This window comes from Rhinolophus sinicus, linkage group LG16 (assembly GCF_036562045.2).
Source record: "Rhinolophus sinicus isolate RSC01 linkage group LG16, ASM3656204v1, whole genome shotgun sequence".
NCBI lineage: Eukaryota > Metazoa > Chordata > Mammalia > Chiroptera > Rhinolophidae > Rhinolophus > Rhinolophus sinicus.
The window spans coordinates 15,601,289-15,671,197 of NC_133765.1; the positions used below are offsets into that span (position 1 = coordinate 15,601,289).

Genomic DNA, 69,909 nt, shown 5'->3' on the forward strand with positions numbered 1-69,909 from the left:
GAGCTTATGGATGTCTGAGCTCTGGAGCTCAAAGGTCACTGCCCTGCCCCCAGCCTAGAGCTCCTGCTCCCTACCCCCCACCCCAGGCTGAGATCCTGGGGTTTTCAGCACTGTCAGTCTTATCCTTCCATGGCTAGGAGCTCAGACTCTAGTCCAGTTTCAGTTCCCCAATCGAACCATGGCCAGAGCCCATGCCTCCCAGCCTGCAAGTGGCTATGGACAGAGGGCCAGGACCCTAGAGAGAAGCCCACAAGCAGCAACCTGTGCCTCAGAGCTCAACCCGAGTCATCAGGCCGGGCCTGGGCAGACAGCCCAGCTCCAGCTACCCCTGCTCTGGGCCCCAGGAGGGCATCAGCGGCCCAGCACCACCCCAATGGCCTAAATATAACCCAAGCAGGCGCCCGGCCGGGAATAGAGACCTCTGTCAGCTCCCAGCAGGTGCTGGTGGGAGGAAGGTCAGCATGATTGGCAGTGGTGCTGGCCAGGCAGGCAGCCAGACGTGGGTCATGTGAATGTCGATGGCAAAGCCCAAGGGTGGGGCAGCATGTCCTCACAAGACAGCTGGGTGCCTGGCCCACTCTGCTTGGAGCAGCCCTGGACTCAGCTCTCACCCTCACCTCAAGTCTGTGGCTGCTGCCAGGCCCCCAGGAAGGGTAGGCCTGCCCAGCACCAACTGTGTGGCAGGGCCTTCAGCAAGGTCCCACCCTGCCACCCTGGCCCCTTCACCCTCAGGCCCTTATCCTGCCTTGTGCCACCCCCGACTCCAACCCCTCTTCTTCAAATTGTTCTGAGCTGACAGCTAGTCTGGTCAAGAGAGCTTGACTCCAGTGTTCTCCGGACGCCCCTCTGCACCTCACCTGATGTCCTGGCCTCAAACTGCTCCTGATGGGACAGTTAGGTGAGGTCCCTTGAGTCCCATATCACTGGGGTCTGGGCTCTGAGGATGGCAGGCAGGGCTCAGCTGGGGAGAGTCCCTGCTCCACCCCAACATTTCAGCTGCCTTCCCCAGCCCCCTCAGACAGTCTCCTGGCCCCAGGTCCCATCTTGGCCTATATCCCAAGCCCAGCACTGCATCCCCCCCTGCTGGTTAAGTCCTGGACATCCACAGGCCCGCCCTTGGACATGGCTCTCCCCAGCCAGCCTCTCCGCTGTTCCCCTAAAGCACGAGCCTTCTCTCCCACTTTTGTAGAGAGGAGACTCTCCAGCTAAGAATCTGCAAGTACACTGAAAAATTCCAAGCAGCCTGGGAGGTAAGTATCTTTCCTAGTTTTCCGCTGTGGTCATTTCCAGTTACTTGAATCCAAACCAACGGTTTCTACCCTCACTTGATTAAGTCACGTGCAAGGCCGCTGGGGCAGGAGTGGCAGGCGCTGGAGAGGGGAGGCCTGTCCAAGGTATTACAGGGCCCAGTGGTCTGGCCTGACCTCAGAGAGGGTATGGAGAGGGCAGGAGCAGGTGCTGGGGAGAGTGGAGGCTGAGGAGTCTGAGACACTCACTGCTACTGAACCCCACTGGGTTGTTTATTGATTAAATGAGTGTTTGTCCAGCACCTATGACATGAAGCAATGTGCTCACCACATGACACGTGTCGCCATTCCAGAGGTTAGAATCCCTGAACCTTGGGCTCTAGGAGGGAGTCTTGGATCCAGGGACTCTCCATCTGAAGGGGACCTCAGGGTCACCCGCTGTACCCTCCAGCCTGTGCTTCCCCTCTGCAGCCCCCTGCGGTCTTCTGGCCCTACTCTCATGCTCCCAGTGATGAGAAGCTTTCTTGCCAGAGGCAGCCCATGGTACCCAGGTCAGTGGGATTTGCAGTTCTTGCTTTGCAGATTGGCAGGTCCAAAGCCCATCCCTGGAGAGACAACAGGGCCAGTACAGGGGGCTGTGCCTGGTGTGGCAGAAGCTTGGGCTGGGGAGGCAGGAGGGGCCAGACTAGGGAAGGCTGGGTGCTGGCTGGGAGTGTGGACTCTGCACGCCCCTTTCCCCAGCTATCCCTCCCGCCCTGCCCCTCAGGACCCCAGGAGGGGTGGGACCCAGCTCCATGGCCCTACCTGTGCTGGACGTGGTGGAGGCTGCAGCATAGGCTTGTTTATTCTTCATCTAGTTTTTCTGGTTTGGAGCCTGGGTGCCCAAGCAGGGCTAGGGGCCTGGGAACCAGTGGGGAGGTGGGGGGTTGGCAGGAGGAGGAGGGGCCCCTGACAGGGGTGTGGCTAAGGAAAGGAATTGGGCCTGGGTTCGAGGCCATCCTTGAACCCTGCCTTACTGCTATCTTTCTGTCCATACCTGCCCTCACCTGTGGACAGGTGAGTGAGCTCCAACCTGAGCCACCAGGGTCACATGGGCCTTGAAGAGGAGGCCTGGTCTTTAGCCCATCTGCCTCTACCTTCTGGCCCAGTCACAGGCCTGGGAGGGGACCTGGGGTGCAGCCTCAATGGGGCTTCTGTGGTCAGAGAGTCTGGGGTGGGAGCAGGTTTCCAAAAGCAGGTAGCTTTGGTTCTTGGCCCCCTGGGCCTTCCCGAGCGACACCTGGGTACCGAGCTCTGTGTGAGGGAACAGCGGGGACAATGGCGGTGAACAGTGGTGTGAGGCCCCAGAGTGTGGTGCTCTCAGGGGAGGCAGCTCCTACCTACATGGCCTTGACTGCCCTTGACTTAAATCCGGGTTCCTGTGCTTCCTACATGTGGAGCCCTGGACCTCTGTGTGCCTCTGGAGGGACCGATGGGGGCCTTCCTCCCTCCTCCCACCTCCTGCCCTCCCATCCCGAGTCCCACCGCCTGCTTCTTCTCCCCACTCCAATCCCAGCTGCCCAAAACACCTCGGATGCCCTCTCCTCTCCGCCAATCAAATTCTGTCCGCCTGCCCTTCTCCCAGACGTGGGGAAACCGAGGCCCAAGGAGTGGAAGTGCTGAGATGAAGCAGTAATGGGTGTGAGGTTGGAACTCTCATGGGGGCGATGGTGGCAGTGGTGGGCAGGTACTGGCCATGATCACCTGGGAAGCAGTGACTTCTGGGCAGCCTGGCTTCCTGGAAGGGGCTGCTCTGCAGACTTCAGCCCCTGGTGGTCAGTTCCCTGGCCCCCCAGCCTGTCGGGGCCATTAGTCAGGGGTCTGCCTGCAGAGAGCAGGGTCCTGGTGAGAGGCTGAAGCCCCGAGCACCTGGCTGTACAAGGGGACTATGGACAGCATCTGCACCCCAAAAGTGGTACCCACTGTGGGAGCAGCTCCCAGCAGCTGCCCTTCCTCTGGGCAGCCCACCTTGATCTCCCTCTGAGCATTCGGTCAGGGCACTCAGTGCTCTTCACCCACCTGGCACTCACCATCTCCATTCTAGAGCTGGGGAAAGTGAGGCACAGTGACACAGCATGTCTGTACTCATAGCATGAGTCCAGGCCTAGCCAAGAGTCCCTCCCTGCACTGTGCTGTCCACCAACCCACCCAGCCCCTTCACCCATGGTGTCCAGTGAGGTGAGGAAACAGGGCCAGGCTTGGTACGGTCTGAAGGAGGAGGGCTAGTGGGCTCCCAGGGGGGCACAAGGCATAGAATTCCCTGTCAGGGGAGGGGGATGAACAGCTGGGGATGGAGCCGGGCATGTGTGTGTCATTCTGGGCCTTGCTGTTCAAGCCCCAGTGGGTTTTAAGAGTGCACAGAAGTTCACCAGGGCAGAAGGGCCAGCAACAAGCAGACTACTGTCTGGTGGGCAAGCCGGGGCTCCGGATGCACGGGCAGCACCCAGGCCCTAGAGGCAGGAGACTGGGATTCACACTCAGTTCTTTTTTCTTCCACACCCAGCTGTCCCGAGCTTCATCCCTCCCACAGCCTAGACAGGAGGGTCTCAGAGGCTGGGGTAGAGTCTAGGAAGGAGTCTGCACCATAGGGCTGCCTATAGGCTCTCCATGTGACTCTGAAAGGACTTTCCCCTCTCTGGGCCTTGGTTTCCCATCTGTAAAATGGTCAATGGCCCCTGAGGAAGCTTTTTGCTCTGACAGGCTCTGTGGCTTGGGGTAGGGATGTGGCCCAGCCCTGCCAGCTGAGACCAGACCAGGAACTCAGTGCAGGTGCTTTGAAGGCTGGGGACCCAGCTGACTAGGGTCAGCTGACTGGGGTCCTTAGGACAGCCCACCCTGGAAGAATCCCCACAACATCTGCCTCCTCATCCCCCACATTCCCAGCTGGGCCTGGGCTGGCCCAGCCCCCAAAACATTTCTTAGGGATTAGGTCCTAATCCTGTTAGACCCACTGGGGGCCTCAGCCTCCCTGCCCTGTGCTGTCCACCAACCCACCCAGCCCCTCCACCCATGGTGCTCCAGTTCTCAGGGCCCTGGGAAGCTCCCAGAAGGAAGATGGCCTCGCTGAGTCCCTGGGTGCAACCTGGAGCCTAGGCTTCACCCAGGCCAGCTCTTCTTGGCCTGAGCCAAGCTTCAGGCTCTTCTGTTGTGCAGGCAACTGGGAGTCCCTTCTGATGTTGAGGTGAAGAAACTCTAGCATGTTGGTTTTTCATCAAACCAGTTCTAGTATACAAATCAATGTTCTCACTCCTGTATCCCAGGCAGACATCGCCAATCAATCCTAGATCTCCTGCTCCATGGACCCAGAAGCTTCAGGTTTCTCAACCCTGAGCTCCAGGTGGCTTCTGCCAGTGGGTCAAAAGCAGCACGGTGGCTTACCCACTCTGATGGCAGTGGGGAGGGACAGTCTGGTAGCAACCAGGAAGGGCCAGCCCTAGAGGGGTTCAGGGCTCCTGAAGAGATTCACATTGTGCTGGAGGCCTAAGAGAGAGGGACCAGCAGAGCGGGGAGCCAACACCAACCCCCAACCCTCGATGTTGAAGCTGACCCCGACTCTGACTCCTCAAAGAGGGTCCCGCCTCATTGTCCCTTCTGTCTCACCAGAAACTGCAGCTCAAGGAGGGGCACAGTTGGTTCCTGGAGGGGCGTGTGTGTGTGTTGGGGGGGTTCCTCTCCTCTGTGGCTGGCCCTGCCCCCACGAGGCCTGGGTGGGAGCCTTGACTCAGTTTGGGCTCCAGAAACATTTGCTTTAAGTCTTAAAATATCAGGTTCCTGCATCACAGGGCTTCCCTGGGGGCTGCTGGGCAGGCGGGAGGGATTCCAGGAGTAAGAAGATTCCCCCTCTCGTCCCCACCCCACCAGCAGCTCTGCCTGTCCCTTGGCCTCCACCGAAGCCAGCCAAGTGTTTCTGGGGATGCCAGCTGGGTCCCTATTCTCTTATTCTGGGGGAAACCTCAGTTTGCCCCTATCAAATCCCACTCTTCAGAACGTCTCTACCTCGTCAGAAGCTGGAGGTGGAGGCATAGGTCCTGGTGGCCTCAGTCTCCCTTCAGAGCTCAAATGTGCTCCAACAGGACCTGTGGATGCTTTCAGCCAAGGACAGTTCAGATGGGAAAACCGAGGTCTGGGGAGACAAAGCCTCTCACCTTGGTGTGGAGCTGTGCACCCCAGCCCCCGGCGGACGCAACGCCACTAAGCAGTCTTGAAAAGAGGACGACACCACATTGGTGCTGGGCCCAGCATTGGGGTGGCTTCCCAGAGACAGGGACACTTGCATGGGATCTTGAAGGTTGAGTAGCAGTTTTAGGATGGTCCTGGTCCTGGTCGCGAGGCTCCCTGGACAGAAGGATCAGCCTAGTAGGACCAGACCGGAGGATACAGGCTGGTTCCAGGCTTGCGGTAGGAGGGAAGGCCCTGTGTAGTGTGTGTGTGTGTGGGGGGGGAGGGGCGAGGGGAAGAGGGGCCTGTAACAAGCTCAGGCAGGAGGCTGGCTCAGGTGCCAGATGAGGGTGGGATGGGGGCTCAGAACAGACTTTGGGACCTGCTGCTTGGGAGACCAGACAGACCTTCTGGATGGCAGTTCTGCCATTCAGCATGAAGGTAGCTCCCTCCCACCTCTGCTGCTCCTGGGACCACCGTCCACCCAGAGGAAGGCACAGTCCTCATGGCCCGCCCACGCCCTCCCAGGCAGACCACCAGCCTTGGCCCAGGGGACCATCCTCGGTGCAGAGCGGGAATTGGAGCCAGGCAGCAACAGCTGGCCCCACTCGAGCGTCCCCCAGGGGCCACCGCCTTAGTTCCCAGGCCCCCATTCCAGCCTGTTCCCAGGCTGCACCCCACCCCCCAAAACATGCTGCTAGGGATGTGGTCAAGAGGAGGCTGTAAGGGGACCACCGGCTGGGAAATCTCACCTACCCCTGGCTACCAGACCTCAAGACTGGCCTTCAGGCTGGGGAAGGCCCAGCATGGTCCCTGCCTCGTTCCTCTGCCTAATGGGCTCAATCTCCCTGCAGGAATACACACTCCAGACAATGGAAGACCCCAGGGGGACCCTGCCAGCCAGAGGGGACTGCATGGAGCGAGGCAAGACCTCCAACAACTCTGGGACAGTTGCACACAGATCTGTGTAGGTGCAGAAATAATACCAGTTTGATGGCTGCCATCCTTCTTGGTAGCACCAGAGGGATAATGTCTACTTGCCTTCCTGGGAGCTGGCCTTGGAGAGTTCCCGGCAGTGCCCACAGACCCCATGCTCCTGTCCTCACACCCTCCCCACCCTGTGTACCACCTGGGGTGCCAATTTCTGTCTGTGACTGAGGCAATGAATGCCTGTGCACCTGTCGTGCCCTGCAGAGAGACCCCTTTCTCTCTTACCTCCAGAGGATTTCAGACACAGGTACACACTGGGGTGTTTGCCTCTCAAAAGGGGTATCACTATGCTCTTAGTTGGCTGCCTCTAAGTGTCCGACCATCTGGTTGTCCTACCTGTTCTCAGGGCCTCCCACACTGTGGCTTGGGCAAGTCTCCCATTTTACAGGTGGGGAAACCAAGGCCCAGAGAGGCTGTGAGGCTGAGGCTGATGCCAAGCGCTGAGGGTGGAGGGGGTATCCTGTGGCTCATCAGCAGTGGCTGCCAAGTGACATCCAGCGGTGGGGGAGGGATCAGTGTAGAGAGGGGGTGGGGAGGGATTCTGAGATCCATCCTGTCATAGCCAGGCCCAGAGAAAGCAGGGACCTGAGTTTTCCCCCCTACTCCCAGGAACCAGGTGCCATGTCCCCAAGGGGCTGAGAATTACAGAGGGAGAAGGATTAGTTGGTTGTTGGCGCCCTTGAAAGCCGAGCCTGCGGCCTGCTCTGGGAATGGGTATCTGACCCCTCTGCGGCCTCCACAATCCGGAGAAAATCCTCGAGGCCGAGTTAATACCAAGACCAATTTTTATTTCAACAAAGTTAATTCTCTACAATGTGATACTGAGGGAGAGGGATTTTCCCCGCTGTGGGGGGAGGAAGGCTGGGGTCCTGACATGGCGCCACCCCTCCCCCATTCCCCCAGCTGTCCCCACCGCCAGAACAGGGACAGAGCAATTCAGGCTGCTCCTCTGGAGGTGACCCCCACCCCCTAGCTCTGCTTCCTCAGTTCTGCAGGCCCTGTGGCTGCCCCCTGGGCTTGATGTCCTCCCTTCCAGGCCCTATGATGGGTGACGGCAATGGCGAGGGGAACTCCAAACCCCCACCTCTTTTATCTCCTCACTGAGGGCTGTGTCCAACCCCTGTCTACTCATGAGCCTGTGTCCTTTGAGTCACACAAAGCTTGTGGACCCCCAACCATACCCTGTGGGCCTTACTATGGGTCCTCCCACTTCCAAGGGTGTGGCTGGCCTGGTCTTGGCCCAGGGTGCCTGCTGTGGGGCTGTAGAGGAGCAGCAGGGGCCCAGGTGACAGAGGGCACCCCCCCCCTCTGCCCACGAAGTCCCTAAGGGAGAGGGAGGAAGGGGTTGGGGCTGAGAGGGGCTCAGGTGACCTCACTGCCCCCCAGCTGAGCCTGGGGCCAATCCAGAAGCTGCTCTCTGGCCAGATAATCGATGGTCTGGGGGCCCCAGTGAGTGTGGGAGGTGGGGAGCCCTGTCAGAAATTCCTCCTGACAATGACCACATGCACCCACGGGCTGCCCTGCCTTCCCGGCTCCTGCCACCTTCCAAGTGAGGCGCCCACCACTCCCCGTTCTACAGGGAAGCGGCTGCTCGGGGAATGGCCTCAACACAAACTCCAGACATGCCCAGTGCCTGCCAGCCCCAGTGCCCAGCCGTAGAATTTCCCCAGCGGGCACAGCCAAGGGAAGCCCTTGAAGGTGGTGGGGGAGTGACACTCTGGAGGGCAGGGATGTCCCGGCAGAGGGATCAGTGTGTACAAAGGTTAGAGGTTCATCAGGGCTGCTCAAGGCTGCCCACACTGGCCCCAGGCTTCACTCTGAGGGTACTGCCCGAGGGCAGGGGTGGGGGCCCAAGGGCACCCTATGACAGACCAAAGTCAAACCAGATGGGCTGGGGGCCCCGTGGGGCAGTCGGGCCATTCGTCACCGTTATCTGCCCCGCCGCCGAAATCACAAACACATTTTTAAGTGAAGGACTGGCTGCCACCGGCCTTCGGGCCCTGATGCCGCACAGCTGTGGCCGCACTGGGGTGGGGGTAGGGTTGGGGGAAGGTATGGAGAGGGGGTATGGGGGCCAGCAAGCAGCAGCCCAAGGGAGGAATGCCTGCTGCCCCCCGACATGTCCCCCAAGGCTGCCCTGGAGGCTGAGCAAACGCCAAGCCGCCCACTGATATCTGTGGCCTCCTCTGCTTGGACCACTCTAGACCTAGGGTCAGGGACCAGGGAGTACTCCCCCAGCTCTGCCCTGGGCACCCCTGCCTCCTGCCTTCTTCCCAGAGCCTTGGCATCACAGATTTGCCCTCTGACCCCTACACTGACATCAGGGCTGCATGAGGGGACAGAGGGGCTCCAAGTGGGGGATACGCCTTCTGCAGGGAGCTGGTGGTTCAGTGGTCACTTCATGGGATGGAGCTGGGGGGCAAGACTCAGAAAGAAAAAGACAGAAATAGGGGCAAGTGATAGACAGAGAAAGAGATGGGAGAGACCCTGGTGCCTGTTACCAGAGACCCACCTTCCATGTCACACAAGGCCAGCAGAACCTCAGGGGCATGGCTATCTTACTCTTGCTGTGGTGGGCTATGTGACGACCCATCCTCTAGGGCGTGCAGGTGAGGGTGGGGCCGGGCTCCGTCTGGCCATCACTCTGGGAGCCAAATGCAGGTTCTGCCCAGCACCCTGGACCCCCAGGCAGGCCCATGGGGGTGGGGGGCGCCGGGAGAAATGGCCTGTAACGGGGGTGGGCGTCCCGGGCGGGAAAGCAAACAGTGTCAGCAGCTAATGAGCGGGAACCGGGCCTGGGGCCGGGGGCCTGGGGAGGGGCACAGCCATCGCTCATCCTGACAGGCGGACGGCGAGGGGGGCCGGGGACAAGAGATGGAGGGGAGCATGAGAGCCGACAGAGGGTCCCCTGGAGACCCGACCCTGCACACAGACAGACAGACAGACAGAAGGGAGGCAGCCAGGACACCCCCCACCCCCCTCTGGCTCCCATCCCCAGCTGTGGCCTCAGGAGACCTGACTTCATCATCTCCCCTGTTGGAGCTGGCTGGCTGCCCCCTCCCCCACTGAAGAATTTGCAGGACAGAGGAGAATGTCCAGGAGGGGGGGCTGAATGTGGGACCCCCGATTGCATGCTGGGGAGCAGGAATCTGGGGTCTTGAGGCCCTGCTGCTCTCTGGGCCTCAGTTTCCCATCTTTACAAGGCAGAGGCGTACCCTGAGGTAGCCCTCCCTACCCTGACTTTTCACCATCCCTGTGGTGACTTCCCTCCCTGTGCGTAGCCCCAGCTGTCCTCAAGGTCCCCACCCTTCTAGATAGTCCTCTCCAAAACCTCGGTACCCCCAATAGGCCCAGTAGCAGTGGGTGGGCTGACTGAAATGGGGCAACAACTTTCATGTGCAGGACGGCAGGAACTGCTTCCCGCAGGTATGGAGTCAGCCCGCCATTTCATAGGTGGGAAGACTGAGGGAAGGGAGATGAAGGGGTTGGACATTAGGTCAGGCTCTTGGCCTCTATGCCTCTGGCAGACTGGAAGACCCTGCACCCCAGCTCTGGCCCAGGCAGAGCTGACCCAGGCTTTTAGCCTCCCACCTGCCCTGAGCACCCTGAAATTTCAGTTTCAGAGCAGGGGAGACCTCAGGAGCCCTCCTGAGTCCCTGCTGGCCCAGTCCTGGCTCCAGTGGCCCCGGAACAGCCTGGCTGGCTGGGTGTCCTGTAGGTGTCTGCCTGCGAGGTGTTCAGGCCCCAGTCCTGCCTAGCTGAGAGGGAGGGGCAGTCATAAATTCACACCGCCAGCCGCCCGCGGGATAAATGTGTCATCGACTACACAATTTATGAGTGCACCCCTGGCCTGAAAGGCAGAGAAAACAAGCCTCTGTGTACACATGGCGTGGCGGGCAGGGACGGGCTGCTGCTGGGGGCATGCAGGGCATGGCAGGCCAATAGGACACACGCATGCAGAAGGTGTGAGGACATGGACACGTTCATGGGGCTGTGGGAACACGGACTTGCTCAAACAGGGAGGTGGGGCTGTCCATCTCTGATACACCCCATCCCACACGCAGTGGCGCAATGACACACCCTCACACATCAGAGGTGGCACAGCATGCTAGGGACACTCCATGGGCATGCCACTCAGAAGCATGTCGGGTTCTCCACGTGTTACACCCACACCTTCACAAGAATCTGACTCAGGAAAGGGAAGACAGGAAAGCTCTCTGAATGCGTGTGTGCATGTGCATGTGGGCATGTGTGTACACACGTGCACGTGCAGATGTGCACACATGCATCTATGCATGTGTGTTTGCACATGTGTGTGTTCATGTACATTTGTGCAATGTGCACATGTGGATGTGCATGTGTTTGCACACGTGTGTGTACTCACATGCGCTTGTGCATGTGTACATATGCATGACGAAGGTTGTGGTGGGGGGACCTGGGCCACTGCACAGGGTGACAAAGCAGAGGCAGAGACAAGCTGGCCCAAGGAGGACACAGGCAAGCATGTTGGGAGATAAGGATGTGAGGGAACAGGGCAAGTGGTGGTGCCTCTGTCCTGTTTTGGTCCCACCTGCTTTGAGGCTTGCCTGTCTCAGAGCCCTGCCAGTCCAGCCACTAAATACACCCGACATGGGCGCTGAGGGAGCGAGCATGACTCAGCCTTGTTCTGCTTCCAAGCCTGCAGACTGTCATGCCCATTGTCCACCTTGTCCACCGGGACCCTGTGGGACATTTCCAAGCTCTAAGCTCCACTGGCGCAAACCTCAGTTACCCAACCAAGCACAGTGGCCCAAGTCTGAGAATGCAGGGTGGGGGGTTCCTGGAAGCCTCGGGGAGCACTCAGGGAGGATTGGGAGGACTCTAGGAGAATCTGGGGAGGACTCAGAGGACTTTGGGAGGAGCTGGGAGGATTTGGGAAGGATTCAGGGCGGACTCAGTAGACTCAAAACAGCATCCCTGAAGTCTGGCAAGGACTTGGGAGCTTTGTGGAATAGAGGCTGCGGGTCAGCTTTAGCTGTCAACACCTTCCATGGATGGTCTGGGGACACATTCACGCCGCAGCCACTCCTCCTGCTGGCCTTGCCACAAGAGGCTCAGGAGTGTGGACACCTGGGAGAACTCTTGTGGTGTCAAATGTCCAGTTCAGGGAGAAGGGGCTGACTGATGTCCCAGAGACCACTGTGGCAGAACCATGGCACCCTCAAATAAGGAGAGGCGGCATCATTGATTCCCCCACCAAGGACCCACAGAGCAGACACCTGGAGAGCTGAGCAGAGACCCCCCCACACCAGAGACCCCAACACCAAGGTCTTCTACAGCAGACATTCCCATAGGATGGACCCGCAGAGAGGAGACATGCAGAGCAGGGACCCCAGATGAGGGACCTGCAGCAGAGAGACCCACAACATAGGGACCATCTCCAAGGATCCCCAGAGCAAGGGGGGCCCAGGTGAGGCATTTACTGCCAGGAGAGACCCACGGTTCCCACAGGTCTGACCCCCTTTTCCCATAAAGAAAGCCGATGTTCTCCTGTACCCCCCTCCATTTGGACATCTCAAGATGGCATGTCCATGGGCTTCTGCCTTGCTCTGGGTCTGTGTCACGGGAGCTCTCCTGGGCCTGCCCCCAGGCTGTGCTCCTGCAGGAAGGTGGGGCAGCCCCAGCTCTGCATACACCTTTAGTGGGCACACAGGGGCATGGGCGGGCATGCTGAGACAGGTGACTGTCAAGGGCGCCAGCCCCTCCCCAGCCCTGCCTAGACAGAAGCCCTTTCCTCGGTCTCTGCAAAGACTGGCTGGAATTCTTCAAGAGCATCTTTAAATAAACAAGCAGAGAGAAAAGCAAACTCCTCAATACAAATCACATCAAAATAGATTTCCATGCATACACATGGCAGAGCTTGGCCTTTGGTCCCCACACTTTAAGCCACTTCCTCAAAGCCCCTCTCAAGCTCGTGTGCCCACTCTCCCCCCAAGGGCACTATTGCCCGGGCTACACCCTCACCCCACCTCCCTGGACACCCAGCCCCAGGCTGCAGCCTCACTCTTGGGGGTGGGTATCCAGGCCCATCCACACACCTGGGCAAGAGAACTGGCTGCCATGCGGACCCTCTATTTCTCTTGAGGTCTGTACCCTCACACCCCAGGGATGTTCATTAGGCAAATCTTGAAGGATCCCGCCTCTGAGGGTTCCTTTATCCCACTGGGGGGTACAGTGACTTTGTGGGGATGGCCCCAGGATCCTGTGTGACTGGGACGGAGGCGGAAAGAGCAGCACCTGGGCAGGTGGAGAGAGGCGTGCAGACTGGTGCCTCCCTTACCATATGTGGGTCAGTCTGGCCCAGAGCCCCTCAATTTGTCTGACATGCTTAAACAGGGCAAGATGAGCCTCCAAGAGACACTGATGGTAGGGAGCTGATCAGTTCTCTTGGGATGGTCCTGTCAGGAGGGGTGGAAGGAAGAGTGGGGGATCTCTGCTAGGTAGAGGTCTGGGGACCAAGGGAGCTATACGTCTCCCCCATGTAGCCAGCAGCCTCCAGGCAGGGCTGCACACTGGTGGGAACAACAAAGATAAAAATGAATGAATGATTGAATGACGGCTACCCCTGCACACTTGGGCACTCTTCTGCCATCTCCCTCCTGTAGGTTGAGCCCAGCACACCTCCTGGCCCCTGCACTGTCGGCCTCCTCTCTGGAGAGGTGTCTCCTGACAGCACAGTGCTGCTCGCTCAGTCTGGATGTCCCTAGGAGGCCCTCCTCGTCCCCCCTCTGGACACACCGGGTCAGTGCTTTTGACATCCCAGGGCAAGAGGCAACTCAGGTTTGTTCAGAGGGTTAAGGGGACCATCCACGTGACGAGGCCCAGGCTAGCCCACAGGACACTCAGTGCCTCTTTCAGGCACAGAATTCTGAGCTTCAAAAGTCTTTCATGACAAGGAAGCTCCCATCTTCACCCCCACCACTCTTTGAGACAAGGCATGAAAGATTTCATGGAGGACTTGGGCATTTCCTTGTGTACAGGTGGCCTTATCTCTGCCACATGAGCCCTGAGGGGTTGTCTACAGGACAGACCCCTGGGGCAGGGATCACTGAGGCCGGCCTGGCTCAAATTTGGGTTCTGGGCAATGGGGTGCTGAGCACACGCCACAGGTTCTGGGAGCACTCCCACGGGCTCTCTCAAGCCTCACCCACCAAGTACTGACCCCTCCCCAAGGTGTGCTCACACCTGTGGATGTGGCCCCACCTGGCCCATCTCGGCACCCTTTGTCCAGCTGGCCTCAGCACCCTGGGGTGGGGTAGGTGGTGGTGAAAGGAAGGCAGGTCGGAAGGAGAGAGAGAGATGGCATTTCCCCTGAGATAGAGTGGACCCCAGGGAAGGCTTCACTGGGGAGGACCACTGACCCCCCAGTTCCTGTGGGGCCAGCCATGGATCTCCTAATAGGACTGGATGTCTCCCTGCAGACATTTCCTGTCTGTAGATAGAGAAGATGAGGGTGGTAAAAGTGTGCATCCAGTGTAGACAGCACTGGGTGTAGACAGAACTGGGCATGTGACTGCTGGGGGAAAAGAGAGGTGGGGCCAGGGGATGCCTAAAGGGCTGCTTAAGGAGGGAGGGACACAGCTAAGGCCAGGCCCAGTCAGCAGGACTAGTGACCCCAAAGACCTCCTTATCCTGGGGGGGAGTGGAGGGAGAGCCCCCTGCTGATTTATGGTCCCTCCAGGGTTGAAGGGAGTTAGCCTGCTAAGGCCTTGCTCCCTCCTTCCTTGTTTGGGGTCGGCTGGGGTGGGGTGGCTCTCAGCTGGTTTCCAGATGGGCCTGGTGGAGGGGGCTTTTGGGGTTGGGAGGCCAGACACCCTGAGCAAAGGGACCTGGCCTGTGTTAGCCGGCTAGCCATAGTTGCCTTTGTCTCTCTCTGTGGTTGTCTCTCTGTCTCTAGACCCCTCTCTGTCTCAGGCTCTGTCTCTGTCCTATGTAGCCCCCCTTCCCCATGGTGGCCTGGGTGGGTGGGAGCTGGTGATTTATCACCCGCTGCCTGTCTTCCATCGGAAACGTCAGGGGTGGGCGCAGACTGTGCAGTGAGCTATGGGCCCCCAGGGCTCTGCCACCCACCCTAATGTTGTTGCTCAGTCTGGGCTGCAAGTGTGCCCCCCGCCCCATGACATGGCCAGGGGTTCGGTCCTCCAGACCTTCCCAGGGCCTGGTCCACACGGGACCCACTCAAATTTCCATCCAGTGAGGGGCCTGCTCTAGGCTCCCCCTTGCCTCCCCAGGCTGGAAGGGGCCGACAGAGGACTTCTACATCCCTTCCCCCACCCCCAGATTGGTCGGGTGGTGGCAGAGCCTCTGTTCCACTTTCCGGGGAAGCCAGGCATCCGAAACAGAAGCGGCTCAGGCAACAGAAGCGGCTCAGGCCAGCCAGCCCCTCACTGTCAGCCTCCTTGCCCAGCTGGCAGCAGCTCTGCCCTGCCCCCGCCGCGGTGCACACAGCAGGGGCTCAATAAGTGTTTTCCGAGCAAACAGGCGTAGGGAGGGCGGAGGGCACACCTGGGCTAACCCCCACCCCACACCCCCACCCCCCTGACACCGCCCGACGGAAGAGGTCCCTTATCTTCCTGGTTGACGAGCTGTCAGCAAGCCTGGGGGGAGGGGAGAGAGAGGGGCGGAGGGGCGCGCACACCCCTCCCCGTCTGTCAGCGGCCCTCGAGGCACCCCTCCCCGCCCTCATGGGGGGGTGCCACCTGCCCACCCCTCTCGGCGATCCACCGCCCGCCGGCCTGGGCAAGTCCGCCATCTCCTGGCCTCTGTTTCTCCGCGGACCGGGCTGTCTGTATCCAGCGCTCACCTCGCCGCCCGCACCCCTGCCGGCGTTTCTGCAGACCGGGAGCGCCCTCTGGTGCCTGCCCGGGATCGCGGCGAATGAGGGCGGGACTGGATGGGGTGCGGGGCAGTACCCACCTATTACACTGGACACAGAGGTTACTACGAGAGGTCACTGACGGCTGTGTCTGCCCGGAGAATACCGTCTGTCCCTGCGGGGGCACACTCTATCCAACCCTTTGACAGCTCACTCACTCGTTAGCTGGCTGCATACAGGCTGGGATGTGGCTTGAACTCTTGGCCCACCTCAGGGGCACAGGCTTGAACAGTGTCCTGCGCTATGTGTCGGGCCAGGGCAGGGCTAGGAGGCTCCCTGCAGAGGACATGCTTGAGTGGGGCCTTGAATAATGAGGACGTAGTTACAGCAGGAAGGGACTGGCGTGAGCAAAGGTTCAGAGCTACTGGCCGGGTGGGGTAGGATACGCCAAGGCCGGATCCTGGTGGAAGGCAGAGGGTCCTGGGAGCCCAGGGAGGCTGGGAAGGCAGTTGTGAGGTTAGCAGACCCTTGGACTGCAGGGCAAGAGGCACCAAATCAGCCAGCCTGAGTGCTGAAGGTATGGGGGGCTGGGCAGGGCCTTTGAGTAGACCCCCACCTGTTCCCATCTGGAAGGAGTCTGAGGCCACATAGGGGACCAGCCTATCAGTGGGGAAGGGGCCCTGGAACAGATGTGTTGTCCATGAAATGGAGGACAACACTGGGGGGTGGGGCATGGTAGGCCCCTGGTCTGGGGGGAGGGGTATACTCCCCCTCCCTGAACAGGGTCATTCAGGGGCGCTCAGCTGGGACGGTTCACTTCCCCACACTCCTTGGAGGCTGAGGCCCCTGGGTCAGTATATGGAGGGTCAGCTTGGGGTCAGCATTGGGATTGGGGTCTCCCAGGCAGCCTGGAGAAAGCAGCCAGTGAGGGCACGCTGGCACCCCTCTGTGATCAGTACCTTGTCAGAAACAGGTCTAAATCATGGAGGACTGGCAAGAGGGGAGTGGGGATCCTGGAAGAACTACGGGGTTCAGCTGCCCCATCCACCAGCAAAAGGTAAGTTCTTTCTTAGTTCTGACCATACTGTCATGTGAGCCGCTTTCCTCCATCCTGTCCCTCAGGGCCCCAATACCCACACTCTCATCTGGGCACTGGCCCAGGAGCCCTCAACCCTGTGGGCAGTGAGCAGTGGAGCTGGGCTCCTGCTGACTACTCCCAACAGTTCCTGTTGGGGTCTGGGCCTCAGGGCAGGGTCCTGTTGAGTTGGCAGGCCCGTTGCTCAACACCAGTCCGCACGGACTCACTGGATCCAGCCCAGGAGGCCTCCTCCTTCTGGCTGGGTCACCTAGGACCCCTGGGCCACTTTTTCCTGGGCCCTGCATTTGTCCTCCCCTCCCCCGAGAGCTTCAGTGAGGAGGAGAAAAGGAGTCCCAGGAGCCTGGTCTCAGCCACAGAGGAAGCTCTACTCAGCAGGAGACCCCTCTGTGGGATCTAGTTTCCTCCTCTGGAAAGTAGCGGGAACACCCCCAGCCTACAACACATTGGGAATGAGTTTAGAGAGTTGCCCGTGTACCTTGCTGTGACAACAACTATCACCTCTGACCCCACCAGGGGCTTTAAGGGTGCTAGGCCACCCCTGGGGAGGGAAGGGTGGCAGTTCATTTGTACAAAGGGGCCATCGTCTCCGATGTGATGATAAGGCTGTAGGAATGGCCGGATGCCCCACACCTGCCCACAAAGGCGGGGGTGGCTCCTGCCTCACGTCCTACCGGCAGCCCCGAGATAGCATCAGCCCAACCGGAGGGCCATCCATCTTGTCCCACAAAAGCCAGGACAAAGACCATGTCAGCAGCAGCCTCCCCGACCTGGTCAATGGGGGCCGGGGCCTTCCTGTGCCAGGCAGCCAAGGCCCAGGCCTGAGGCTCCGTTGGGTGCCTGTTTGGAGCAATGGAAAGCAGCCTTCATTGTTCACAGGGCCGGCTTGGTGGAGGCCACACCTGGGGCGGGAGCGGGACCCCAGTATTGAGGAAGTGTCAGCCCCTCATTCAGTACCCGGGCCCCCTGTTAGCAGCCTGTGTTGCACTGGGGCACCCACAGAGGAGTCCCTGGCCCTAGTTGACAACCTGGGGTCTGGGTTGACTGAAGACACTGAGAAGGCCCTGGCTGGTCTGCATAGTCAGAGGCGCCCTCCCACAGAAAGTGGTGGCAAGAGGAAGACATGATTCCAGAGATTCTGCAACCCCTTGGTAGCCACTCACCCCTGCAGGGACTTTCCATGGACCCTACCTCTCATGGCTTGGGCCCCCACCCACCTGCCCTCCAGAGCTTCTCACTAGATGCCCAGGGAGCCCCAGGTAGGCCACAGACCATCCTCACTGTCCTCAATCCATCCCATACGACATGGTCACTGCCATCGGGGAAACCTCACACCTGGAGCTGTCCTCTGAGCCACCTTGTGGCCCCTCGCTGACCCGCAGAAAGTGCCACTCAGAGCATACTCTCTCACACAATACTGTCCTGCAGTGTCCTCACTGTCCCGTGTTCTCACTGTCCCGTGTCTTTGTTTTCCCGTGTCCTTGCTGTCCCCAGTGTCCTGTGTCCCGTGGCCTCACTATCCTGTGTTTTTGCTGCCCCACAATGTCAATGTCCTGTGTTCACTCCCCAGTGTCCTAGCTGTCCCCACAGTGTCCCCACTCCCCACTGTGTCCTTGCTGTCCCGTGTTCTTGCTGTTCACACACTATCCTCACTGTCCAATCTTCACTGTCCCCAGAATCCTCAGTGTCCAAAGTGTCCTCTGTCTCCCCATAGAGTCCTCACTGTCCCCAGTGTCCTTACTCTCCCGTGTCCCTCACTATCCTATAGTGTCACTGTTCTTTGGATTTTTCTCTGCCTTCCTACTTGAACTTCTGCGCAAGTCAGTGGCTAAGAAGAGTTTACTCACTGACCTCGTTTGGAGATTATTTGGGGTGCATGAAGATGTATTGATGTGTCCCCTTGAACCACCTCTCAGGATTTTTTCTGTGGTTTGAGGAAGAGGGCTCCCAGGTGGAGGGTATAGAGACAGGTCAGATTGGGAGAAGGGGTTTATTCTTCACTGGAGTTGGGGGGGCGCAGGGTCTGGGCTGAAGTTGGGCTCCTGGACCTGCCTAAGCATCCAGGGCGTGGGCTCGCTGCACTAGGGGTGGGCGTGCAGAAGCCGGGCTCCCATGGACCAGGGCCTGCAGGGTCTGGCGGGCCTGGGAGATGGGGCCTGGGCAGAAATGAGAGGGTGCAGTTTAGGGCAAAGATTCCTCAGGGCAGGGTCCTGTCGAGCTGGCAGGCCCGCGTCGCTCAACGCCAGTCCGCTCCTCTCAGGACTCACTGGCTCCGGCCAGTTCCGCCATCAGTGGGGCGGTCAGCGACGAGCGATGCGCGGCGCGAGCGCTGGCTCGCAGCCTCCGCAGGCGGCACAGCAGCAGGGCCAGCAGCAGTGCGTGCAGCAGCCCGAGGCCGAGCAGCACAAGCTGTGTCGCCAGCGCCCCCCAGCAGAGCGCGCCTGGCGCGCAGGCGGCGCGCAGCTCTTCCTCTGCCAGGTAGGACAGCACGCGGCCTCGAAGCTCGGGAGGCGCTGCGCAGCGCAGGTCGCGGTAGAGCGCGCGCTCCTGGCGGCCCGCCAGCCAGGCGCGCAGCGGCACCAGGCGGCAGTCACAGCGCCAGGGGTTGCCGCTTAGATGCGCGGCGCGCAGCACGGGAAGCGCATCCAGCAGCCCCGGTGGCAACGCCGTCAGGTTGTTGCCCGTCAGCACCAGTTCGGTCGTGTTGGGTGGGAAGGCGGCAGGCAGCGAGGCCCACGTCAGACCGCGGCGCCCGCAATCCACTCGCGTCCCGGCGCAGCGACACGGCGCGGGGCAGCCCGCGGCCGGGCGGCTCAGCGGCGCGAGCAGCAGGAGCAACAGGCTCAGCGCCCCGCGCGGCCCTGAAAGGGAAGCGCCGCGGTGAGCCGGGAGACCTGCAGGGCACCTGGGTGGGGGTCCCTCAGCACCCGGAGTGCCGAGCCTGGCTCCAGTCCTGCAGCCCCCCCCCCCATTGTATGCAAACCTCGCCACCCCGACCACCTCGCGTATTGGCTTCAAGTCCCCTCTAAGTCTGACCTAAACCTCTTCCTACTGCAGCCAAAACGACGGGAGCGTCTCCCAGCCCAACTATTTAGGGAGCCGGGCTTGGCCCGCCACCAGACTCACCGAAGCCCATGGCGAGAGAATGGCGGCCCGGCTTGTGCTGGAGAGGGAAGCGTTTGCCAGAGAACTAGGCGATAAGGCCTCCGCTCTTGCCAGGCTGCTGCGCTCCAGTTGCACCCACCACAGAGCAGCCGCCCCTCCAGAAATAACCCCAAGGTTGTCGGACAGGCGCTGCGGCCACAGATAGAGCGCTATCACCAAGACCCGCGATGCCCGCATTTCCGCCCCCACTCACTCTGCAAGGAGCAGTTGGACACCCGCTGCGACGTTTACCAACATTGTTCTGTCACCAGGACAGGACTCCGCATTCAAAACTGAACAAAACTGGAGAATGGGTCATGGGGAAAGGTTCATGCCGGTGGAAGGGGGGGGGGGGCAAGGGCTGGGGAACCCAGGGTAACAGTGCTGCAGGGAAGAAGGGACCTCCAGCGACAGGGGGGGAACGCAGACTAGGCATGAGGGTTGCCAGGGATGGCCCACCACCCACTGCTTTTGGAGCCCTCGCAGGCCACAGCCATGGGGGCGGGGCATAGGTTATCAGAGGCATCCCAGCCCCAGCCAGCCTTCCCTGCAGCCAGCTGGCTTCCTTGGGTCTGGAGCAATCCTAAGTGCTTCTACAAACCTAACTCCCCGCTGAGCTACACCGGGTGAGGAGGGAAGAGAGGATCTGGCCCACATTCACCCAAAGGGAGGTCTCAGCATATGCTGGGCTCCAGGGGGAACAGGAGAACAGGGTTCCTAAATCCTCTCTGTGGCAGTGGGGTGAGGGAATAGGTCCAAGATCCGAGGGATCTGCTCCCTATTCTGCCTTGGTTTACCCGCCTGCCTGAGTAGGGCCTGGAATCTGAGTGCTGTGACCTTCTGGAAGGGGAGAGATCTCAAAAGTGAAGCCCAACCTAACTCCTGCTCCCCCAAGGCCAGAGGGGGCCTGTTGTGGGGGCTGTTGCCCAGGCCCCATGAAAGCAGATACAAATGAGGGGAGGGGCTGATGCTGAGAATAAATTAGGGTTGGTTGGGGGCTGTGACCCCGAGTCTCCAGGTCAGGATGGGAAAGGTCCGGGTTTAGGCCACTCTGGGATTGGGGTTGTGTCCAGGCCTGTTGGAGATCAAGATGAATCCAGGGTCGAGTCCAGGCTGGTCTAGGTGCAGGGGTGGGAAGGGCCAGCCTGGAAACTGGCAGTATATCCACGGCAGTGTGGGGCTGGGGTGGGGTCACTGGTCCTGCATTTGCTGCTTCATCTTCTGCAGCATCTCCTGCATGCGCCTCAGCTGGGGGTTGGGAGCAGGAACAATGGAGAGTGGGTGAGAAATTAGATGAGGGCCTGGCCCAGTTCCCGCTGCTCCAGCCCCTGCTCCTCCCCCACCGCCTCACCAACCTCCTCATCCTTCATCCTGATGAGCTTCTCCGTCTCAGCATCGGGGGTGGGCAGCGGCAGGATGGGGATGGGGCTCTCCATGCGACTGTCTTGGGTCAGTTTGCTGCAGGGTGGACAAAAGGGACAGTGCTACTGGGAGGTTCAGCTGACTCTGCCACTACCAAGGCTGCTCTCCTGAGCCCCCACATTTCTGGGCTGGCTCTGGGGACACAAGGTGCTGGGAAGCCAATTTCGGGGCTGGGGCAAGGTTCAAGTCTAGGTGGGCAGCCAGGACCAGGCTAGGTCCTGGAAACATGGTTGGGGCCACGAGGTGCAGGTCCAGGTTTGGAGTGGGCGGCGTGGCTTACCTGGTCATCTGCTGGATGCAGTGTGCACGGTAATTCTCATAGTGCACGTCGCACGTCACGTCCTTGAGGTCGTGCATGTGTGTGCGGATGAGCATGTTGCGTAGCTTCACAAAGTCGCAATGTGCCTGGTTCTCCACTGTGGGGAAGGAGCAGGCAGTGGGTGGGGTGCTGGCCCAGGGAAGGCTTCCCACCACCCCCCACACATGCACCTCCTGGACTTACCCTCCACAATGCCCCAGGGGTACAGTCGCCCCCGGACCCGCTGTCCCTTGGCCTCCACCACCGTGTTGCTGCCGATAACCGCAAAGGGCGCACTCTCCTGCGGATGCGCAGGTGCAATGGCTCACACCCAGTTAGTATGGTTTCGGGGTTTGTGGTTGGAGAGGGGCGTGGGCACTCAGTGCCCGGTCAGCCCCTCTAGCATCACCATCAACAACCTCTTCCCAAAGGGATCCTGTCATCACTCCGCCCCCCCATCCCCCTCTCCTCCACCCCCACCTTTGACCTCTCTGCTGCCAGCTGACGCCAGAGCTGGTGCAATTTACACCCTAGGGCCTCTGACCGGCTGAGACCATGTCTCTTAGTGATGCCCCTGCTGACTTTGGTTGGGGCCAAGGGACTGCCTGACCCTGCTCCTGGCCTGGTGGCCACCTGTTCCCTGGCTTGGACTTGGTCATAACTACTCTAGCTGCTGGGGCACCCAAAGCCACACTCACCCTCTGGAGCACAGAATTCTGGGAGCCAAGGCATGCATAGCCCTGTGGCCATTGGCTGGGCCTTTCTGCTGGTGACCCATAGGGAGACTAAGGAGCAGGGTCACGGTGGGGGCCTGGCCAGCAGCTGTGGCTTTGGGTCCTGGCAAGTGCTCCATGACTCACTAACCACGTGGGGCCCAACTCCACAAGCCAGGCAGAGACATGGGAAACCCTAGCCCTCTCTGGCCAGGTGAAAGAGCTCTACTGCCCAGACTAAAGATCCCTGGCCCCGCCGGGTTGGGCCCGGGCTCAGCCCTTCTCCGGGCGCCTCCCTGCCCACCTTCAGTTCCCGATCCTGCTGCTTGAAGTCCTCGTCCTCGTCTGAGTCACACTCGGGGAACTGATACACATGGATCCCGAACTTGTCAATCTCCTCCCGGATCTGTGGTGGGGCAGGGCTATCAGATTCAGGGCTAGCTAGGTCCCTTGGGCCAGATGTGGTGGCACCTGGGATCAGCACACCTGGTGCTCTCAGCCCAAGCCTTGGGCCAGGCCCCACTGCAACACAGGCTCACCCGCTCCTTCAGCTTCCGGATCTCGCCAGGGACCAGACAGTCAGCTTTGGCAATGAGGGGCACGATATTCACCTTCTCATGCAGAGCCTTCATGAAACCCACGTCCACTGGTCGCAACCTGCAGGGGGCAGCCAGGGTGGTGAAGGGCTGGTGGGGGTGATGGGGTCGGGATAGCTATGGGGTTATGGGTGGGGCTTTATAGAGGTGGGTGGCCCCTAGCCCCAGGACAGTTACGCACCCATGGCCAAACGGAGAGATGAAGTACAGGCAGCAATGCACCCGGTTGTCTTGGATGTTCTTGCGGTTGAGACCACTCTCATCACGGAAATACTGCTCAAACTGCTGGTCCACATAGTCGGTGATGGGCTTCCAGCTGTGGGCAGGGGGCGCATGAGGCCAGGCTGTGAAGGTGGCCCGCCAGCCCCGGGGGAAGCCTGGGTCAGCCTGGGGAGGGACCATTTCTCAGCCAGGCCTTCCTCACCACTCAGAGTTGTTGACGGCGTCCCCGAAGCCCGGAGTGTCCACAATGGTGAGCTTCAACTTGACGCCCTTCTCCTCGATGTCCACTGTGTGCTTCAGAATCTCTACCGTCTGGCTGATGCGCTCTTCAGGGAAGGGGACATGGCTTGGAGGGGCCTCTCTGACCTTCACCACCCCCCCCCTTGGGCAGCCAGAACCCTTCTCATCCATCCTAGTGTTTTGGCCACAAGGCCTGACTGTGGTCTGGGCCACTGCTCCTGACCCCTGAACAGGAGACCCATGCTGTCACGAGAGAGGAGTGGGGCTGGACCTGGAAGGGCACCCTTTGAAGGGTGTGAACCAGAGCCAGGACAGTGACAGGTCCACTCACCCTCAGCACTGAGCAGCTTCCGGTCCTTGTACAGGTCGGTCAGGAAAAGGCTGTGGACCAGTGTGGACTTCCCCAAGCCTGACTCACCTGCTCACAGGTAAAGTGAAGGAGTTGGGTTAGGTCCAAGGCCCCCACGACAGCCTGGCCAAACAGTGGCCCCAGTCACCCCACCTGGGAGTCTCGCCCACTCACCTGCCACCATGAGTGTGAAATCGAAGCCCTTCTTCACTGACTTCCGATGCACCTGGTTGGGCAGCGTGGCAAAGCCCACGTACTGCTTGTCGATATCCTGGGGGCAGGGGTGTGGAAGGTCAGGGGTACTCTGGGGCTCCTTGGTAGCCACATGCCCTGTTCCCTACCAAGCTCAGGCAAGGCGGAAGCAGAGGACCAAGTTCCCAGAGTGGGGTGTTCCAATAGAAGAAAGGGGGTGAGGTACTGCGGGCAAAGGCCTGGAGGTGGGAAGGCAGGTTGGGGGGTGGCTGATGAAGGCACCCTTGTTTCAGCTTCAGCGAGGGGTTTTGCAGGGACCCAAAACTGGTGTGTGTGTGTGCGTGTGTGTGTGTGTGTGTGTGTGTGTATGTGTAGGGGGAGATGTCAGGCCACAGCAGACACACTGTCCTCGCTGGAGAACACCAAAACCGAGCCCCTTCAAACATTCTCTCCACCCTTCATAGGGGGGAGAAGCCCAGGACTCAATACTCACCCCTCCCTGAGTGTACCAGGGGGTGGGAGGCCCCATGTGGCTCCCATCCAGCCGCGGGGGTGGCTGGCTGCTGCAATGGTGGAGCAGGGGCTATTTATAGACAGCAGTGCTGAGCCTCCCCCTCTGGCGGGTCCGGCGCCCACCCCCTGTGGACCCTTGCCCTGCCAGCCCCTGTCACATCCCAGAGCCCTGGGGCCTGGCCCCAGCGGGCACACACACACTGACCCACATTCCACTCCCTTCTCCACACACACCTTGAGACGCCTCTGGGCCTGCGTCCGCGGTGACAACAGCTGCTCCACCAGGCGGTCCTGGGGTGCTGCCAGAGAGTCCATCGCAGCGACCCCCCAGACCCTGCCGGAGCCTTGGGACCCCAGACCGGGTCAGGCCAACACGGGCCCGGCGTTCTCCAGGGACTTAGGCGCGGTATTGCCTTAAAGCCCTGTTTTCACTCCCGTTTTAGGGACACGGGAACTGAGGCCGGGAGAAGGGACGTGGCCCACCCGGGGTGCCGCTGACCCTGGAGGCCGCGCGAGCCATCCCCATTGCCTCTGCGGACCCGCCCTGAGCCGCGCGGCGTCGCAGCCACAGCCGGCCCTGCTCAGCACGAGAACCAGAGGCGGGGCTCCGCGCAGAGACCGCCCCGCCCGCGCTGTCGCCGGGAAACGGTCGCCTGGAAATTGGGCCGCGGGCGGAGCCACCGGAAAGCTGCCGTGAAGGGCAGGGCCGACCGAGTACAGGCGCAGGGATAACGCGGCGCAGCGAGTACGGGGAGCTCAGCTGCCGGACCTGCGGCCTCAATCCAGGCGTCGGGACAACCGAGGTGGAGAAGGGGGAGAGGAGACCGGGTCCCACCCGCGGACTCGAGGGGTGGGGATAGGGGTGGGGGTCCGCTGCGTCTGTGGCGGCTGCGTCCCGCCCCCCCCATAATTGCGGCGTGGCTTCCGCCCGCTAGAGGGCGCCAGAGGCCGCTCCCGTGCCCCACGCGCACCCACGCGGGACCAGCCGGTGTACCCGGCTCGCCTCGCAGTCTCTGAAGGAAAACCGCCCGCAGTGTCACGGCGCCCCACTACCTACGGACACACCCTTCGTGGCACTGCCCCCTTCCCTCTGCTTGGGACTGACCTGCCCCCTCCCACGTGTGTGTGTGTGTGTGTGTGTGTGTGTGTGTGTGTGTGCATGCTTGGGGGATTCTTAACCAGCGTGGTCCCCGAGACATGTAGGGGGATGATAGGGCCCACCTCCCCAGCCTGGACCTGCCTCCATCCCCGCCCCAGGCCCAAGGAGGCTTGCAGCAGGAAGGGGACCAGAGCACTAGCCGCCTACCCAGCTCTACCTCCGAAACTTTGGAAGCTGCAGTCAGCATGTCGCTCTACAAACCCGACTGCCACCCATGTGCTGCCACAGCTGTCCCTAGACAGCCCTTGCCAACAGAGATTTGGGTGTGTGGAATGGGCCCTCTCCCCGCGGGCACTCCCTCTGAGCTTCTCTGCCTGGTCTGACCCACAGGACTGGGCATATGGGGACTGGAGAGCTCCAGTCAGCTCAGCCCTCACCCCCCTGTGGCCACCCCAAGGACCACAGTGGTCTTCTGAGCCACAAACCCTCATCACCCCCTCCAGTACCCCAACAGAATGTGAACAAGCCAGGGCCAGCTGGGCAGGAAAGGAGGTCTAAAAAGCTGGGGTTGAAGCGAAGTGCCCCCTGGACTCTGTGTGTCTGTAAGGACAGGCAGCACCCCCAGCTCTCCCCCACCCACCCCTGTTGCAGGAGCCTCTGTACCCTTGTCCAGGCTCGTGGTGCTATTGTGGGGCCTGGAGGCCGCTGGCACCTGGGGAGGAGGGGTGGGCCCACAGCTGGGAACAGGAGAGCCTTTCATCTAAGAGGAGAGTGTGGAGAGCCGGGGGAAGCCACAGGGACCCCCAGCTCTCCCAGCCAGGGCCCCAGTCCTTGCTCTGAAAAAGCCTCCTCACTAGCCCCAGCCCTCTGCCATGCTGACCTGCAGGCGGCCTCTGGGCTGAGTCCCACTCTACCTCTACCCTGGGACCACTTTGGACATGGCCTCAGCACCACCCAGAAGGCTGACATCTCAGGTCCAGGGCGTCCCCAGGAAGCAAGACCTGGGCCTGGGCCTCAGGCTGAGAGGGAGACAGCACTCCACAGCCTGGTGTCTAACGGAGTTTGTTGCTCCCAGACTGACTCAGTTTCCCCTTTGGTAAGGCACAGCTCAGGAGAGTGAGTCTTACTCCCAGCTCCCAACCCTTCTGCCCCATCACCTAACTGTGCCCAGACAGGGCCTGTGGACTCCTTTAGGGAGTCACCAGGAAGGGGCCCTGCCTCTCCTTTTCTCTGGTTCCAAAGCACAACAAATTTCCCTCAGGGCTTCCCGAGACCTAGACACAGCTGCGCCCACCTCCTCCCACAGCCTGAGACTCTCGAGGCATTTCCATTCTTAGAATCACCAGCGTCAGCTCTGGAAGCTGCCACCAGAGTCAAGGGAGACCCCATCTCTGCCGGACACCGGGTGGGGGTTGGAGGAGGGGCACATAGCCACCAGAACACTCCCCACTGCCTGAAATGTGGCAGAAGCACAGAGGGTCACCAGAGCTCCCCCACCGCATTTCACAGAGTGTGGACAAGCTACGATCACCAACACTGGTAACAGTGAAGCCACACATGCTCCCCCAGGCCCATGGGATCCTGCCCCAAAACACCTGGTTCCCTGGCCCTGATCCCAGGGCTCCCCTTCTGCCTGCATGGTGCCCTCTCCCTCAGGTCCTGGGGCAGAGTATGGGTGAGGCTGGCTCCTAGCTGACCTGGGGTGGGGGGCAGACACAGGCTTGAAGACTCTCACACCTCCGCAGGATAGGTCCCTGGGTGGTGCTGGGCAGAACTGCCCAGCCCAATGACTCCAAGTGCCTGCAGGCCCAGGAGAAGCAGTGGGGGCTGGTCTCCCAGGCCTCCCCTCTTTCTCTCCTTTAAACAATAGCCTGGTGGCATGTGTCCCTGCATCTCAGGCATTGTCTGACTGCCCATGATGGGGAGGCAGTTCCCCGTCTGGGCTCCCTGGGGAGCCCCTCACTGGCAGGGTAAGGTTGACAGGGCCCCTCCCTACAAGCCTGAGTGTCTCAGGGCGGGGCACATCCCTGCCAGGAGACTGGCACCAGACAGCCAGTGACTCCAGGCCCTCACCCTACCTGCCAGGCTGCCTCTGGCCCACCTGCCGCACCCTGGGCCAGGACTTCGGGGTTCCACCCAGCACCTACCCGGTGAACTCTGATCCCTGACCATGGCTGCCAAGGCCACACTGATACCAGAGTTGGGCCCTCCTTTTCTCCCCCAAACATGGCTGTTCTCAAGTCAGAGGCCCCAGCAGGGCTGTTCCAGAGCCACCAGCCCTCACTGGTTACCCATCCTCACCCCACTCTTGGGGTCTCCAGCTCTGTTTAACCCTGACTTCATCTGGGTTTCACAGTGGGTGCCCAGGCCAGCCTGCTGTTGGGTCCTGCATTCCTGGAGGGTGGGGACCAAGCCAGCCCCTTTGGGTGGCCACAAGCCTATTTGTACCCACTAGTATGGAAGACCAGTGCTGGGCTCAGGGATGACTCAGACCAGGCCCTGGAGGCTCCCAGTCTGGGGAAGAGGCCTGGCCACATATCAGCCCATTCAAATTGGTGTGTGGGGTGAGGGGGCATAAGATGCAGAGGAGTGAGGTGGGTGGGCAGAGGCTCCCTTGTGGGGCTGCTCAGGGTCTCTGTGCTGGTGGGTGAACACAGAGACCCCTCCCCTCGCCTGTGGCCTGTCATAAACAGTGGCCTCACTCAGGACCCTTAGCACATGGCCTAAGGCCAGGTCAGCATGGAGATGCTGGCGCTGGACCAGTGGGACAGGGCACCCCCTTCTTGGGAGGGGTGCATGCCCTTGCTGTAAGAGTCAGAGGCCAGGTCCCCGTGGCGTGGCACCCACTCCTCCGGTTCGCAGCCCCATACATGGCAGAACTGCCCAGGCTGACAATCGGTTATCGCGACAGGGCAGGGTGACGGCGGGGTGATGGCTGGCGGGGGCGGGGTCGCGCCTGGGCGCCGGAGGCGTAGGTGCTACAATGGGTGACAGCCAGCGGGATAAGAGGCGGAGCGCACGTACCTGCTTGTCCTCTGCTGGGTCAGGGTTGGGGTCCGGTCGGGGTCCGGGTCCAGGCGGGTCCGGGCCGGCGGGCAGGGGAGAGACGGAGAGACACGGTGAGAGGCGGGCGGGCGGCGGGGACAAAGGCGCGCGCGGGCGCGCGGGGAGGCGCCGGGCTCACCTGGAGTCGCCAGCTTGCTCTTGTACCGCAGGCCTGTGCTCATGGTGGCCGCCGGCGGGGGATGTGCGGCGGCGGGCGCGCGGGCGGGGCGCGGTGACGAGCGTTGAGGCCGAGGCCCGGCTGCGGGGTGACCGGCCCTCCGCGCGCCGCCGCCCGCCCCGCCCGCGCGCCCAACAGCCAATCGGCGCCCGCCGCGCCCACGCGCGACCCAGCGCGGCCCGCGGGGGCGGGGTCCTGGGCACCCCCCACCCGCCCGCGCTCGCGCAGCCCCTGGCCTCTGGGCTACGCCCTCCACTCCATCCGGCCAGGGTGCGGTGCCCACTGCCCGACACACTGCCCCACCTCCTGTGTCCCCCTCTCCAGGCCCAGACTCTGACTCCCTCCGCTCTAGCAGCCCCTGGTCCTGCCAGGCCCTCTGACCATCCGCCTATGGCCCTTCTGTAAAGCATGCCCCCTGGGGTCTCTCACAGCCTCATGCCAGCCCCTGCTCTGCAAACCCCCTCTGCTCTGTAGACCCACAGGCAGACTACTACCACCCTGAGAATGGTGGGATCCAACAGCGAGGGGCACTGTGAAGGGAAGGCCAGGGCTTGCACCCCATTTACATGTGAGGAAGCTGAGGCCCCAGATCTACAATGAGTCCACGGAAGTCACTAACATGAGTGCTTCCTGACCTCTTTGTCACTATCACTTCTGGTACCCTCGGCCTGGACCTTCCAGGAGTGCCACCAAGTGGCACATGTGGAGCCTTCCGTCCCTCAGAAAGGGACAGTTGGGCCTGTGGTCACCACCTCCCCAGGTGAGGGCCTCTTGGAGGGAAATGGCCTGATGCACTGTCCATAGTTAGGAAACCCTTCTCCTCTAGCTCCTCATGTGCTCCTTGCTCCCTCCACTGGACCCTGGGCTGGGGGTGATGGGTGGCCCTGGGGCTCCTCCATCTCTAAAACACCAGCACCTAGCACACAGTTATTTGCTTGCTTAGTGTAAAAGTCACCTAAGCAGGACCTGTGTAAGCTTAGTGTAAAAGTCACCTAAGCCAAATTCTGTGGTCAAAGCCCATCTCTCTACCCTTTCTGCATCCGGAAGCTCTGCCTAGTCCAGACCTGTGATGAGTGTGGGGACACTTCACTGCTCCAACTCCTCATCCAAAGCCTTGGTGCCAGGTGCATTTAGAATTCAGAATTCTTCGTATATATTGTACATTATATGACAACTCTCTAGAACCTGGGGCTGCACCTCGCGATCAAACACATTTAAGATTTTTGTCATGAAGCATGACTAGTCACAGGAACTGGAATAAATAATGATCATAATAAATGTCTGCACATCAGTTCAGGTCTGGCTTTGCCGAGGTTTGAAGACCTTTAAGTTTCAGAGCTTTGGAGAATTTGGAATTGTGGATAAAGGAATGGGACGGGAGGGGACACATGAAGTGCCAGGCATGACTTCTGAGCCTTCATCAGCCCCTGAGGGACTTGGTGGAAACCCAATCTCAGGGTCCTGGAGCCTTGCAAAATGGTTCAATCAGTCAGTGAAAAACAACAGTAGGACATTTAGCATGGATTGACCCATGCAAGCCTGTGCTTGTGGGGACAAAGGAGGAGAAACAGGAACCTGTCCCTGATGAGGCAGACATGTCCCTGCAAAAGGTTCTGACAGAGCTGCCCTCCTCAGGACTTGAGGGGAGGGGACTCCAGGCAGTCCTGGATCAGGTGGCTTGAAATTGGCCTTGAGGGGAGTGGACTGCAGGTCAAGAGCATAGCTCATCCAGAGGGTGAGAGGTGCACGTGAACAAGATTCTGGATCTTAAAACAATTCTGGAGATGGGAGACCAAAAGGACGAGGGGCACCACATAAATGTGATCTTTCTTATTAAGGTAAATGTGCTCCAAAAGAGTACAGACAGAAATGCAATTGGATTAGAGATTTGTAGGGCGCCTGCAGTTCTGTCAGGTGGGACATCATCAGGCCTCTTCACCTTTTCCAGCCTGGACACTGCCAACAGAATGGTCCAAGCAAAACACTTAACACGGCTCTTGTCCATCAAACAGCGTGTCAGGATGGAGCGGGAGCAGCAGGGTGTGCCACCTTTATCTACTTACAGGCTGTGGCTTGAGGAAAACCCCAGCCTCCCCAAGTGGGAGTGCGTCTGCTTCCCTCGCAGGCTGACAATGTGCTGGCTGTGACATAGAAAGTAAATAAAACGCTCTTGGGTGAAAAAAAAATGCTACTTTTTAATTCATACAGAAAAGAATTTAATGAGTGAAAAAATAAGCTACATCCAGAAAAATCTGTTCAAACAACTTGGTCTACAAATAGCTTGACGCTTTTTAGAAAAAATGAAAAACAAAAACTCTTTTAGTTAAGAAATTCTCAAGAGGCCGCATTTAGCCCGGTGATGTCTCTCCCCACTCTACACAGAATCATGGGTGTCTGCGTGGTCACAGGATGGAAAAGGAAAGGGCTTGAGGGTCTCAGAGTCAACTACAGTGATGGTGACAAAAGGACAAGTGGTTGGCAGGTGACTCAGGTGCCAGGGCCCAGAGGTTTGCTCCAGGTGATACACAGAGGTCAGGGGGATCAGGGGTCGCTGATGACAAAGCTCTAGAACATTCAGTCCATCTGAGGACGAGGCAGAGGCCAGGCTGGTGCAGTAGGTGAGACACCAAGAGTCCTCACAGGGGGACTGGAGGAAAGGGGTCTGCCGGTCATGCCAGCCCACGGAGGGCAGACTATGTCCTCGAGGAAAGGGCCAAAATGAGAGGCACAACACAGAAGGACTTTATGTCAGCTCAAAACAAATTTAATCCACTCAAGAGAAATCTTTCTAACATGAAATGAAAACCTCGTCTGCATTCCTACATTGGGATTGGTACATGGGGCCACAAACCCTGAGTGTCTGAGGACAATGACATACCCCTGGTCCAAGCTCTCTGGAAGGTGGGGACTCAATGTGCAGCATGGGAAGAACGAGACCTGACCTTGTCTTTGGGACTTCAGGCATCCCGGAAGCCAGAAGCCCTGAGATACCCCTTTCTGCTCTGACTTGCCCCCCGGAGAAGCCCTGGTGCCGGGGAGACTCTCCCAGTGCCTGGCAGGTTGTGGGGCCCTCCCTGGGGGAATGTCAGGGAAGGCCCAAAATAGGCTTAAGGCTGTGAGTCACTCAGCCCACCCCAACTGGCCCCAAGGTGGGGCTTGGGTCCTCTAGGTCACCCCTGGGAATCTGTTGCTAGGTGTGGAACCAGTATTCAGAGCAGGCCAAGATCAAGCTCAGTGAGGAGCCAGAGAAGGACTTAGTGTTGTGGCTCATGGAGGCTGCTCTGCTCAGGGTCCCTCCTCGGTGGGCACCCCACCCTGATGCTGCCCCCTCCCCACCTGTTCTGCCAGCTTCTACATCTAGCCCCTCTTCTTCCCCTCCCTCTTGCCACATTGTCCTGGACACTGCTGTGCTGTGTCCACCTGCTTCTGGCTTGGGGGACTGTACCCCAATGTCCCGTGTCCCTCTCTGAAGGCCCCCACTCTTCAGTGTGCCATACATGGTTGGGGAGGACAATCAGGGTCGAGGGGTCGCCCCTCTCCTGCCAGCAGATGCTGGATGTTGGTTCTCCCAGTGGTCTCACAGGGTCGCTCCTAGTCTGTTGCAAGGTGAGTTCAACCTTCCCAGCCCACCTCCACGGAGGGTAAAGGGAGCAGGGCCCAGGGCACTCTGCAGCGCTCCACCTACACGGTCCTCTCTGGGGCAGCCCAGACTCAGGCTGGAAGTGGGTGCTCTGCCCATGCATAGCCCAGGAAGCAGAGTGCAGAGGGTGGTGAGACCAAATAGCTAAACCCTGGCCTGGGGGCCCGTCCTTGTTCCTGAAAACAGGTGTGACCTGCTCCCAGCCTGGCCAGGGGCCTGCCCCTGTCAGGCAACACTATCTGACCCTGAACTCCATTAACCAGATGGCCCAGACACCCTCCTGACCCTGAGTTGGGGCACTGCTCCCACACCCTGTCCTTGCTAGTCCTGTTGTCCTGGCTCAGCCATACCTGTAAGAATACCTGAAAGTATCCCAGCACATGCGGCTCCCAGCAGGAGGGGTACCCTGGCTGCTGGCTCACTCCCTGCCCTGTAGCTCTGTGCTGCCAAGTGCCCTCTTCCTGGCCCGTACTTCCCGTCCCAGTGACCTACTGGAGCCCAGGCCATGAGGCCTCAGCGACAGCCCCAGTCCCCCATGGCCTGGCTGAGTGGGGGGTGGGGCTAGGGAGCTCTGGGGGCGGCTGTCCCAGAGCACACAGGGGAATGTGTCTGCAGCGAGGGGCTACAGAGAACACTTTTCTTGATCTCCTTGTTAGAAAATGGGCAGGGTCAGGACACACACCGGTCCCTCTCCCCAGTTTAGACAGGCTGATTCAAGAGCAGAGTCACAGCAGCTGCCCCTGTCAGGAGGGCACTGGCTGGCCCGTTAAAGCAGCCTGTGTGTTGCAGGGGACAGAGCAGGGTTCCAAGTGGGGCAGAGCCTCAGGCCACACCGCATCCCCTATTCACTGGGCAGCTGGAGGAGGGCTACAAAGGGTGCCTGTGCTCCTTGGCAGTGAGCCAACCTGGGGACCGGGGTCCCAGAGCAGCAGCGGGCGCCACCTCCCTGATGAGGGTAAGTGCAGGGTGTGGGCCTCCTGCTACATCGAATGACACAGTCCCCTAAAGGGCTCTGGGAGAGGATGCAGAGAACAGCCAGGGCTGGGGCTAAAGTGGCAGGGACCCTGAGTGTCTTGTGACTCAATATGGAAGAGCTGCCTAACCCCTGGGGTCTTCCAAAAGGATACACAGAGGGTGGCCAGGGGGCTGGACATGACCTCCCCCAAGGTGTCCTAACACCTCTGAGGCTCTCTGTCCTCACTGCAGTTCTGTGATTTCATGAAAAGCCAAAGGTGGAGATATGAAATGGTGCCAACATGGAGATTCTCCCAGATATTCATGCATTTAAAAAATCCCACGGGAACACTCGCTTGCGAAAGGCAGAGCATGGGGCTAGAGCACTGGTGACCTAGATCCTGAGGCAGCCAGCCAGGCAATGTAGGGAAGCTCACACTCCGCCCTCTGGCCTGCCTCTCTGTCAGGGAAAGGCTGAGGGTTGGGGTTCCAAAGGCTGGCTCCAGCAGCCCACTGCATCCCAGCCCGCAGGACTGCCACTTGAGTATCAGGCGAGAGACAGATCAGAAAATCCTCCCAGAATAAACAGGACACAGTGAGGGGTCTGGCCCAATCCTGCCATGCCATGGCCCCCCGCCCTATGCATGTGGGCTGTAGGCTCCGCCCAGAGAGGGCGCCACGTGTTGGCTGTGCAGATATGCTGCCAGTCACACCCAGGTGGGAAGGCAGCCATCAGAGCCCTCAGAGCTGGTGACCATCACCTGGTTTCGGCATTTTCTGGCGACTGGCTACACCTGGGTCAGGGTAAGGTCTTGAGGTCTCAGTCATTCCCCTCCTTCCTCCCATCCCCACCCCTTGTTTTGGCTGCAGGCTCTTGGGAATTCCTCTGTCTATCCCAGGCACACACCACTGAGGCAGGGATCAAGGAGGGCGAGTAAAGGGTGAGGGGGCTGCCATTCCCTATCCTGGGTGGGGCCCCATGCTCCCACCTCCAGGGTGAGGGCAGGGGCTCTGGTCTCCTCCGCTCCGTTCCTGGTTGGCCTCAGTCCCCACAACGCATTCCCTGCACACCCACCGCAGGCCAGAGCCACGTGCAGCCCTCAGGAGGGGCTCCCAGCTGGTGGGAGACAGATTCATTGCCATATACGAGGATGCCTCCAAACTCCTTCCACTGGGCCAGGCCAAATGTGCCGGCCCGTGGCCACCCGCAACAATGCCTGTGTGAGGCCAGGCCTCACGCCCCTACAGGATGTCCTTCAGTCCAGTGCGGAAGTCCATGGCTATCCCCTCCCTCTTCCAAAGTCTGTCTTTAAATTGGAGCCCGTGGGGGCTGCTAGGAAGCTGATGGGAATCACTGTCAAGGCTCCCGGGTAGATGAGGGAGTGGCAGGAGATGGAGCCCCTGAGCCTGGGTTGTTTCCTAGGAAAGGACCACTCCTGCAAGCAGCACACAGGAGGCATGGGCTGGACCACCAGGCCTCAACGTGTCTGGCCAGCCTCCCATCAGGGGTGGCTGAGTGGGTTCAGACCAATGAAGTCTTACCAGGGTGATTTGGGGACTGGACCTGGGGACACCTAGGTGGGACCATGTAGGAAAAAGGAATCACTGTGAGTCACTCCCCTCTCTCAAGCTTTTGCCAAAGGCTCATTTTTGCAGCCACAACTCTTCTCAACCACCCACAGGTGCTGGTGTGTTTTGAGATGCATCCTGCCCCTGATTCTCCAGTCTTACCTGATGAGCAGCGGGGTGTGGCCTCCTCTGCATGACTTACCACCAATGTGCTAAAGCAGTCCTCCCTCTGGAACTTCCCAGTCAGCCATGCACAATAGGCGGAGGGCATAGTGTGGGCAGGACTGGTGCCTCTCACCTGCACAGTGGCCGCCAGCCCGGCCTGACTGCATCGCACAGCAGCACAGGTAGGAGAAATTCGTGATGAAACCCCTTCCCTAGGGGTTGTTTCCAGTTTGGGGCTTGTTTCCAGTTTGGGGCTACTACAAATACAGCTGCTATAAAAATATGTGTGCAAATCTTTGTTTACATATATTTCCTTTTTTCTTGGGTACATAATTAGGAGTAGAATGGCTGAATCATATGATGTATGTTTAACTTCATAAGACATTGTCAAACGATTTTCAAAGTGATTGTACCATTTTACTCCCACCAGAAGTGTATGAGAGTTCCAGTTGCCCTTGCCAACACTTATTAGTGTCAGTCTTTCATTTTATTTATTCTTATGGGTGTATAGGGGTATCTTGATGAAGTTTTATTTGTATTTCTCTTATGACTAATGATGCTGAGAGTCTCTTCAGTGCTTATGGACCACTTGTGTGTTTTCTTTTGTGAAATGTCTATTCAAATCTTTTGCCCATTTTTAAATTGATAGTCTTTTTATTATTGATTTGTACAAGTTCTTTAACATATTCTGGGTACAAGTCCAGTGTCAGATGTGTTTATTGAAAATATTTTTTCCAAGACAATAGCTTGATTTTCATTATCTTAGTTTCTTTTGAGAAACAGATGTTTATAATTCTGATAAATTCCAATTTGTCAATTTTTTTATTTTATATTTCATGATTTTTTTTGGTCCTCTCTAAGAAACCTTTGTCTATTTACTCCAAGGTCAGGAATGTGTTCTCCTCTGTTTCTTCTAGAAGCTTTATAGTTTCATAGTTTCAGCGTTATGTTCAGGAGTATGATCCATCTTGAATTTTTGTGTATAATATGAGGTAGAGGTCAAAGTTCATTCTGATCCCCCCCAACCCCCATTTATCCAATAGTTCTGGAACCATTTGTTGAAAAAATTTGGCTTTCCCCATTGAATGGCCATAGCACCTTTGGTAAAAATTAAGATTTTAGCTATATATTATGGATCTCTTTCTGGATTTTGGATTCTATTCTGAAAGGATTATTTATTGCTGCATAAATATCCAAAATTTAGTGGCTTAGCACATCAATTTAGTCATTTGGTTTTTCTATCCTGGTTTCTGTGGGTCAGAAATTTAGGAGGGCTCAGCTGGGTAGTTCCTGTGATTTCAAGCAGAGACTGTCTGGAGCTGGAGCAGCTGGCTGGACACCCCCTTTCCATTTCCATGAAGTCTCAAGGCTTCTTCACGTTATCTCTTCAGGGGGCCTAGCCCTGTGATTGTCCCTACAGGTGGGTTGGCCTGGCATCCTGAAAGCATGGTAGCCTCAAGGCTCTAAGGACAAGTGCTCTAGCACCCAAGGCAGACAATGCTTTGTCTTTTATGACCTGGCCTCAGAAGTTGTGCAGCATCACTTCTGCTGTTATCTATTGTTTATAAGACAGTATAAGATCACTGGCATTCAAAGGGGAGTATGAAGGTTCTGGAAGAACATGTGGGAGAAGACACTGTCATGGACATCTTTGAAAAATAGTCCGTAAAATCTCATCCTTTTGTTGGTCAATCTTTATCTCTCTGTTCTAAAGACTGGATAATTTATATTGATCTGTCTCTGGCCAGCAGTGTTGGGGTGGATGGAGCGGGTGGCAGGAGACTCCCCATCTATGAGTTACAATGGAGGCCCACCGGATAAGGGCAGGTCAGTGGAGAGAAGAGGGACATCTGAGTTGTGTGGTCGGGGATGGCTGCACTAGACAGGATAGGGGAGGAGGGCAGGGGGAAACTGTGTCCCTGTTGACTCAACATGCCTATGAGATACCATGCTGGGTACATGAATCTGTACCCCACTAGGTATGGATCCCCAGGGGTTGTGGGGTGAGAGGTGGTGATGGGGCTCAGGGACAGAGGAAAAAAGCTGGGGTGGCGTGTGGCCTGTAGGGCTGAGGGGCTGTGCTGAAACCCCAGCCAGGGCCCACACTGCTCTGACTCAGGAAGAAAGCCCCACACAACTGTGTTTGGGTTGGCCGGGGTTCACACGTAGGGCGTCAGAGCTGAATGCAACCGGCTCAGGCTCCAGGGGAGGTGCTGAGTGAGAGGGCGCATTCCGTGCTGGCGGCCGCTGCCCGACTGACTGCCAGGCCGGCCAGGGAGGAGACACTGGGCTGTGTTTGGCCTGTTCTCTCCAATGCATCGACAACCCCAAGGCCCACCGTCTCTGACTATCAGGGTTTTTCCTGCGTAGATGACCTCCCTTTCCCAACTCATGGATCTAAGGGGATCATTAAGAAATCACTGTTGATAGGTCAAGCTGCTGTAACCCCTCCCCATGTGGCTGTGCTGCCTTCAGCAAACTCCCCAGCATCTTGGGTCCAATCCAGGTGTGAGGGAGACTGTCTGGGGACCATCCCAGCCCCTCCCCCTGAGGTGGTCTCCTTGGCTTCACCATCTCCCCTCTCCTTCCTCAGGCTGAACTCTCCCACCTCAGGTCCTTTCCTCACCCCTGTGTCCTGGAAGCTGCTGCTCCTTGCTGCATGTCAGCCCAGTGGCCTTCCTGGATTGGCTGCCCCCCCCCCAGCTCCACCGCTCAGGCACATCTTGTTTTTCACTTACCTGTTAGTCTTTCCTCATATGAATGAGACCCCCGAGAACAGGCACCTGGATTGCCTTGCTCACGCAGCTTCCCCGTGGCACGTAATGGGTGCAGTACCCAGAACTCATGGAGGAGAAAAGAGACTGCTCCCCTGCAGACACCAGCCCAAGGGAGGCTCTTGATTTTCATTCTCATTTGATGCAGTATAGGCAGCTGAGGGCCCTCGCTGTGGAGTGCTGCTTATAGCAGGTCTGCACTCTTGTCCTGCAACTCCACTCCCATGTCGGCTGCCCACCTAGCAACAGCACGTGAAAATCTCACAAGCCCCGCACACTTGACAGGCCTATCCTCCGAGGGAACAGCTCCCATTCCTGCCCCAGGCTTTCCCATCTGACATGTGACATCACCCCCCACCAGCTGCTTGAATAAAAATCTCAAAATCATACTGCTCGTCCCCTTTCCCTCAGCCTGCATAGCAAGTCCTGATGACTCTATGCCCAAAATGTATTCAAAATTTGCTCACTTTGCTCTGTCTCCCCATATTAGTGTGCTGGGGCTGCTGTAACAAATACTACAGACTGGGGGCTTAAACAACAGATATGCTTTGCCTCACAGTTCCGGAGGCTGGGAGTCCGAGATCAAAGTGTCAGCGGGTTGCTTTATCCTGAGGCCTTTCTCCTGGGCTGGTAGATGCTGCCTTGACCCTATGTCCTCACGTGGTCGTCCCTCTGTGAGTATCTGTGTCCTACCTAATCTTCTCATACTGGAGAAGGACACCAATCATATTGGATTAGGGCCCCCCTATGACCTCATTTAATCATAATCACCCCTGTAAAGACCCTATCTCTAAATACAGTCACATTTGGAGGCACTGGAGGTTAGGGCTTCAATATATGAATTTTGGGGGACATACAAGGTCTGACAATTAAGTTTGTGAACTTGTAGCAACGATGTCGCTAACCTTTTCGATATCAGAGGGATTATTCATTATGAATTTGTACCAACTGGACAAACAAAAGTTGACTATTTGGAAGTGCTGAAAAGGCTGCATGAAAAAGTTATACAACCTGAACTTTTTGCCAATAATTCATGGCCCTTGCATCACGACAATGCATCAGCTCACACGGCACCGTCTGTGAGGGAGCTTTTAGCCAGTAAACAACTGTATTGGAACACCCTCCCTACTCGCCTGATCTGGCCCCCAGTGACTTCTTTCTTTACCCAAAGATAAAGGAAATATTGAAAGGAAGACATTTTGATGACATTCTGGACATCAAGGGTAATACGACGACAGCTTTGATGGCCATTCCAGAAAGAGTTCTAAAATTGCTTTCAGGGATGGCCTAGGTGCTGGCATTGGTGCATAGCTTCCCAAGGGGAGTACTTCGAAGGTGACCATAGTGATATTCAGCAATGAGGTATGTGGCATTTTTTCTAGGATGAGTTCGTGAACTTAACTGTCAGACCCTGTAATTCAGCCCATGATACCACCCAATGCCACCCTTGTCTGCATTGCTTCAGCTTGGACCTTGGGCCCTCCATTCCGCAGTGGGGACCCTTCAGAATTGTGCATTCAGATCACAGGCTCTACCCCTCACTGTGCACATAGGTCCATGTGAGGAGGCCCGAGACCACTCTCTAATGCCTGTTTCATTTTCTCTCTTAACCCTGGGCTCAGGCCAACAGGCCTCTTCACCTTCCCTCAAATACACCAACCTTATTTTAATCCCGTAGGGCCTTCACTTAGCCCAGAGTCAAATACAAGGGCGACCCAGTCCTTCTCTCATAGCCCTGATGGTGTGCCAGATATATATATATATATATATATATATATATATATATATATATATATATATATATATATAATAAAAATATATAACATATTTACAAATACATGTATACTTTTAATAATAGCTTTGAGACAATTCATATACCATATAATTCACCCACTTAGAGTGTGCCATTCAAAGGCATTTAGTACATTCACAGAGTTGTGCAACAAGCATCACAATCAAATTTAGAACTTTTTAATTGAGATATAGTTTACATACCATAACATTCACTCTTATAAAGTGTATAATTCAGTGGATTTTCAGTACTTTCACAAAGTTGTGCATCAATCACCACTATCTAACTCTAGAACATTTCCATCATCGAAAAGCTGGATGGCTCAGATGGTTAGCGTGCGAGCTCCAAACAACAGGGTTGCTGGTTCGATTTCCACATGGGCTAGTGAGCTGCACCCTCCACAACTAGATTGAAGACAATGAGCTTCTGTTGAGCTACCTGAGGTGGGGCCGGATGGCTCAGTTTGTTAGAGTGCAAGCTCTCAACAACAAGGTTGCCAGTTCAATTCCCGCATGGGATGGTGGGCTGTGCCCCCTGCAAATAAAGATTGAAAATGGTGACTGAATTTGGAGCTGAGCTGCGCCCTCCAATCTAGTCTGAAGGACAACAACTGGGAGTGATGGGCCCTGGAGAAATACACTGTCCCCCAATAAAATTTATATATATAAAAAAGCTATCACTCCCCATTCCCTTCCCCCAACCCCTGGTAATCACTAATCTACTTTCTGTCTCTGGAGTTTTGCCTATTCAGGACATTTCATATAAATAGAATCAGACAATATGTGGCCTTTTGTGTCTGGCTTATTTAATTTAGTATCATGTTTTCAAGGTTCATCCACATAGTAGTATGTGTCAGAACTTCATACCGTTTTGTGGCCAAATAATATTCCACTATATGGATGGACTACATATTGTCATTCACTCGTCTGTTGACAGACACTTGAGTTGTTTCCATTTTTCGTCTGTCATGAATAGGCTGGTATGAACATTCATGTACAAGCCTTTGTGGGCTTGTACGTTTTGTTTCTCTTAGGTAAATAATGAGTGGAGTGGAATTACAGGATCCTAAGTTCACTCTGTTTTCCTGAACTCATGGATTTATTATCTGTCTCTTCACCTGGGGTGGAGGCACAAGGGCAGGAGCTGTATCCACTGTGTGTGGAATGACCCTTATGCCCAGAGCTGCCAGGAGCAGGCTGACACCTGCCCACCCAGGCACACCCCACTGTGCCACCAAGATGTTTCCTCCAGCTCTTGCCTGCCCCAGGCTACTGCCCTCTACAGGCTCCTTTCGGCCTCCTCCCCTTACTCCCTCTTCCCAAACTCTCCACCATCCTGTCAGGGCAGTACAGCAAGTCCACGTGGCATTAAACCTTCCCAGAGAACAGAGGCGTTGCTGTGTGGGCTCACCTAGAGTCTCACCCAAGGTTTCAATTCTGCTGTCACAGCTGCCCTAGGTGCTGCTGTGTTGGAGAGAGGCAGGGCAGAGAAAGTAGGGACAGCCCTGCCCATTGCGGTCCCGTGCTCCCTTGCCCACCTTCAGGGAGGGGTCTTTGTGCTAAGAAGTTGCCACCTGTGTGCAAGACTCAGCTTTTCTAGAAAGTCTAAATGAGCCACCACCTGAAAGATGAGTGCAGGCCACTCGCCTCGTTGGTGACAACTGCGGGAGCTCACCTGGCAACTCCTCCCATCAGACAGCCATGGGTCTGGGGTCTGGGTCTGGGTCTAAGGCTGAGGCTAGAGCTGGGACTGGGAGCTCAGGCTGGGGTCTGAGGCTGGGGGCTGCACCTGAGGCTGGAGCAGGAAATTCTGTCACATGCTACATGGGTGAATCTTGAGGACATTATACTAGAAGAAGCCAGTCACAAAATGACAAAATCTGTGTGATTCTACTTACATGAGGTACCTAGAGTCATCAAATTCATAGAGACAGATAGTAGAATGGAGGTGACCAGGGGCTGGGGGATGGGGGAGGGGGAGTTGTTTACTAGGTACAGCGTTTCAGTCTGGGAAGATGAAAAAGTTGTATAACAATGTGAATCTACTTATGCCACTGACCTGTACACTTAAAAGTGGTTAAAATGGTGATCTTGATGTTATGTATATTTTACTACAACTGAAAAAATAGAAAACAATTCAATGGGTATAAAGTTTCAGTTACGCTGGATGATTAAGTTCTAGAAATCTGCTGTGTAACACTGAGCTGATAGTGAATAATCCTGTAAAAAATTTGTTAAGAGGGGAGAGCTCATGATAAATGTTCTTACCACTGTAAAAGAAAAAACAAACAAAAAGTGGCAGGCCGGTGTATGTAAAAGGTGGTAGAAGAGAAGAATATGTTTATGCATGCATACATGTGCTTGTACATGCCCCAAATACCCTGGAAGGACACCAGGAAGCTGCCCCATCTTTTGCTGGGTGACAGGCAGGGTGTTGGGTGGGCATGTGGGAGTGGCTGTCAGTATTCTCGACATGTGAACCCTTCTATGCTGCTGGAACCTTAAATCTTGGGACTGTGTTACCTACTGGAAAAAGTTAAAAAATAGATTGATGAAGGAGGCCAAGCCGAGGAAAAGAGCCAAAACCCCAGGACAAGGCTGCCCCACCCCACCGTGGGGCATCCACTGGGCAGGGAGCAGCAGCCTGTTCTGGGTGAAAACCGGCTCCTTATGCAGACGCAGCAACCCCGTACCATCTCCGGATGAAAACTTGAAGCTCCCGTTCTGTAAGGAGCTGACTAATGGTGACAAGTGTCTACATACCAAGCCAGGTCAGCGGGGAAGAAGGCGACTTTGTTTCTTCCTTCGCCTTCTAACCTTGCACATCTTCTGCACAGAAGTCCAGCGGTGTGGTCGGCCTGGCCCCAGTGGCTAAACCAAAGAGACCAAACATATTTGCTTAGACTGTGGAATTCTGAGCAGAAGGCAGGGCAGGAAGAACCCGGGCGTTCCCAACGGCGATGCTCTACCCAGAGCACAAACTCTCAGCTCTGCCAGAAAGAATCTCACAGTGAAGGATTATCCACAGCGGAAAGAGTGAAATGGAATAAACAAGAAAAGCCAAGTTTGCGTAAAGGCAATTAAATCTACTTAGTGTAAAATAAGGGATATTAGCACAGACACATCTTAAAAAGAAAAACATAGTCCATTTTATTCAGAATTTACACCCTAGCACCCCAAGAAGTCAGGCTTTTACCTAATTAAGGAGCAATAATAAGGTATATTAATGGCTTCTATTTATATGTGCACAGTTTGGAAAATTTCCATATAAGTTATTATAAAGCTGGTGTAAGTTTCGAGAATGAGAAGAAAATTCAATATTCAAATTAAGACGTCATTTCACAGTATCTGACAGATGAACAGATCTCCATTAGCAAAATTTTCCTAGATTAAGTTTCCAAAAACCCAGAGGTTTCTTGCCAAAAACGCCAGCTGCCCCTGGTGCTTTGATAATTCCTTCTCTCTGGAGAGAGAGGCGCCGGCATTGAGCCTCCACGTGGAAAAGACAAGGGCCCTACCAGACACTCAAACATCCTCTACGCCCTTATAATTACCACAGTGCAGGGCTGGCCCTGAACAGATGGGAGGGAGGGATGGGATGGCAGTGCTGTGTGTCTCTGCAGCCGCTGAGCCCCTGGGATATGGCTGGTCCTAATGGGGAAACGCTGCAAGGACAACACATATTCAACCGTGAGCGGAAGGATGCAGGTTACCTAATTACTCACTTGCTTATATATACTGCATGTTGAAATGACATTTTGGATATAATAAGTTAAAATATATTTAAATTGATCTCACCTGTTTTCTTTCTTTTTAAATGTGGCTCTTAGAAAAATTTTAAATTATACATGTGGTTTGCATTCTATTTCTACTGGATGGCATTAGTATAGAAAATTCAGGAACAGACCCAAGCTCATTTGGAGATTCAGTAGATGACAAAGGCAGGGAAAAGATGGACTTTTTAAAAATAAATGACACTGGGACAACTGGGAAGCCATTTAGAAAAAGGTAAAATTAGCTGCATTTAACCTTTACAAAGTTAAATTACTCGTGAACCAAAGATCTAAATGTAATAAATGAAAACTATGTGCGGGGATTAAATGAAACCCTGGGTGTGGGGATTAAAAATAAAAAATTAAAACTCAATTACATGAAAACAAGCCACTGCCCTATGGTAAAAGATAACGTAAGTAAAGACAGATGATGATATGTGACAAGTGGGGAGAGAGTATCTGTAGTTTATGTGCCAATGTCCCTAATCTATAAAGAACTCGTCACAATCGAGGGGGGTAAAGATAGGAAAATGGACAAAAGATACAGATGATGTGCAACAAACAATATAAAACGGTCTTAAACGCACAACCAGAAGCTCAAGTTCACTCCTAATGAGGGACGTGCTAATCGAGCCACTCTGAGAGCTCACCTGATGACGGACAGTTGAAGGTCAGCAGGGACAGGCATGCCTCCCGTGGGGGCTGCACAATGCTTCAGTCCCACGTGTATGGGTCGGTGTCTATATCAAATGAGACTGTCTATGCCTTTACCCTCAGAGCTGTGACCCTACTTCGGGAAACTTGTCCTGAAGATACACCTCCAACAGTGTGAAGACGCACGAGAACAAACGTACTCATTACTGGTCATTACAAGTGTGGGAGCAACCCAGAACCACAGAGCAGCAGCCATGCAGGGGTCGCCTGATGGGTTGGACCCCCTGGACCATGAAAAGCAGTTCCAGGCTACATTTACACGAAAGTATATATAGAGAGAGTGCCAAAAAAATGTATACACATTTCGACAAAGAAGAAAAAATTGTATTAAAATTACGCTGATGGTAACCACTTTGAGCGCCACTGGTAATTGCAGAAGTCAAATGTGACTTGTATTCATCTTTTGTTATCGGTATATATTATTACAATTTTAATACAATTTTTTCCTTTCTTAAAATATGTATACATTTTTGGGCACCCTCTGTATATACAAAAAGAGCATGCACGGTATGCTACCTTTTGTGTGAGAAAGAAAAATAAAAGTACATGTAAATGTATTTATCTGTATTTATCTCCTTATATGTGCAAAAGGAACCAAGAGACAGAAAAGGAATGGCATCAGGTGTCCAGTGGGGCGGAAGAGGCAGGGTGGGAGGAAAGGGCAGTGTCGTGCGGGAGACCCTGCTCGCTGCGCCATTTGTCGTGCGGAGAAGCCTGCGGGGTCTCTGCTCCCGCTCCCCATACAAGAACGCAGGACATGGTGAGGCCAAAAAGGAACACCCACGGAGCCATAGGTAGGGGAGTCATACCACTATATTCTCTCTGGCGGCACTATACTCTCACTGGAGGCTGGATCCACACTGTCCGCAAACCGCCATCCGCACTTGCCAGCCCAGCCGCCATCTTCTTGCTAGGCCCCCATTCTCTCTCCTCTTCCTTCTCCTCTCAAACCGCCATCTTTCTTCTCTCTAGCGTAGCCACAGCAGTTATATTGTGGCCAATGGCTCACTGGTTACAGCTGACGGCCAACTAGCCACAGCTGATGGCCATGCAATCACAGTTGACCATTTACTACCTGAGCCAGCACCTGTCTATGTGAGGCCGAGAGCCTGGAAACTACTCTCTGGGGCTCTGTCCCCACAGGCAGCATGACCTTTTGTCTAGTTCCAATTTTGGATCTTAGTGTTTCTTACAGTGATAAATACAATTCAGTCAAGAGCCCTGGAGAGGGAACCCTAAAATTGAATACAGACAGAAAACCCAAACATATTTCAAGTGAATAGCATAACCACAGAGAAGAAGAAAAAAAAGTGAACCCAATTAATTTCTGAACACAATGCTCTGACTATAGACTGAATCTAAAGATGAGAAGTGCAGACAAGGCTTTGTAGGTTTGCCATCTGCAGTGGGTGGGCAAGCAATTCCACAACTGTTTTTTGCATTCAGAGGACTAACTAGGTGATAGACATAGTGATATTGTCAGCAGTCAGGCTCTCCTGTGGGAGCAGGAAAGCAGACGTGGACTGGTGGATGCCAGGAAGAGCCTGAGGTGCTAAGTTGAGACTACAAGTAACCGTGTGAACTTATGCTATTACTAATGATATATCTTTCTAGGACCTAGATGACACCTGGAGAAAATGAGCACACCTAACTCCTAGATCGTCACATCGAAGAAACATTCTGCTCTAAAGGAAGTTGGTCTCCATGGAGAAGTGGATGACACCAGGGCTGGGGCAATGAAAGAATAGTGCCGGAAAGCAACGAAGGGATCAAAACTGATGGGGACATGTCAGAGGACGCAGGAGCCAGCCTGATAGCATCAAAATGAGCGTAATGGGTTATAACTCACTGAATCAAATGAAAACCCAGCCTTGTACTCCTGATAGAGAAATAAGTAGGACAGGGAGATTGGATAGTTCTTTCTTGCTGTAGAATACCAACTGAGAAACGGAGAAAAAGTGAAGGAGTTAGAGAATCATTTGCTTGCAACCACTAGAGTGATAACCAACTCAGGCAAGAATTGCCAACAGGTGCTAGAAAACGGTTGGGCAAGAGGCTCTTGGGGAAAGATGTTTACTCGGCCTCAGAGCCCCTCCCACAGGCTTCCTTATCACTAACAGGTGGGAACACCTGGCAGACACCACCTGCTCCCAGGAATATCACAGGTCTCCAGAGACAGACATGGTGTCATGAATAATGTGAGGCCATATGCATCTTATCCGGAAGAAATGGTCAGGCACACCCAGCAAGAGCAGGTGGCCTGTGGTCACAGACACCAACGTCAGGGACACAGGCAGGGCCAAACGGCCTGACAGTAAACGCAGGGCGTGGTCTTGGACGGGGGAATATGACTAGAAAGAATATTACTGGTACAACTAGCAAAATTTGAATATGGGCTATTGTATTTAATAATCGTGCTATATCAACATTAAACTTCTGAATTGAATACTTGAGCTGAATGTCCTTGTTCTTAGGTGAAATATACCAAGTTTTTGGGGTGAAGGACCATGACACTCCTAAATGGTCCAGTAATAATAATTACTGCAGTGACAGTAGTGATGGTGCCATCCACATTTATACAGAGAGTAAACGAGACAGGAAATGTTAGCAACTGGGAAGTGGAGGGGAATAGCGTAAGGAGCTCGTCCTACTTTCCTTTTCTGTGTGTTCCAGAACACCCCAGAGAGAGCCTGTGGCCATCTAGTGTGTCTGGCCACCACGAGAGGAGGTCGTAGCCGATAGGAAGCTGACGGGACTGCGACGCCCCAAGGAGTGTCAGTGTCTGTAACACAACTCATGGTCCTCCCGCAAGATCCAGCCCTCGCACACAGGTGTCAATCAGGAAAAGTCAGCCAAGACCCTGAGCTCAGGGAGGGACACAGGAGGAGCCTCTGGCCTGTGCCCAGCTCCATGCTGCCTTGCAGAGGCCTCCCTGCCCCCAGTGACCCTCCTGAGTGATCCTGGCCCGTGAAGATGCAGCACCTCGGGCTCAGAACGACACACTTAATTAAGGACTGGGCCATGGGTCGGCCTTGCCAGGGCAGCACTGTTGGAGCTTCCATACTGTGCTGAGCTGGGAACTCTGGTTTAACAGGACCTGCCCCTGGGAAAGGGAAAGGGGAGCCCCATCTGCATCTGAGCCTTTATCATCACTTCCTGGATCCAGAAAAGCTGGGGTAAAGGATGTCCAGAAAGGCATGTGACAGTGGGATCTGTCCTCTATTCTGGGTGATTGGGACCCCATCTGACCTCATGTTTTACCACAGTGACCTCTGCCCCCCACCAACAGAGCAACAGCACTGAATACTCTGAACCGTTTCTCTTCCTGGAGGCTGGTCCCTGACTACCTGTGAGCAGAGGTGACAGAGGGAGAGCAGCTGGCAAAAGAGGCCACAGAGAACATAGATGCCTAGAGACAAAAGCCAATGTGTGGGCCGCTCCTAGAGGCTGCAGGAGTGGAGACTGAGAGTGAGGGGAGTTGTGGGGGTGGGAGCAACCCCAGAGCAGCAGCAGAGAGCAGGGGCCATGGCCCAGGGACCGCGGAGCTGAGGGCAGGGCTCCCAAACTCTGACCCAGCATGCCCATCATGGCCCCAACCTCGAAGTCCCCAGTTCTGGAGGATAAGACACCAGCAAGCAGAGTATGATGACCCCACAGCCCAGCGGACTCTGGGAGGCCAGCAGACCCTGACTCCCAACCAGAGGAGGCCAAGTCTGCTCCGGAGGGATCGGGGAAGGGCTCTGCCTCCAGTGTGGGATCCTGGAACATGGGCAAAGTTTTAGAAGCAGCGGCCAGGAGCGAAACGGCCAGAGTGCCCAATGTGGGTAGGTGGGAGGTGCCAAGGAAGTTAAGGGCCTCCGCTGTAACTTTTGGAGTGAGAGATCAGGGCGGTGCTGAGAGGGAGTGGAACGGGCAGATCAGTCTTTTAGGGGGAATAATGCGGAGGTGTAGGCCAGAGACCAAGAGGCCAATTAGAAAGGAGAGAGCGAGGGGCCAATGAGCCCAGAAGGAGGGCAGGAAGGAAGGACAGGGATGGATGGATGTCGAAAAGCAGAGTGAGCACATAGCGGTGAGGCAACTCCAGCAGCCGGCTCCATTCAAGCCGGTCCTGCTGTGGTTTCCACACTCGCTGGCTGTGACCACAAATTAAAAAGCAAACCACAGACTCCAAGGCAAGGGAGCTGTAGCTGTGACACCCCACTCCTCCAATCTCCTGCCAGATGTCAGTTGACCCAGTGGGTCCTAGCAGAAGTGCCCCTCCCCCTCACACTGTCTGCCCAGTAACACAGGCTGGCAGGTAGGGTCTCTCTGTACAGGGCGTGACTGCGATACTAACAGCCAGCCACCGGAGGGCCGGCCCGCCCGCAGAGGTGGCCTGTCACAATGTGTGCAGGCCTGGGATGCAAAAAAGCACCTGCCAGCCTCCCTAGCAGGTTCCTGGGGCTGAGGGCCAGCCACCCAACCCCAGATGTGTAGAAACATGCAGAGCTGTGTTGCAATTCACTTCTTTGGCAACTATGACCCAAGAGGGAGCCTGGCCTGAATCGAGAGCAGAAGATAAATGGGTCCCTTGGCTAGGATGTCTTTGCTGCTGGGGGAGGGAGATCAGCAGGCAGCTGTGCCCGCTTAGCCCCTTGTGCAAGGTGAGGAGCCCCCATGGGAAACCCAGGTACCGTGCCATCAAGAGGTGTGCTATAGGCCCCAAGGAAAAAGGCAGACCCCTGCTCTCAGGTCAGTGCTGTGACAGGAGCCTGGGGAAGGAGAGGTGAGCTCATAGGGCACGGAGGTCACAGAGAGGAGTGGGCTGAGACCAGAGCCCTGAGGGAACTTTAGGCTGGTGGGGGCAGGGAGGGAGGAGCACAGGCTGAACACAAAGGAATACACACCCATGGCCAGTTCCCTAGAGTGTGGCTTAAAAGCTTTAAAAACACCACATCTGGGTTCTGTGCTAGAGCTTCTGATGAGGTCTCTGAGGTGGCCCTGACTCTAATTCTTTTAAAATGCAGATACTGATTTATTGCCAGACATGCAGTTAAGTAAACACCAGTCTCCTGGTCTGCATGATTCGAATTTGTTCTGCATGATCCAAATTACTACCTGTTGTGTACTTGGAAAGAAATTTTTTTAATTAAACATTTTATTTTTTGAGATAGTTGAAGAATCACATTGAATTGTATGAAATAACATAGAGAGGTCCCTTATGCCCTTTACCCAGTTCCTCCCGATGGTAGCATCTTGCAAAACCGTACAACATCAAACCTGGAGACTGACATTGTTTTGGTCAGGACACAGGACACTTCTGTCCCCACAAGGACCCCTTCTGTGGCCTTTTTATAGCCATGCCCACTTCCCTCCTGCTCCCACCTGCTCCTTCACTCCTGGCAACCACTAATCCGTTCTCCATTTTTGTAATTTTGTCATTTCAGCAAAGTTATATAAATGGCAATGGAATTACAGAGTACGTAACCTTTTGGGATTGGATTTTTTTCACTCAATGTAATTCTCTGGTGATTCATCCAGGTGGTTATGTGTATCAAAAGCTCATTCCTTGGGCCGGCCTGGTGGCTCAGGTGGTTAGAGCTCCATGCTCCTAATGGCAAAGGTTGCCGGTTCGATTCCCATGTGGGCCAGTGCCAGATGGCTCAGTTGGTTGGAGCGTGGGTAGCCCATTCTACTTCCGCAAGGGATGGTGGGCTGCGCCCCCTTTAACTAACGGCAACTTGGACCTGGAGCTGAACTGTGCCCTCCACAACTACGATTGAAAGGATAACAACTTGACTTGGAAAAAGTCCTGGAAGTACACACTGTTCCCCAATTTAAATAAAAAAAAATTCCTTTCTTCTTCTGTGTACAAATTCTGTATATGTTTTGTTAGATTTACATCTAAGTATTTAATGTTGTGAGAAATTTTAAATGGTATTTTATTTTTAACTTCAGCATCTGTGTGTTTACTGCTAACACAGAGAAATAAAATTAATTTTTTTGAATGTTTATGTTATGTCCTATGACCTTGCTCAACTCACTTATTTGTTCTGGCAGGTTTTTGTTGTTGTTGTTGTTTGTTTGTTTTTAGATTCATCACAATTTTATGTAGATGATCATGTCATCTGCAAATAGGGCACTTTTATTTCTTCCTTTCCTAGCTGTGTTACTGGAGAACAGACCCTTCTTGGTGCGGTGTCCAGGTTCTTGGCGTTTTGAGCAAAGAATTGAATGAGACACAGAAATACAGTGGTGAAAGAGCAGTTTATTAGAAGTGAAAGTACACTCCAAAGAGATAGGAGTAGGCCCGAGCAACAGAGTGGCTCAAAAGGCACTGACTGGCATTTCCTTCTCTTCTAGAATGGGCTACTCCTCTCTAAGTGTGGGGTCACTTGATTGGCCAGTTGTTTGTGATTGACAAAAGGCTATTACCTCATCTTTTTATATTGTGCATGTTCCCTCCCAGAATTCAGTCTGTTATAATGATTTAATGAGCTTCCAAGCATATGCATGATATTATAATGATGGTATAATAAGGCTAAGATGAGATGAAAGTCGTTGTAGCCTTTATGCGCAGGTGTGAGTGACTGGTCTAATCTAGTAAGGTAGTTTGTGTCTTCATAGTGGTTAATGGTTATGGTAGATAAGGGGAAAATTTGGGTTTAGAGGGGAGGTTTCTGGGTGGTCACTCTTCGTAGGTTGTGTTGAACATACAGAAATGTTTGGAGACCCCATTCCTATCTCTAACTGCCTCCTTCATTTCTCCTGAGAGGCACGATCTCCATAAGTCTCTATGGGAAGTTGAGGGACAGGAAGTCTCTTCCTCTATATCTGCTTCCAGCTGAATGTGGTTGCTATCCCTATCTATTGGGGATTCATGGAACTCTCGCCCTATTTGATCTTAAATGAGAGGAAGGGGTCCCGAGATCTGTCTGGGAGACTGTGTTGACCTCTTTGGTCAGGATGTATGATGGGCCCTAGATGAGAGACAGATTTTAGTTAATAGATTAAAAGCGCTGGCCCAAGGAGTAGGACTCAAATCTACTGACACAGGGTAAAAGTCCATTTAGCTTCATACTAGTTATTCAGGTGGAATTGTTTACCCAGTAGTTGGGCCCAAGATAGTCTGGGAAGAATGCTGGGCCACAATGATTACAATCAACAAGCTTATGGGTAATTATCTGAAGCAAGGGGTAAGAGATATTCTATGATTCAGGCTAGGAACAATCTTTAGTTTAAGGTTAAGAAACTGATTTAAAAAGTGATTAAGACCAGGGACTAGGAAGCTAGGAAACTAGGGAAAAGAAGATTTAAAATTCCTATAGTAAGGGGGCTCTCCCATATCAGCTGTATGCCTTTTATTTTATTTTCTTGCCTTATTGCACTGTCTAGAATTTCTAGTACTATATTGTATAAGAATTGTGAGAAAAGACAACCTTGCCTTATTCCCAATCTCGGAGAGAGAACATTTAGTTTTTCGCCATTAAGTATAATGTTAATTGTAGGTATTTTGTAAATGCTCCTCATCAAGTTGAGGAAGTTCCCCCCTTATTACTAGTTTTAGAATTTTTATCGCTAATGAGTGCTGGATTTTTATCAAATGCTTTTTCGACATCAATTGATGTGATCATGTGATTTTCTTCTTTAGCCTGTCAATATGGTGAATTACTTTGATTGCTCTCTGAATGCTGAACCAGCCTGACATCCCAGGAATAAACCCAAATTGGTCGTGGTGTATACTTATTTTTATGTATTGCTATATTCTACTTGCTAATATATTGTTAAGGATTTGAATGTCTATATTCACGGGGATAATGGTCTGGATTTTTCTTTTTTGTATTGTCTTTGTCTGGTTTTTATAACAGAGTAATTCTAGCAACATAAAGTAAGTTGGGAAGTGTTCCTTCCTCTTCAATTTTCTGAAAGAGATTGTATAGAAGTTTTGTTAATTCTTCTTTAAAGATTTTTTTTTTTTTTAATTCTCCATTGGAACTATATGGGCCTGGAGATTTCTTTTTTGGGAGTTTAAAATTATGAATGCAATTTCCTGAATAGAGCTATTCAACTTATCTATTTCATATTGAATAAGTTGTGCTAGTTGGTGGTTTTCAAGGGATTGGTTCATTTAATCTAATTGTCAAGTTTATAGATACAGAGTTGTTTATAGTATTCTTGTATGATCCCTTTGATATCTGCAGGGTCCTAGTAATGTCCCCTCTTTCACTCCTGATATTGGTAATTTATGTGTTCTTTTCTTTGTCAGTGCTGCTAGAGTTTTGCCAAGGTTATTGAACTTTTCAAAGAACCAGCTCTTTCTTTCATTGATTTTCTCTACTATATATTTTTTCAATTTCATTGATTTCTGCTCTTACCTTCCTTATTTTCTTAGTCCTGCTTGTGTTGAGTTTATTTTTTATTTCTTTTCCTATTATCTTGAGGTTTGAGCTTAGATTATTGATTTGAGACTTTTCCTCTTTTCTGATGCATGCATTTAATGCTATAAGTTCTCACTTTCAGTACTGCTTTATCTGTCCACAAGTTTTGATATGCTGTTTTCATTTTTATTCAGTTCTATGTATTTAAGAAAAACCCCCTTGAGACTCTTTTTTCCCCTGGTGGGTTATTTATAAGTGTGTTATTTAGTTTCCAAGTGTTTGAGGTTTTTTCTGCTATTGATATCTAGTTCAAATCCATTGTGGTTGGAGAACCCATTTTGTATAATTTCAATTTTTAGAAAATAGTTGAGGTTTGTTTTATGGCCCAGGGTGTGTTGTATATTGGTGTATGTCCCATAGGCAGTTGGAAACAATATATATTTTGTTGTTGGGATAAAATGTTCAATAAATGTCAATTAGCTCCTGTTGGTTGATGGTGTTGAGTTCTTCTGTTTAGTTTTATCAATTGTTGAGAGAAAAGTGTTGAAGTCTTCAACTACAATTGTGGATTTATGTATTTTTCCTTTTAATTCTATCAGTTTTTGTTTTACATATTTGGCAGGTCTGTTGTTCTGTGCATACACATTTAGGATTGCTATGTATTCTTGGTGGATTGACACTTTTATTATTATATAATGTCAATCTATGTCCCCAGTAATTTTTCTTGCCTTGAATTCTACCTTATCTGAAATAATATAGCCACGCATGCTTTCCTTTGCTTAATGTTTGTATGAAATACATTGAAACGAATGTCTTGTAGATAGCTTATAGTTGAGGCATGTTTCCTTTTCTAATCCATTCTGCCAATCTCTGTCTTTTAATTGGAGAATTTAGACAATTTACATTTAATTTAATTATTGATATGTTAGGGCTTAATGCTGCCATTTTATTCTGTTTTATATCTGTTTGTTTTCTTTGTCTTTTGTTACTGTTTTCTTTTTCCTGGCTTCCTGTGAGTTAATTAACCACTTTTTAGAATTCTATTTTGATTTATCTATAGTGTTTTTGAGTGTGTCTCCTTGTATAGCTCTTTAGTGGTTGTTCTACATTACATATAACAGTCTACTGTTATTGTCATTTTACCAGTTTGAGTGAAGTGTGAAACTTTACCTCTGTTTACATCCCTTTACTCTCCTCTGTTTAAAATAGAATTGTCTTAAATCTTTCTTCTACTTACATTTAGAACCACATTAGCCAGTGCTGTACCTTTTGCTTCAACCATCAAATATAACTTAGAAAGTTCAAGAAGAGAGGGAAAACCTATTGTATTTATCCATATTTTTATTTACTGTGTTCTTTCTTCCTGATGTTCCAAATGTCCTTCTTTTATTGTTTCCTTTCTGTTTGGATAACTTCCTTTAGCCATTCTTTTTGGGCAGGTATTTTGGCAACAAATTCTCTTAGTTTTCCTTCATCTGAGAATGTCTTGGTTTTTCCTGAAGAATATTTTCACTGCATATAAGAATCTGTATTGACAGGTCTTTTCTTTTAGCACTTGAAAAATATTGTGCCACTTCCTTCTGGTCTTCCTTATTTCTGATGAGAAATCCACTGTAATTCAAATTGTTTTTCCCCTATAGGTATTGTTTTCTCTGGCTGCTTTCAAACTTTTTTCTTTGTCTTTAGTTTTTAGAAGTTTAATTGTGAAGTCCTTTGGCATGGATGTCTTTGGATTTATCTTTTTTGGGATTCACTAAATTCCTTGAATCTGTAGGTTTATGTCTGTTGCTAAATTAGGGAAGTTTTTAACCATCATTTGAGAATTTTATCTTTGGAGTACTTTGAGTACCTGCCCTTCTTTCTTCTCTCCTTCCAATATTCCAATGACATGAACGTTAGATCTTTTGTTGTAATCCCATATGTTCCTGGACTCCATTCCTGGTTTTTCGTTCGTTTGATTGATTGATTGAGTTTTGGTTGTTGTTCAGACTGGGTAAGTTCTATTGTTCTATCTTCCAATACACTGATTCTTTTCTTTGTCCCTCCAATTCTGTTCTTGAGCCCATCCACTGAATTTATATTTCACTTATTGTATTTTTTCTTTTAAAATGTCCATTCCATTTTTTTTATATTTTTATTTCTTTGCCAAGACTCGATTTCTTTGCTTTCTAAAGAAATAGAAGCTTTCTATTTTTTCATTTGTTTCAAGCATGTTTGTGATTGCTCGTTAAAGTGTTTTTATGAGGTTTGCTTTTAAATCTTTGTCAGATAATTCTGACATCTCCGTCAACTCATTGTTGGCGTCTATGGATTGCCCTTTTTCACTCAGTTTCATTAAACAGTGTCATCATACCAAGGACCATCTTTGTGGTTCTTGATTCTTGGTATGATGAACAATTTTCTATTGAAACTGGGAGATTCTCATGGTATGAAACTCAGGATCTTATTTTCGAATTTTCTGTTTTAGTTTTTTAATACAGCTTTATTGGGATATAATTTATATACAAGAAACTGCACATACTTATAGTATCCAACTTGATGACTTTGACATACGTATCACCTGTGAAACCATCACCACAATCAAGGTAATAAACATATCCATCACTGCCAAAAGTTTCCTCCTGCCCTTTTGTTTTGTTTTGTTTTTTGACACTGCTCTGGCACCTTTTTACTGCAAGTTGGAGATAAAACCCAAGTTTCTCAGTGAATCTGCACTGACACTCAAGGCGAGATCCTTTCCTCTTTACCCTGGGCAGGGTTCTGCTTCCCCATGTAGGGGTGGTCTCATTACCACTGGGTGATGAAAGTCCTGGCTCCCTGCTTTCTCTCCTCTGACACCACCCCAGCAGGGAGGGGGAAGGATGCCCATTACTGACAGGTGAGTGTGGAAGCCCAAGCTCCCCCATGTGGTCTCCCTTCTTCTTGCTACCTTTCAAAGTCTTCTTACATTTGTTATATGTATGATGTCCAGAGCTTCCAGGTATACTTAGTAGGAGGAATAGGGAAAAGTATGTCTACTCCATCTTCCTGGAAGCGGAAGCCCCTGTATAGACATATTTTGAACAACTTTCTCTGCATGACTCTTACACAGCCAATTCTACAAGGCTATGTGCTAGCCTTGGGAACTGTGCCTTGATCTGCACTGGCTGCCTCTCCTTCAGCAGAGACCCAAGAGGTTACTGGTCTCTTAGATGACTGAGACAATACAGAACCACTTCTAGATCTAAGAACCTTGGGGCTGGTCCACCCAAGGGGGTGGATCCTGGTCTGGAACTCAGAAGCTCCAGGGACAGTAGCCTCCTGCAGGCCACACTGCCCCCTGGTGTCAGGGCCTGACCAGAAATGAGCATCCCCAGGGCCTGTAGGCCTAGTTAGCAACCTACGCAGCAGGGACTGGGGGTGGAGATGTGTATGGAGCAAGTATAAGTACTTTCTAGAAATCCTCCCCAAGGTTTTGTGATACACAGGGTACCCCCAAATTCCTGTTTTAGAGATTAGTTGTCCAGGTGGCAGGACTCCAAATCACCCCAGAGCTCTCATAGAACACAGGGAGTTTGAAAAGAGAGCCCTTGCTGGACATTTAATCCAGCCTGGGCCCAGACTGAGGCAGCACCAACCCTCGGAGGCCAGACACATGCATATTCTGTGAACACCTTCCCTCTCACAGGTCAGGTCCCTCTCAGAGAAGGGCTCAACCTCCGCACTCTGCCTCCAGCCTACTGAATTGTGATGCTTGAGGAAGCCTGCCTCTTCCCGGGGCCTGCTCCCTCCCCACGCTGCCTATTAGTCTCCTAAATTCCTGTGTGATCCTCCCCTTCACTCCTCCACCAGCCTCCTGGGACTCTGCGCAGGGGCCTGAGAAAGGCCCAGTCAAGCCACAGCCCAAGATTGCTCAGATGACTACCCCCTCTACTGGTCCAGATAACTATGAGCTCAGGCATATGTGGGCACAGAAATGAAGGGAACTCACAGAAAAGGAAATAAGATTGGATAATCAACATTGGAAGAAATGTTCCTGTCAGTGATTATTTTTGTTGCAGTAAAATATACATAGCATAAAATTTATTGTTTTAACCATTTTTAAGTGTATAGTTCAGTAGCATTAAATATATTCACATTGTTGTGCAACCATCACCACCATCAATCTCCAGAATCCTTTTCATCTTGCAAAATTGAAACTCCCCATTAAATATCTCCCTATACTCCTTCCCCTCAGCCCTGGCAACCACCATTCTACTTTTCATTTCTATGAATTTGACGACTCTAGGTACCTCATATAAGTGGAATCATGCAGTATTTGTCCTTTTGTGTCTGGCTTATTTCACTTAACATAATACCCTCAAGGTTCATCCATATTGTAGCATGTATCAGAATTTCCTTCCTTTTTAAGGCTGAATAATATTCCATTGTACAGATATATTACATTTTGCTTATCCATGCATCTGTCAATGGACATTTGGGTGCTTCCACCTTTTGGCTATTGTGAATCATGTTACTATGAACATGGATGTACAAATATCTACTTGAGTCCCTGTTTCATTTCTTTTGTGCATATATCCAAAAGCTGGATCAAATGGCAATTGATGCTTAATTTTTTTAAGGAACTGCCATACTGTTTTCCACAATGGCTGCACCATTTTATATCCCCACCTTCTCACCAGCCATTATTATTGTTATTATCATCATCGTCGTCATTATTTATAACAGCCATCCTAAGGGGTGTGACGTTGTCTCTCTCACTAATTTTTAACGATACTATCAATTTAAGCACTGTTGAAATACTTGACCTATCAACATTAGAAAAGTTTATTTTTTAAAATTAGAATACCCAAGGATCGGCACTCTTCCCTGCCTATGGGTGCGGCCTCTTTGGACATTGGTTGGTGACATGCCCAGGAACCTCCAAAGGCTCATGCTTTTAATCCAGAAATTTCAGTTCAGAAAATCTAAGCCCAGGAAATGAGCCCATGTGAGCAAAAAGATACACATGTTTGATATTCTCTGAAGTGTTACTGATATGAACAGAAAAATGGTCATACTAGTCAATAATATTGGGACAACCAACTAGCCATTTGGAAAAAAATAAAGGTTCACGTCACCTATCCCACAGAAAAGTGAACTGCAGACTGACTGAGAGCTCTACATACACAGCAAAACTGTTAAACCATTAGAAAAAATGGTTGGAACTTCAGGTTTTAACATAACCAGGTTTATCCTGGCTCCATCCTTCACTCTCATTAAAATGACAGCAAAGGAATGAAGAGGGCAGAGGATGTGGGCGATGGAGGATATGGGCGTGGGTGGTGATGGACTTAGCACCCAGAGCAAGTGGAAACTTCACCCCTGGGTGTGGGGAAGCACCACGAACCTAGAAGGGAGGCTGGGACAAATGGGGAGGCTGGAGCCTTTCTGGGAAGGGGCCTAGTCGCACAGTGCAGCGGAATGATTCCTCACCTGGCGGAAGACCCTGGTTAAATGGTGTCAGGACCGCTGGAGGTGTGAGGACATCTTAAGAACAGGTGTGTGTGTGTGTGTGTGTGTGTGTGTGTGTGTGTGTGTGTGTGTGTGAAGGCTTGTGTACTGGAGAAAGAACCACATTTCCTTTCATCACCAAATATTCTGTTACCTCTCTGGGCTTCTAAACATACTTTTACATTTTCTTTTTAAAGAACTCGTTTTTGAAAAGGTTAAAGTTCCCCATAGTCATGATCACTTACTGCCATGTTTTTAAAATATTATCTGTAACCATTTCTTGCTTTACACAGATATTACATTCTCTGACAACTCTTTTTGACTTTGTCTTTCTCAAATCCAGAACATGACACTCAGACACTCAGAGGTCTTTTTTTGCCTAAATTATCATTGGGTTTCCAGGAACGGTCATTGAAAAAATAGACTTGCTCCTTCATCTTATTAAAGGAAGGATAATAGAAACAATTAGATTTGTTTGTCATTCTCTAAATTTAAATTTATTCAAAACTATTATCAGGCTTCTATTGTTAATTTCTGGGTGCAAAAAGAAAAAGAAAAAAATGCCCTATCGAAAGAGAATTGCAGCATGCCAAGGGTAATTATAAGTAAATTGTATATGTTTTAATCATGGTGTACCTCATACTCCTATACAGAGGTTGACACAACAACAGTCTCCAAAAATGTTGTGTGTCTGGGTTTAAATATGATTGTCAATTGCTGGTATTTACAATTCAGTTAAAGGGATAAATCAAAGACCTAGAGATTGCTGATTTCCCGGATAATGACTAAGTTAATTATTAGCTGTGTGATGCTTCCACCGAGGATTCCCATAGAGTGAGCTATTATAATAAATGAGCCTGAGCCCTTTACCCTCACTGTCGACAAGGGCATCTGCTTATTGCTTACACTCACCTCAAGGCTCTTACTTATACAGGAAGCTCAGGAATTGAGCCTTGTGGAAAAGACGTCATAAAGGACTCTCCTAGGACTGTGACAACTGCTGCTACAGGGCAGTGCCCATGCACCACCAGGGACTGCGTCTGGGTCAGGAGCCCCAGGACCGTGTGGTCCATGAACAGAGGACAATATGAAAAAGCTCTCCCACACTGCCATGGGCTTCTTTACAAGTTTCTGTTCTTTATTTTCCTGGCCATTTCTCCTTTCTGTTGGTTCAGGCACCACACTACCAGGGAACATCCCTGTTTAGTAATGTGCACCCAAGACCCTAAGCCTTGATAGTCATCAGGTGTAGAACTGATTCTTCAGACTCTAGGAAAGCAGGCCTATTAGGTTGGTACAAAAGTAATTGCGGTTTTTGCAATTATTTTTAACCTTTTAAACCACAATGACTTTTGCACCAACCTGATAACTATACCCGGATCAAAGAGAAGAATCACTTGGTCATCTAAGAAAGATCCAAATCGATCACGGAGCACAGGAGACATGTTTCAAGTGTTTAATAAAACGCTTGTCTTAGTGTTTGTCCATGTAGCCGTCACAGGTGTGTGCGCTCTGGTTCTGGAATGCTGCTGCACTGAGCAGTTCCACCATGATCCACCAAGAAGAACAAGGGGCTGCTCACAGGTGTCAGAACAGCTACTACTTTGACTTTACACACAAATGAACAGTGGTGCCGGTCCAATGGCAAGCCCAGAAAAGAACGCCCTGTCCTTTATCCAAGGATGACCAGGAGAATGGCCAGGAGAGGGACTGCTCAGGTGAAAACAGGTGGTGCTGGTATGCAGGCTGCCAGGGGGAACTGAGACTTGAAACAGAAACCACAGCTTGAAACATACCCTGATGCACAAAATGGATAAACCATGCCTGACCAAGCCACAATGGGCGTCACCTTTTAATGCCTGTTCATTCAGAATGTTTGTATCAAAATTCATATGTTGCCATCCTAATCTCCATTGTATTAGGAGGTGGGGCCTTCAGGAAGGTGATTAGGTTATGAGAGTGGAGCCCTCATGAATGGGATTAGTGCTCTTATAAAAGAGACCCCAGGAGCTCCCTCACCCCTTTTGCCATGTGAGGGCACCCTGAGAAGGCACCAGCTGTGAACCAGAAAACAGGCTTTTTCCAGACAACGAATCTGCTGGGGCCTTGATCTTGGACTTCCAGCCTCTAGAGTTGTGAGAAATGAAATTTTGTTGTTTATGAGCCACCCATGGTATTCTGTTATAGCAGCCAGAACAGCCTGAGACAGCCCTGGACTAACTGTTCCCACAGTGACTCCACATGAGTGCATGTGTTCTAAAGACAGAACCTCTCACTCACTGTTCCAGCAACCCCCCCGTTTACCAACTCTGTCCACTCCCTGCCAAGACATCCTCTGACTGACTCTAGTCCCAAACCCTGCAAATGCCCTTCCCTAACTGGCCCCCCACCCTTGGAGACGCCCCCCAGGTCCCCGTGGTGTGCAGCCTTGCTGCAGTAGAGCAATAGAATGACTATGTTAACTAGGGATGGTCCCTGGTGGTCTTTGTCTGAGGGACACCCATGCTGTTGAGAGACTAAAGAAAAATAAAACACAGGAAAATTGGTTTATGAACATAGAGTAGGGTACACCAAACATAGCTTTAAGGATCTGTAGTGAAAACACCAATAAATTTGACTACATAAATATTTAAACTTCTCTATGACAAGAGACATCAAAATCTAAGTTACAAGAGAATTGATGGGCTGGGAGAAAATGTTTGGAACATATATAACAGGCAAAAAAAGCATTGGTAGCAGAATCTGTAAAGAATCTTTCCTTGGCAACAGGAAGACTGAGTACCTAATAAAGACAGACAATTCACACACAACAAAGGAAGCACAAATGATCAATAAACATTTTACAACAGATTATCAAACACTAAAATGTTTGATAACATCGAGTGACAGCGAGGATAAAGAGAAATGTACTCAGACATACTGCTGGTAAGAGGTGTGTCAGAGATTAATACAGATGTGTTAGAGGGCTACATGACATTATTAATATGACCAAAATTTTAAATATACACCCCACCCCAGACCCAGAAATTCTGCTTCTTTACTTTCCCTTACAGGAACACCCACACCTGTGTGTGAAGAAAAACACTGCTTTTAAGAGCAATTCTCTCTGCACGAAAACTGAACATCTGCAACAGAGGGATGTAAATGAAAAACAGTATGTCCATAGCTTGGAACATCATGAAGCAATGAAAAGAATAAGCACCAGAGATGTGTTCAGTCTTGGAAAGATACCAAGACATATTATTGAGTAGAAAACTGGTAAGCCACAGGATGCTATGTGTGGCGTGATGTCATTTATGAAACAGAAATCCCAGACTATATTGTCATTAAATACGTAAGCATGGAAATGCAGAGAAAAGGGCCCAGAACACCATGCCGCAATCTGATGATGGCAGCCAGGTCTGGCCAGGGGCACTGGGCAGTCAGAGCACTTGGTCATTGGAAAATGTTTTGACAGAAAGCTACCTGGGGCAAAGCAGATATAGAGGGCTGCACACAGGGCCTCTTCCAAGGGAGACAATTCAGAGCCTTCATGACCAGGGTGGACATCAGAACCTCCCATGAGCTGTCCTAGCCCCCTTCTGCCCACTCTGCCCCCTGAGGTTCCTATGGGACTTGCCTGGGTGGGCCCTGCTGTGCCGGGCGAAGCTCACCCCCACCCCATGATTCTGACACACCTACGCCAGCCCTGGGGGCAGTGGGATCACAATGCCTTCTAGCCACTCCGCTAGAGTTCTGCCTCCAGCTACACCAATTTTATAATCAGCTAAAAAAAAATTCTTTTAAAAGAGAAACCAGAAAGTGTGTTGTTCCTTCCTCATCTGGGCTGTCCCTTCTCCAGGCAGTGAGCACGTGCCAGCTGTCGGGCACATCTGCTCCCTAACACAAAAGGCCCATGTCCAGGCCAGGGGCCCTGATCTGCCCCTACTCTCCAGGGGCTGTGGTGGGTTTCACTTCCTCAGAATCCACATATTCTGAAGGAATTCTCATGTATTTCTTGCTATCACGGTCTCTAAATGAGACTTTGCCCTCATCGTATCAACAGGAAGCTCATTCATTCCTTCAGCAAGAATTTCTGGGTACTTACTATGAGCAAGCTGCCTTGACCACCCTTTAACACTTATCACATCTAGTCTAAAAATATCACAGAATGGCACAAAGTGGCTGCCATGACCCCCATGCTAAAGAGGAGGAGACTGAGGGTCAGAGCAGTTAAGTGGATAGCCTTAAGAGGGTCCTAAGTTAGGACTTCTCCCTGGCATTCCCCCTCTTGACCAGGAGCCAAAGCACTTTCTGAAAAAGCTGTGCTACTTACAACATCTGTGAGATGAATGCACCCATTAGTGATGGGCATGATCGTTTTTACATTATTTCATGGTAGACAGCATCTAAGGTGGCTGCATGATCCCACTCATGGAATGCATGGCTGGTGTGATTCCCCGATCCTTGAGTAACTTCCTTCTAAGCAACAAAATGCAGCAACATTGAGGATGTCACTCTGGGGTTAGATTACAAAGGCTCAGCCTCTCCCCTTGCTGGCTTTGATGAAGCAGGTTGCCATGTTGGGGAGGCCCTTGTGGCAGGGAACTGAGGGTGGCCTCGGCTAATAGCCCACAGGAACTGGGTCCCGCTAACAACCATGGGAGTGAGCTCAGAAGGGGATACTACCCAGTGGAGCCTTCAAATGAGACCCTAGTCCTGCCTGACACCTTGATTGCAGCCTTGTGAGAGATGCTGAACAGAGGACCCAGCTAAGCCATGCCCAAATTCCTGACCCACAGAAACTGTGAGATTATAAATGTGTGCTGTTTTAAGCCACTAAATTTGTGGTAATTTGTTACACAGCAGTAAGTCACTAACATACCTTCCGAATTCAATGATTGCTGATATGTTTCACTTTTGCAGTTAGATGAGGGTCAGGGTTGGGGTGGGAATCACTAGCTGGCTGGGAGGGGCAGGGTTACTGGGCCCCTCACTTGCTTTGCCTGCAACATGCCATGTAGTCTGGCCCTCTTTACTTCCCACAGATGACGTGGCAGGAGAAAGAAGAAGAAATAACCTTAAGGAAACACCAATTTCCTCAGTTCTATCCATGCTTCAGTTTGAAACCTAAATGAACAAAAATAGACATCCCATTGAGTGACTTAGACTCTTTAGGGAGGAAGGTTGGGGGTGGGACAGGGCGATTTTAGACTACAGACACGCCAGCAACTTCAGGATGTTCCCACGATACGGGCTACATTTGTTAAAAATACCTTCAATTCCAAAAATTACAAAGAGTGCAACTAATCCTGTTCATCAAAGCCAAGAAAAACACACCAAGTCCAACACAATGTATGGCTGAATGAGGGATTTCCACCAAGAAGAGGAACATGCAGCAGCCCTGCAGGTCAGGCTGGACCTACCCGCCACGTGCTCTGCCCTACACCCAGACAGCGGAGCCCAGCTCCTCCCTGGAAACAGGCTCAGGTGCCTCCAAGGTCTTCTCCACCCCCACCCCCACCCTGCCTGAATTTCATCCCAAAGAGGCTGCTTTTATGCCTACCAGCATCTTCACCCAGGCACCAGGAACAGCCCTTGACTCTATACCTAGAGAAAAAAGCAAATCACTGCTTTAGAGTGCTTCCCACTCCGTCATTACACGCAGGAGTAGGGGGCCATAAGATTGTAGAATCACAGGCACAAGAAACACAATGTTCCCGGTGACAAGAACAGCCTGTGGACTGGGCATGCCTTTCACATACAACCACTGGCTTGATCCTACAGAACTCTGTGAAGGAGATTCTGAGCCCATCTCTCAGATAGGACATCCTGAGGCTCCGAGGTGGTGCAGGCAGACTGTGCTGCTGCAAGGTGGTGGCCAGACCCTGAGTCAGGCTGCCATCTTCTGAGCACTGCCTTGCCCTCCCTCCAACTGGCACGGCAGCCTCTCCCAACTTCGGTGGGGTCTGCTCACTCAGGGTTCCTTCGTCCCCTGCTCCGTGCCCAGCGGCCCCGGGGAGCACTGCCCAGCCAAAGCTCCTGAAGGAACTTATCCTGCAGGAAAGGGGCAGGGTATTTCAGAGGGAGAACTTCTGCCTGGGCCTTCCTTCTGCCAGTCAACGCCCAACTTCAGTTGAGCTCTCCTGCTGGTCTGCAGCAACGGGTGTGTCTGCCAGTGACCCGAGGTGATCTCGCTGGAGGGACCAGCAGGAACAACCTGCATACCCACATTCTCACAGGTGGCTCTCTGCAGACTCTCTGCAGGGTCCTCCTCAGCTCAGCACACCCACTCCTTCCCGTGTGCCGGGGCAGCGTGTGCCGGAACCCCTGCGGCCAAGCTCACGCTGTGACCTAGCCTCTGAGCCTCACATTTACTTTTGTAAAAAATGTTTTAATAGATTGTATTTTTTAAAGCTGTTTTAGGTTCACAGAAAATGTGAGCCAAAAGTACACAGATTTCCCATATCGCCCCCCTGTCCACACATGTACAGCCTCCCCCACCAGAGTGGGACATTTGCTACAATCGATGAACCTAAAGTGACACGTTATCATCACCTAGAGTCCATCATTTACATTTGGGTTCCCTCATAGTGTTGGACATTTTGTGGGTTTGCGCAAATGCATAATGACACATACTCTTCATTATGATAGGTCCTCTGTGCTCTGTCATCTCTTCCCCACTCCACCCCTGGCAACCACTGATCTTTGTATTGTCTCCGTAGTTTTGCCTTTTCCAGGGTGTCATATAGTTGGAATCATATAGTATATAGCCTTTTCAGACTGCCTTCTTTCACTTAGTCATATGCATTTAAGTTTCCTCCGTGTCTTTTCATGGCTGGATAGCTCATATCTTTTTAATGCTGAATGATATTCCATTGTCTGGATGGACCACGGTTTATTTATCCATTTACTTACTGAAGGACATCTTGGTTGATTCCAAGTTTTGGCAGTTATAAATAAAGCTGCAATACTCATCTGTGTGTGGATATACATTTTCAACTCTGTTGGGCAAATACCAAGGAGCAGGATTGCTGGATCACATGGTTAGAGTATGGTTAGTTTTGCAAGAAACCGTCAACTGTCTTCCTAAGTCACTGTACCTTTTCACATTCCCACCAGCAATGAATGAGAGTTCTTGTTGCTCCACACACATTTACTTTTTTTTTTAAATTAATTTATTTAAAAAATATTTTTATTCTGAAACACCACTGGTCATTGCTTACATATTGCTTTCATGCTACAATGGCATAGTTGACTCTTTTCAGGAGGGCACAGCTCACAGTGGCCCATGTGGGGATCGAACTGGCAAACTTGGTCTAACCAATTGAGCTAACTGGTCACCCTGCCACATTTACTTTTTTAAAGCAACACTTTGTTTTTTTTAGTTTATTATAAATGTCTTCTTTATAGAAAAATTGAAAACCTAAAGGAAAACATAAAGAATAAAATTAAAATCACTGGCGATTCCCTGACCCTTCACTCATTCAGAAAATAAATGCACCCTTACCCTGATGGGCACGTTCCAGGGCTCAGCTACCCAGTGACCTGCTGGACCTGTCTTCACGTGGGGGAGGAGACTGACCAAATACCAAGTAAGTCCTTCCTGCAACACGTGATGGAGCGAGTGTCAGCGGCAGAGGCCAGCAGGAAAGGAAAGGAGGAGAGGAAGGGGAGCGCCAGGATTCGGTCAGTCCCCTTCTGAGAGGTGTCAGGGAGGTCCCAAGAGTTGGCCAGCATAGATGTCTGATAGTGAATACCCTTGTTTACAAGCCGGTTATGAACTCAGGCTAGTGCCCTGGCTGCTGGTCAAAAAATTGGGGAAGTTTTGGTCTGATCTTATGTTTGTATTCATCTTAATAATTTATAGTTTTTCCAAATCTCATTATTCTATTTCACTTCTAAAGTTACAACTTCACAATATCCTGTATTTTTGTTCAAAGAGAACAAAAAACATTTGTGTGTCAAGTGGAGAAAATATCTTTGAATGTGCACTTCAATAGATAGATAGATGATAGCTAGATAGACAGATAGAGCTATACCTATATCTCAATATCTGAGAAATATTAAATGGAACTCCCATATACCCATCAGCTAGATGGGTAAAAGTTATTAACATTTTTGTCATATTTGCTTTAACTTTTCCTTTGCGGGAGTATTCTCCAGCATGGCCAAAGCACATTTTATCCTTAAATATTCTTGGAGACATTAAAAGATGAGAATTTTAAAATCACAATACCCTGATATTGATATTGATACTGACAAATAAAAACACAATGAAACACAATTCCTTCCAATCATCTAATATCAGCTCATCCCGTGTGGCTCCTTTCTGCCCAGTGAGAAAGGGCAGACCTATGCCTCACCAGGCACAAATGCACTCCATCAAACCTTCTCATAACCAAAAAGACATCTGTTTTACTTTGGAAGAAGAGTTTAGAAAGAAATAGAAAATATTTCAACTAAACTGATTTTTGCTACTGATCTCTTATTTATAAGGAAAATGGTCCATATCTACTCATGAGAACCCTCACACTCTGCAAGACACATCTCAAATGGGACTCTCTGATGAGCAGGCTTCCCTCACTTCCCCAGCTGCACCCCCACGGCACACCAACAATCCCTCTAATCAGCTGGATCAAGTGTCTCTGTCTCTGGTTTAGATTTTCATGTGTGTTTTTTAATGGCATGTAATTCATAACCATAAGATTCACCCTTTTAAAGTGTACAATTCATTTCCTTTTGCACTGTAACAAATTACCACCAAATTAGTGGCTTAAAATAACGCAGATTTAATATCACACAGTTTCTGAGGTCAGATGTTTGAAATGGATTTCACTGGGCTAACAAATCAAGGTGTTAGCAAGCCTGCATTCCTTCTGGAGCCTCTGTGGGAGAATTTGTTCTTTTGCCTTTTCCAGCTTCTAAAGGATACCCGTATTCCTTGGTTTGTAGCCGCTTCCTCCATCCTCAAAGCCAGCAGCATCGTATGTTCAAATCTCTGACTCTAACGCTCCTGTCTCCCTCTTCCTCTTATAAGGACCCCTGTGATTACATCGGTCCTTTCCAGATAATCCAAGGTAAGACCCTCATATCAAGACCCTTGACTGAATCGTATCTTCAAAATCCCATTTGCCATGTCAGGTAACATACACATGGGGTCCAGGGAATAGGACATAGACATCGTATGGGGAGCCTAATTCTGCCCACCATAGTATACAGGTGTTCATAGTATGCCTAAATAATCTTTTTTTTTTTAATTTCTGTACCATTGGTAGTAATTCCCCTCTTTCATTTCTGATTTTAGTAATTTTAGTCTTACTTTTTTTCTCGGTCAGTCTAGCAAAAGATGATCAACTTTGCTGATCTTCTAAAAACTCAACTTTTGGTTTTGTTGATTTCTCTATTGTTTTTCTATTCTCTTTTTTATTGATCTCCATTGTAATCCTTATTATTTCCTTCCTTCTGCTTGCATTAAGTTTAATTTGCTCTTCCTTTCCAGTTTCTTAAGATTTTTTAAAAAATAACTTGGGTTATTCATATGAAATTTTTCTTCTTTCCTAATATAGGTGCTTACAGCTTTAAGCATGTTGTTTTAGTATGTTGTGTTTTTTGTTTCATTTATCGCAAAGTATTTTCTAATTTCTTTTATGATTTCTTCTTTGACTCATCAGTTATTTAGTACTGTGTTGTTTGATTTCCACATATTTATGAATTCTCCAAATTTCCTTCTGTTATTAATTTTTAATTTTATTCCATTGCAGTTGGAGAAGACAAATTATGTATGATTTCAATCCTTTAAAATTTATTGAGATTTGTGTTATGGCTTAATATATGGTCTTTCCTGGAAAATGTTCCATGTGAACTTGAGAAGAATGTTAATTACCTCTTTAAAGTTTCTCCAAATATAGTTATCTCCAAATATAGTTACATTCTGAGGTACTAGGGGTTAGGGCATATTAATTTTCAGAGGACATAACTTAGCGCTAACACTACATAATTAATCTGATACGCCCATACCACCCGACACATGACATGTATGAGTACACACTCATGAGTGTACTAAAACAGTGTGGGAGTTAGCGATCACAGTGTTATGAGTGGAGTCCCTGGGCAGCTAAGTCCTTTCCTGCCCAAAGTTATGAAACACAGTGTGTCCCACATTCATCTCACCACTAGAGGGCAGTGAGTGCTCACTAACGCAGACCCCAGGACCATGGGGAGCCGGAAGCATTCTCAACAGGCCATCAAATGAAGACTGGATAGTTTGAGTTTTTTCTATTGTTCGGTGCCATGCTGATGTGACCAAACGTCACTGCAGACCCAGCATCACAAGGACATGTCTGTGCTCCTTTCTTGTACTCAGTGAGGGGACCCTCTGTACCCAGATCACCTTCTGTACACATGCACTGCAGGACTGTCAACCGTGTCCTAGAGCTGGATGGTAGGTACCCGAGACTTGGGACAACTTCTAGAAAGACTCAGAGAAGTCAGTGGATTCAAGCGGCGGTGTTACTGACTAGCAAGTCCCAGCAATCAGACAGGAAAGGGGGCCTGGCCTCTGTTATCTTGACCCCCCTATGCTAGCTATCCAGCACCCCCAGCCACCCTTCCCTCTCTGACCAAAGGCTCCGGGAAGCCATCTCTCTTTCAATGGCTGCACACTTTCTGTTGTGCCGTCAAGGGTGGCCACTGACCAGTGGTGACTTTGGGGTTGGGCAGAGTTGCATGTAATTCCAGATTTCTGCAAGAGGCCCCTTTCCACCCTTCACTGTCTGGAGCACGCTCCTCCCACAAGAAGAGAATTCCTGGCTGGTTTTACACTCTCATAGGGTCTGGGATTTAGGGCCTCCCGGGTACCCCTGAGCTGGCCTTTGCCTCATGGGCTGGGGGAGCCTCTCACTGCAGATGGAGCACCGGCCCAAGTGAGCACACCTGTGGTAGGTCACCACGTCAGAGCTCGAGACACCCACGTGTGCTGGGAGCTTGAAGAAACTAAATGGAACTAAACTAAAACAAAAATGACTTGGGATTACTGCCAATCTTCTTCCAAGTGTAAAAAGAAATCTAAAATGTTAACATTCACAAAGGTAGAAACCTTTCAAACTTCTAAAAGCACCCACACCCTTGTTCACCCCAGCCAAAGGCAAAAGCAACCGAGTGCCCATCGATGGATGAGAGGATAAACAAAATGTGGTCTATACATGCAATGGACCATTATTCAGTCTTAAAAAGGAAGGAAATCCTGACAAATGCTACAATGTGGATAAACCTTGAGGACCTTATGCTAAGTGAAATACCACAATCACAATGAGACAAACACTGCATAAGGACACTCATATGAGGTGTATCTAGAGTTTTTAAATTCAGAGACACAATAGTGGTTGCCAGGGATCCAGGCAGGGGGAAATAGGGACTTACTGTTTAATGAGGACAGAGTTTCAGCTGGGAAAGATGAAAAAGTTCTGGAGATGGATGATGGTGATGGTTGCACAACATTGTGAATGTACTTTATGCTGACATGGGCTCTGTCCTGGACCAAACGGAAAACCCCAGCCTGGAGTCCACTGTACCAGCAGGAGCCCTTCTCCACCCCTGGGTCTGGCAGAGTCTTGAGCGGGTGGTGGGCTTGGGGGGAGGTGGTGGAGGAGGTAGGTCCCTGTTTGCAGAGCCCACACTTTGTAAACGCCTCTCCTGGGCCGCTGCACACAACTCTTGACCATTAGTCTGTACATACATGCCTGTCTGAGAACTTTGTAGCTGGGCCCATGACTCCCTAAGGGCCCCATGGAGAGCGTTCAGGGCATCTATGAACTTGGATGGGAAAAAATGCGTCTTTATTTTCAGTAACCTCTAACTAAGATTTAGAATCCATCTAGAAATGTAGGTGACTGATGATGGTTTTAGGGGGTCCATAGGGCTCACCAAGCTACTTAAGAGGTCCATGATACCCTAAAGAGGTTAAGGACTGCTATGTTGTCATGCGGGGCAGCCTGCGGGGTCTCTGCTCCCGCTCCCCACAAGAGAACGCAGGATATGGTGAGGCCAAAAAGGAACACCCACAGAGCCATAGGTAGGGGAGTCATACCACTATATTCTCACTGGCTGCTGGGCTGGAGACACAGGAAACAGGAGACACACAATCCTCAACCCTCATTGCTCCGCTTGCAGGCTCAGCCACCATCTTCTTGCTAGCCCCCCATTTTTCTGCTAGCGTAGCCACAGCCGTTATATTAGTGGCCAATGGCTCACTGGTTACAGCTGATGGCCAACTAGCCACAGCTGATGGCCATCCCATCACAGTTGTGGCCATTTACTACCTGAGC

The 69,909-nt window shown here is 52.2% G+C and overlaps 2 protein-coding genes and 2 long non-coding RNA genes across 6 annotated transcripts; 2 read left to right on the forward strand and 2 right to left on the reverse strand.

Annotated features, from left to right (window-relative positions):
* Positions 1–579: 579 nt before the first annotated feature.
* Positions 580–6,529, forward strand: LOC141569279 (uncharacterized). Its single transcript, XR_012492782.1, has 3 exons — positions 580–898; positions 1,190–1,250; positions 6,299–6,529. It is a non-coding gene; the product is annotated as an uncharacterized LOC141569279 (long non-coding RNA).
* An 11,831-nt stretch (positions 6,530–18,360) lies between these two features.
* Positions 18,361–19,650, reverse strand: GP1BB (glycoprotein Ib platelet subunit beta). The gene is made up of 2 exons (XM_019755928.2): positions 19,511–19,650; positions 18,361–19,245 (listed from the first exon to the last, which is right to left on the reverse strand). The coding sequence occupies exons 1-2, from the start codon at positions 19,518–19,520 to the stop codon at positions 18,641–18,643; spliced, it is 615 nt and encodes a 204-aa protein (XP_019611487.2). The 5' UTR covers positions 19,521–19,650; the 3' UTR covers positions 18,361–18,640.
* A 121-nt stretch (positions 19,651–19,771) lies between these two features.
* On the reverse strand, positions 19,772–28,503 carry SEPTIN5 (septin 5). 3 transcript variants are annotated; one of them, XM_019755927.2, is made up of 12 exons: positions 28,357–28,503; positions 28,197–28,207; positions 23,543–23,639; positions 23,351–23,437; positions 22,982–23,105; positions 22,739–22,873; positions 22,501–22,618; positions 22,266–22,367; positions 21,453–21,549; positions 21,231–21,366; positions 20,884–20,986; positions 19,772–20,776 (listed from the first exon to the last, which is right to left on the reverse strand). In XM_019755927.2, the coding sequence occupies exons 1-12, from the start codon at positions 28,397–28,399 to the stop codon at positions 20,720–20,722; spliced, it is 1,110 nt and encodes a 369-aa protein (XP_019611486.1). In that variant the 5' UTR covers positions 28,400–28,503; the 3' UTR covers positions 19,772–20,719. The 3 variants fall into 3 exon arrangements, with proteins under 3 accessions (XP_019611486.1, XP_019611485.1, XP_019611484.1); XM_019755926.2 differs by having other exon boundaries at positions 28,197–28,210; positions 28,357–28,502; XM_019755925.2 differs by lacking the exons at positions 28,197–28,207; positions 28,357–28,503 and adding an exon at positions 24,308–24,877.
* A 5,210-nt stretch (positions 28,504–33,713) lies between these two features.
* Positions 33,714–46,165, forward strand: LOC141569219 (uncharacterized). Its single transcript, XR_012492701.1, has 3 exons — positions 33,714–33,793; positions 34,672–34,905; positions 45,390–46,165. It is a non-coding gene; the product is annotated as an uncharacterized LOC141569219 (long non-coding RNA).
* Positions 46,166–69,909: the final 23,744 nt, after the last annotated feature.

Excerpts from the sequence above, each read along its gene's own strand:
- SEPTIN5 (XM_019755925.2), bottom strand. The coding sequence starts at position 24,388 with ATGGACTCTCTGGCAGCACCCCAGGACCGCCTGGTGGAGCAGCTGTTG. Across the intron at positions 23,438-23,542 it reads TTTCACACTCATGGTGGCAG|GTGAGTCAGGCTTGGGGAAG; the intron begins GTGAGTGGGCGA and ends ACCTGTGAGCAG. Across the intron at positions 23,106-23,350 it reads GAAGCTGCTCAGTGCTGAGG|AGCGCATCAGCCAGACGGTA; the intron begins GTGAGTGGACCT and ends CCTTCCCTGAAG.